Below are 72,089 nucleotides of genomic sequence, written 5' to 3'. Positions count from 1 at the left end.
CGATTGATGATCCATCTGCACCAGCACATTTCCCTACACATGTGGGACAATCTTAGGCACATTATTAACACAATGGTCCCTATAGCACTAACACCACTCTAACCCTCCAAACAAAACAACATCAACACCCGCACTTGCAATAGAGACATGCTTTGCAACTCTTGCCCAATTGACATGCAGCTATGCTCCGGCCAATGCCTCTAACTCCAACGTTCGCCAAATCCGCATACAGCTCTGCTTCAACCACCTCCTCCGACAATCCTCTACCCCGAATCTCCCCCTGAAATTCAAGAAATCCCTATAACTCCTCCACACCACAACATGGCTGGATGCCGTCGCAAGACGATGATGGGGATATTGACCTCAATGCAGAGGCTAACAATTTCTTTCATCGTAGAAATAATAACAATCAAGGTAGGCGCCCCTTGGGAAAACTGGAACTTCCCACATATAATGGTAGGGGAGATCCAGCCCCTGATTCCTCTAGCATTTTGATGCTGCATGCTGAGCAGGTGGAGATCAATTGATGAAACCAAGGTGGCTTGGTTTCCCATGGCCTTAACTGATGAAGCATCTGAATGGTACCTAGTCCTTCTAGTGGAAGAGCGAGCCACATGGGACCTGCTTCAAACAGAATTCAAAAGGTGCTTTCAAATGGAGAGGCTACAAGATGATCCTACTCTCCAACTAAGCAAGATCGAACAAGACCATCGAGAAGATGTATGCACGTACCTGGGCAAGATGAAAAGATTAATTGCTTAATGTGACCCACGCCCCGATGCAAAGTACCTCATGGCCTAGTTCATTATAGGACTAAGAAAGAAAATCCATAAGGATATGAAAAAATTAGCAATGAAACGTTCGGCGCTGCTCATGCGACAGCCATTAACATCGAGGATGGCATGACCCCCGACTCTGACACTAGCAGTGAGATGATGGCAGAACTAGTGCACGAGATAAGTGCTCTAAAAAGGGCAAATCCAAGTCCACTACCAAAACATCAAATGAAGATCACCTAGAGGCCATGGCCATGAAGTTGAAAGAAGACATGATGTAGGCCATGGAACAAAAAGTTCACTTGTCTCAACCTCCAACTCAGACATATCCACGGTGAGAAAATGTCTGGTGTCCACACTACATGGCCAATCATACAGCAAATAAATGCCCAGTCCTAAGAGCCAGGATCATTGCACAAGCAAATCTACTACCAAGGTTGTGGTGCCATATCAGTGTCATCGGTTTCCATGATGAAAATAGTTGCATCTTCAACATGCGCAACAACCCGCCTCGACATCAACGATACCAAGTGACACCCATGCTAGTGTATAGGCAACCGGCACTTGCACAAGTGACCCCAGCTCTAAGGCTAAATCCTATTCCCATTTAGACACAAGTCCCACTACTCACAAATCCAAATCCACGATCATATCCAAGAGCACTAAATCTAACTCCTCAGGCAGTTCCAATACATCAATTACAAGCTGAAGAAGTGGACTCACCATTCGAGTATGAAGCAGAGTACCTAGTGTACTATGTAGAAGGTGCAGAGGGTCTTCTACCAGTTTATGCAAATCAAGTATGTCCCAACACATATCGAGCACCAAGTGCTACGATTGTGGAGAAAATCACTGGATTGCAGAGTGCAGTAGCCTCGCTACTTTCCAACCACTCTACAAAGATTGTGGCATAGGACATGCCTGTATGGATTGTCCCATAAAAAATAAGGTACCACAACAAACAAAGGTTAAGCTTGATGTCCCAATCAGCATCATTGGGGTGGACCATCAAAGCGTGGGGCCGACAAGCAAAATATCACAACCTATGAATGTAATTACATGCCAATAGAAAGAGGCCACTAAGGACCCTAACATTCCAATCCAACCAAAGCGACTTCTTAAAAAGAAAGCACAAGTGCCTCCACCTCTGCTAAGCAATGAGCAGCCAAGCTCATCCACATCAGCTCCCAAGCCTCAAATCCACCAGCCTATTCGACTTCATGTATAGTCGCTCCTCCTGCATGCAACTCGTTTTAAACCTTTGAAGGGCAGTTAGGGGCATAGTGGTCCCATTCTTTATATGAAAAACATGTGCCAGTGAAAACTCCAATTCTGACTTATTGTGTACCAGACCAACACCAAGCTGAACATCTACTCTGGCACTTCTTGGCTCCCAAATGGGCCCCTCGTAGATTGAATAATGAGGAGCAAGTTCTCAAAGCTCTGACGAGATACTCCCAGCCATAGGGGAAGGTTCTGGCAAATCCCTCTCCACCTATGAACGACATTGAAGATATCCCTGTGCGGATGGGTGAGAGAGATGACATATACAACATTATTGTGCCCTTAATCCACAAGGCATATAATGAAGTGCAAGCCATAGTGGATGGTGGAGCAGGTGTAAATGTCCTATCAAAGGATCTCTATGATGAATGGGGTCTCCCACCAATACAAAAGGCTAATTTCAACATACACCTTGCCGATGATTCATAGGCTAAACTCTTGGGAATAGTGAATGGTGTGTCAACAAAGGTCGTAGGAGTCTGCTTTTCCCTTCAATTCACAATCTTGTATCTCCCCAAAAAATCCTATCAAATCTTACTAGGACGTCCTTGGTTACATGAAGCATCAGCCCTCCATGACTAGGGAACTGATAGACTAACAATCTAGAATCGTGACACCACAATCAGGGTGAATGTGGGGATAGGAGCTATAAAAGCAATTGTGCCTAGAGCATTGGGTGACACATCTTCAATGACAATCTCAAGCAAATCAGCTCCCCTGCAACAGCATGCCATAGCGGGCGATTCACAAAGCAATGTCAATAACTAGATACAAACATTGGCAACCATCGACAACTACCATTCATTAGACCCCATCTTCTCACAGATAGATGCTAAGGTGCTACAAGTAGATCCTCCACTCACACATGAAGAACCAATCAATCTAGAGATGCCATTCTTTATGGGGCTGAAGAAGGTACCCATACCAATGATGACTCCGATTTTCCTTGGGACCTTGAAAATGAGGCTGAGAATGCTGAAATTGAAGATCAAGTCTATGACAATGACTCAGCCATTTTGCATGCCCTATTGGCAGTCAAGCTTCCAAAAATTGAACCTCCAAAGTTGAATAACAACTGCAAGAAAGTTGGAGGAAATCGTAGAAAAGCCAAGGCCACACACTTCAATGAATTCGAACGAGTTCAAACAAAAATCATCGAATTGTGTCTTGCAAAGCTAGCTCCCTCAAAACTTCATTTTTAGGCTATCATTGGATCTGCAGATGGCATTGGCAATAGTGGATTGGACACAGACAATACTTGTGGCCGTCATGGCGCAAGCAGTGCGAGGGGAGTCGGTGCATGGGAGGACATCCAAGAACCACAAATCCATGAGACGTAAAACCAAGAAGAAAATGCCAAAATCTAAGAAGTCGGATGATAGTGATGAAGATTCGGATGTGACTAGCTCTAAAGAGCTTTGAAGGTACCAGTTCAGAGAAATTTGACTTGAAAGTAGAGACGATCGAAAACCTGTCTGTTTTGTTTGGTTGAATGCCATTGGCAAAACAAATGCCTAGATGCTCAAGAATGGGATCGGCAATGTGCAAAGCGGCAAAAGATGATAGAGAAAATGCACAGCACTTTGATAGTACACATTGTTGATGATGATTCGTTGGTGTGCCTGGAGATTAGCATAATCACTCGTGCTGGTACCAAGCTACAGAGGCCGACTCCTAAGAAAGGCGACAAGCTACTGGATTGGCCAGCCCAAGAACATGTATGATGCCAAGTTCACGAATTGGTGAATGGAGGAGCCACCATTGATGTAATTGGCAGAGTCCGCAATGATGCCCAGTGAAGCACGTAAGGTGCAATTTGCGACACCAGTTGTACAACTAGATGCGGAGAAACAAGCCAAGTTCAAACTTCACTTACCAAGGAATGGTCCAAAGGCGGTCAAAGCAACTCCATTGTTGGTAGCAAACCAAGCCAAGAGGTCGGAAAATTCTCTGCAAAGGGAGGCGGGGTTGGAATGCATTCTGGAGGCACTGATCCAGATCTCATTGGGAAGATTACTTGACTTGGTTCCGAGATTCCATCGGTAATTCTTGCACTCCCTTCACATGGAGTCTGAACCAAAAGAGGTGGATCTATGCCAAGCTGATTCCTGCCTAGTACTAGCAATTCCTCAGACCGACATGAGAATTTCGGTGATATTCGCAAAGGCACAAGGGTGGACTTTTGCTCAGTGCTAGTAGATGGTGGTCAACATCGTCACTTTAAAGGCTTGCTAAGAAATAGGATGGATGTCCTGGGAGCCGGTGCGATTCTTAGTCTGCATGGTTGATCGCCAAGTTTGACCACTCGAAATCTTATGGGCCATTGTTCTAGAGGTGGCGGGCATTTCATTTGTGGTTTCATTCGTTATGCTCAAAATGGAAGCCGCAACACTAGAGTATAGCATCCTCTTGGGTAGGCCTTGGTTGCGACAAGAAAAGTTCAAGCAAAATTGGGAGAAGAACATCATTTCAATGCGGAGAGGAAAGAAGAAAGTGTGGGTTGCAATGGGAGTGGCGGCACCTTTGGCAGATGTTGTATGACTTGTGTTGGTCGAGATGGTGGACATGGCAAATAGATTGGAGGATGATGAGGAGGAAGTCTTTCTCAAAGCAAATCCATAGTTAGTTCCTATCTTCACCATCAATGTGAAGGGCATTATGGAAAGTTACATGCATCAGAGTCTTCTGGTGGGTGCAGCCAGCACAATTCTGGAGGAGGTGACTGTCCCAGCGGTAGCAGCAGATATGGATCTATGGGATCTTTTGCAACAGGAGAGAGAGTTCAAAGAATGCATGAGCCGAGTCATGCGAGTGCAAGAAGATGCTCTAGATATGGTATATCTAGGAGAGGATGGAGCATCTTGTAAAGAATTAGGGAGAGAGATAGGAGACTCAAGTTCAGCTTTCTTCACAACACACAAAAGAGAGAGGACACAAGGTTGGAGGGTGAAGCCTTTCTTCACTTTTGCACACAACAACAATACAATAGAAGAGGGAAATACCCTATATGTTTAAACCTAGAATACGTGGTTCATATGTGAACCCAAACCAAAAACATACGTGGTAGTCTAACTACACCACGAGTACAACTAACATAGGCGGTGACATAAATGATAGTCATCCAGGAGATATGTCGGGGATAGAGCTTGATATCTCAACACTCCCCCTCAAGCTCAAATCCATCTCACGTACACCAAGCAAGCTCCTAAATCTGCGAAGCTTCTCGGTACCCAATGCCTTCGTAAAGATATCATCCACCTGCTCCTCAGTGCTGACATAGACAAGATCAATCTCACCAGCTAGAACCTTCTCGCTCACAAAGTGATAATGCACCTCAATGTGCTTCGTTCTAGCATGATAAACTGGGTTATTAGCAAGCATGATGCTGCTAATGTTGTCACAATGAATGACAACTGCTGCATGAACTGACTGTCCCATATCTGCAAGTAGCTTCCGTAACCAAGCTACCTCACATGCAGCCATTGCTGCACCCCTGTACTCAGCCTCTGTGCTCGACAAGGCAACTGTTGGCTGCTTCTTGCTGCTCCAACTGATGGCACCACTCCCAAGGGAAAACATAAAACCACTAGTAGATCTCCTGTCTGAGACACTACCAGCCCAGTCAGCATCTGTGTATCCATGTACCTGTAATGCACACCCAGCTTCATAAAACAGTCCATAATGCAATGTGGACTTCACATACCACAGTATGCGCCTAGCCGCATCCAAATGTGGCTTCCTCGGTGCCTGCATAAACTGACTCACCAGCCCCACAGCATAGCTCAAATCTGGTCTGGTTATAGTCATGTAAATCAAGCTACCTACTATGCGCCTGTACATAGTAATATCTTCAAGAAGCTCACCTGTCTCTGCATTGAGCTTCACATTCTGCTCCAATGGAACAGAGATAGGCTTACAGCCTGTCATCCCATATTTGGACAGCATGTCCAAACCGTATTGCCTTTGCAACAGCCATATCCCACTCGGGGATCTAATAACCTCAATGCCCAAGAAGTAACGCAGCTCTCCCAAATCCTTCATCTCAAATTTTTGCTTCAACAGCAGCTTCACTTCATTAATGTCTGCATCACTATCACCTGTAATAATCAAGTCATCAACATAGATGACTATAAGCACAATCCCTCTGTTTGTCCTTTTCACATAAAGTGAAAAATCTGAATTGGAAATCTGAAATCCCCAATAGTGACAAGATATTGCCCTATCTTGTCTGACCATGCCCTCGGCGCCTGTTTTAAGCCATACAAGGCTTTGCGCAACCTGCATACAAAATCGGGGTGTGCTTTATCCTCATAACCTTCTGGCTGCATCATATAAACCTCTTCCTGCAAGTCACCATGCAAGAAGGCATTTTTCACATCCATCTGATGCAAAGACCATCCCTTTGCAGCAGCCATAGCAATTACTGCTCTCACGGTTGCCATCCTTGCAACAGGGCTGAAAGTTTCCTCATAGTCAATTCCATATGTCTGTGCAAAACCTTTGGCAACCAATCTTGCCTTGTACCTGCTAACAGACCCATCAGCATTGTGCTTTACTTTGTAAACCCACTTGCAGCCAATAGCCTTCTTATCATGAGGCAAAGGCATCAAATCCCAAGTGTGGTTTGCATCCAAGGCAGCCATCTCTTCATCCATAGCTGCTTCCCAATTTTTATGCCCTGCTGCATCCTCAAAACATGTGGGCTCTGGCTCCTCTAGAACCTTGACCATATAAGCATAGTGATGTGCTGTATACCCATCATATCTCAGCCTGTCAACTGGATACTTCCGTACAACTGGATCAGTTGCAGGCGTCTTTAAATCATGCCTGCTTTTCCTTGCACCAGGTGTAACAACAGAAGGAATCCCAAGTTCCTCATCAAGGCTCATTTCAGAGCCGCTTGACTCTCCATCAACATGAGAGCTACCAGCAGACACATCAAATACTGGAGCATGGTCCACTTTTTCTTTTCCCTTATGTGATACCTGCACAACACTATCAGGACTGCCATGTGACGATTCACTAGATCTCAATCTCCCTGTCCATGCATTAGATCCACTAGTAGAGGACTCTCTGGGTCCACTCAAGGCTTGAGATTGCTGCTCTGCATTTATTGCAGCATTCCCATTTCCTGCATCTGCATCTCCTACCATAACAGTTGGTGCATACCAGCTGCTCATTTCATCAAAAACAACATCTCTGCTCACTTGCATTTTGCGGGTGGAAGGGTTATAACAGCGATACCCTTTCTGGTGCTGAGCATATCCAATAAAGATGCATTTTTCTGCCTTTGGATCCAGCTTTGTTCTCTTCTCATCAGGAACATGAACATAAGCTATGCAACCAAATACCTTCAAGTGAGAAATATCTGGTTTTTGGCCTATATACATTTCTTCAGGCGTCATGCCATGGACAGCTGCAGTGGGGGTTCTGTTCATAATATAAACAGCAGTTGCTACTGCTTCAGCCCAAAAATAATCAGGCATGTTTTTCTCATTTAGGATCGCCCGTCCTACTTCTGCAATATGCCTGTTCTTCCTTTCTGCAACCCCATTCTGCTGAGGGGTAGACCTGCATGAGTACTTCCTTTGAATTCCCTGTTCTTTCAGATATTCACAAAATTCTTCTGAAAAGTACTCTCCCCCTCCATCAGATCTTAGCACTTTAATATGCACACCTTTCTCTTTTTCAACCATGGCCTTAAAAGCCTTGAAATGGCTAAACACTTCACTTTTGTGCTTCATAAAATAAATCCACACCTTCCTAGTGTAGTCATCAATAAACGTGACATAATAATGGCATCCACCAATAGAAGCAGCTTTGGTTGTCCAAACATCTGAATGGATCACTTCCAAAGGTCTTCTGCTCACCTTAGCATTTTTGGGAAATGCATGTCTGGCCTGCTTACCCATTTGGCATGCTTCACATACCTTTTGCATTCCCTCAACTCTGAATTTAGGCAAACCTGCAACAATGTTTTTCGTTTGCATAGATTTCAGCCTTTGTATATTCACGTGCCCAATGCGCTTGTGCCATATCTCAATATCTGCAATGACACCTCTCCCATGCGCAAACATAGCAGCTTTCACCTCAGGCATATCAACATCCAAGGTGAACATTCTACCATTTTTGTTGCCTTTTGCAACCAAGCGGCACTTATTTTTCAGGTCCTCAACAAAGCATCCATCAGGATTAAATCTAACCTGCAGACCTTGCTCAACCATCTGGCCAACTGAAACCAGGTTCTTAGTGATTTTTGGAACATGAAGTACATCTGCCAAGTACTTCGTTTTGCCATCCTGCATAGCCAATGGCACTTTACCAACCTACGTAATTGGGTGCGCAGTATCATCACCTGTTTCAACATAACCTGGCTTATCCAAATTTCTAACATCATGAAACCACTCACCATGACTGGTCATGTGGTTAGAGGCACCTGAATCAACATACCAAACATCATTGCAAGCTGCAGCATCTCCTGACATGGAGTTAACCATATGCTGCATCACAAAAAGGTGCTCATTTCTGTCGTCACCATGCCCACTTGATGATGCATAGTTGCTTTGCTACAACTTTCCACTTTTGATGTCATTCTGCTTTTTATAGCATGTATTCTCCTTGTGTCCAGGCTTTCCACAATAATAGCATTCTATGCTGCTATTTACTTGCTGGTTCCTTTGCCATGAGCCACGGCCTCTTTGGCTCCCCCTGCCTCTAGAACTACCACGTCCTCCTCCATAGGACTGGTTTTCCTGTTGTTGCTGTTGGTTCTGATTTCCTGCACGGCCACCAGAACGGCCTCTTCCTCTACCCCTGCCTCTACCTGTATTCGAGTAGAAAGCAGTCTCTTGAGAAGTTGAGGTGGCTGAACCACCATTCCTTTGCTCTTCACTCAGCAAGAGAGCAATAAGTTCCTGAAAATCAGGAAATGTTTCACGGACTCCAATGGATGTCCGAAATTGTGCATAATCTTTCCCAAGACCATTCAAGGTCACGGACACTAAGTCCTCATCATCAACAGGTGCTCCAATGGAGGCAAGAGAATCTGCAAGGCCTTTCACCTTCAAGGAATACTCATTTATATTCAGATTTTTCCTTTGCACATTGTGCAACTCCTGCTTTAGCTGCATCTTTCGTGCTTTGGTATTTGTGCTATACAGCTTCACCAATGTATCCCATGCCTCCTTAGGCGTCTCTAGATCCTGTATATGCACAATCATAGAATCTGAAATGCTAACGGACAGCCAATACAGGCATTTTTTGGCTTTTTCATGCCATTCTTTAAAGGCCTTCAATTCAGCAGGAGTGGGAGCAGCACCCAAAACTGGTTCTGCAGTTTCACCACTGATGTAATCCCAAACTCCCTTTCCCATAAAGAAGTTTGTCATCCTGAACTTCCATGCTTGGAAGTTGTTCTTGTCAAGCTTCTCACTGACAATGGTAGACAGATTCTCAGACATTTTACAAATCACGAATTGCAACAGCAACCTGTAAACACAGCAAATGCCTCAGAAGGGCAAATAGCAAAACTTCTGCAAAGAGCCTCACAGGGGCAGATCTGCAACACTGACGAAAGTGGTATTTCACCACACAGTCACTTCCTCGTGACGATTTTGCATCAACAGGCAACAGGCATGAATCTGCAACTCCCAATATCTCTGCACATAGGCATACGATGCAATTTCTATGGCACCTTTCCACCGACTAGCCGCGCGGTGGTCGCACAGCAAAAACAGGGCCTTTTTCTGAGTGCCTGCGAAGAATTTCCGCCTTCAAAACGGGCCCCGAAATGGCCTCAAATCAGAAAAATAAAGTCACCAAAAGCTTTGCCCTTTCCCGCAGCATATACTGCGCTCTCGCCGCACCGCGAAGGGCCTCTCAATCTGAAGCAGTGCACTCCTGCACTTCTGGCTATGCTACCTGCAGAGATTTGCTCCCAAACTCGAAATAGGAAAGCTACACTGGTCCTCTTACCAGGACACCACAAACTTGGCTAGCTTTCTTGAGCTCCTTACCACGAACAAGGCTCTGATACCATGTAAAGAATTAGGGAGAGAGATAGGAGACTCAAGTTCAGCTTTCTTCACAACACACAAAAGAGAGAGGACACAAGGTTGGAGGGTGAAGCCTTTCTTCACTTTTGCACACAACAACAATACAATAGAAGAGGGAAATACCCTATATGTCAAAACCTAGAATACGTGGTTCATATGTGAACCCAAACCAAAAACATACGTGGTAGTCTAACTACACCACGAGTACAACTAACATAGGCGGTGACATAAATGATAGTCATCTAGGAGATATGTCGGGGATAGAGCTTGATATCTCAACACATCTAAACCAATCAAAATCAGCACATTGTTGATGGTTGAATTCCGTAGTGAACTGATAGCCCTCTTGAGGGATTTTTCCGATGTGTTCGCATGGGATTATGTAGATATGAAAGGTCTGGATCCAGAATTTTACCAGCATCAGGTCAACCTCAAACTAGATATGACTTTGACAAAGATACAGTAGTATTGTATGAATCTGCATGTGGCCAAGCAAGTGCGTGAAGAGCTGGAGCACTTGTTGCGGGTGGGATTCATCGCACCGATCAAGAATCCATAGTGGATTTCCCCGATTCTCATTATGCCAAAGAAAAATAAGAAATTGTGAATTTGTATCGAGTACCACAAGCTAAATGCAACCATTGTACTTGATCCATTTCCCTTGCCATACATGGATTTTATGCTGGACGAAGTGGCAGGGCATTTCTTGGATGGGTATAGTAGGTACAACCAAATGAGAATGGCTCTGGAAGACCAACCCAAAATAGTGTTCTCATCACATGGTCTATGTCTGCACAGTCATGTGGTTTGTATTGAGGAATGCTCCCTCGACTTTTTAGTGAGCAATGGAGGAGATTTTCAGCTCTTATTTGATAGATTTCATGCGGATTTGTTTGGATGACCTCAGTGTGTCCAGAACATTCACCAAGCACCTGGAGCATTTACAGAAGTTCTTTCAACAAAGCAGGGAGGTCTCCTGCCTGGGGTGCCAACTCCCTTTAGTAAGAAAACCTATCAAAATCTTGAGTATGAGATGAAATTAACAATATGCCATGAGTAGAAATTATTTAACTTAGCATGGTTGTGTTCTACACTAAAAGAGCTTCAAATATGTCTGTACAACTTGAAATTTGGATAACACATGAAAAAGTTACATTAATTTGAAAGAATATTGGTTTTTATATTTTAGTGTATTTTTTGTTTTACCCCCCCTCATCCAAAAGACCCCCCCCCCCCTTGGGCCTCATATATTATGAAAAATATTTACAAATCTTAAAATCTTGAATATTTTTCAAGGTATACACCTTATATTTGTGGGAGGGGGGACATGGAATTTTCATATTCTTCCCTTGCATATTTGAAATTTTTGAAGGAAAAAGGAAATCCATGCATATTATATATGGACCTTCTCCCCCATACCCTGCATTTTGGACGAGGGTAGTAACATGTTGCATATTGAGTTGGTGCCCCAGGGTCTCCTTCAGTCTGAATCCTATGAAATGTGCATTTGCAATCCACAGCGGCCGACTCTTGGGGCATGTGATCTCAGTGGAAGGAATTGCGATGGATCTAGACAAAGTGGCAGTAATTATGCAAGCATCAGCTCCAACAACACCTAAGGAGTGCTTGTAGTTTTTGGGTCAAATTCGATGGCATGGTAGACATCTGCGGCTCCTAGCTCACATGTCGATTCCCTTGAATACATTGGCTCATGTGGAACTGAAGGCATTTGTGTGGACCATAGAGTTTGACCAAGAATACTAATGACTCAAGATCCAGCTTTCCAAAGCACCGGTGCTGATGTCTCCGAATTAGGAGAAGAATTTTCATGGGTTTGTGGATGCATTGGATAGAGCTATTGGGAGTGCCTTGATGTAGGAAGATGCAAATAAATGGTGTCACCCAATCTAGTATGCAAGCCGACGACTCTCAACAACCGAAAGGATTTACTCTGTCCACGGAGAGAGAAGGTCTGGGCATAATCTATTCCGTCAAAAAATTTCGGCATTATTTGTTGGGCCGACCTTTTGTTTCCATGTTGATCATTCCCCATTGTTGTATTTAGTAAAATAGCAAATTCTTATGGGTCAATTGGCACCCTGGGTGTTGCTATTGCAAGAATATGATTTTGATGTGATTCATCGATCGGGCTCACAGCATGCGGTAGCAGATTACTTATCTCGACTGGAGTCTGGAGAATTGCCAACGGGAATGGAGGACGAGTCTCCTGATGCAGAGCTGGTGGTGATTTTCCAGGTGGATCTGATCGTAGTAGAGGCCGAAGTCATTCTGAAAGGCTCTCATTCCTATCTATTGGCATCATGCCCAAGTACATGAATAGAGACCACAGGAAACGCTTGCCATTGTGGAGCTGATCCTTTGAAGTAGTCTTGGGCCAACTATACCGACGACATCTGACAGAGGCCCTGCCTGCTGCTATGGTGTGTTCAGCCTCATGAGCAGGAGGCAATGCGAATGGAAGCCCATTGCAGGGTTTTGGGTGGTCATTTTGCAGGAGAAGTAACCACCGCAAAGAAAATTTTGCAAGCAGGCTTATGGTGGCCAACCATGCAGAAGGATGCCATATGGTTTGCAAAAAGTTGCGACCTTTGCCAGTGGTTGGGCCAGTCCACAGATCGGGATCGTATGCCACCTAACCCCATATTCCCTCTAGAGCCATTTCAGAAGTGGGATCTGGACTTCATGTGTCCATTCAAGCCCGTAGCTGCCCACAAGGAATTGTTACACTCTGGTAGCCATGGACTACTATACTAAATGGGTGGAAGCTTGGGCTTTGTGGGACAATACCACAAATTTGGCTGCAAAATGCTAGTACCATGATGTGTTCACTCGGTTCAGCTACCCAATTAAAATTGTCAGCATGACAAAGGGACGACAAGGGGACTCACTTTGTTTATAAGGTCATCAAGCGAATGATTTCTTTCTATATGGTGATTCACAAGAAGTCTTCCCCCTACTATCCACAAGCTAATGGATTAGCTGAGTCTACAAATCATACTTTCAAGTGGATTATGTCGTTAATGAATGAGCACCGCATGGATTGGGATGAGAAGTTGCTGGCGGCACTATGGGCTTACCGCACATCATTCAAGGTGGCCCATGGGGTTTTTAGGTTGGAAGCAATTATGCCCATCGAGCATATTATTCCGAGTCTGAGGATTGCAGTAGAGGACATGCTTCTTCCACATAACTCTTCTGGTTGGATGTTTTGGATCAATTGCATGATATGCGACTGGAGAGCTATTATCTCACCTTGGAGGTTCAAGCATGGCGCAAGTGGAGGGTGGATTTGGCCTCGAAGAAAAAATCTTTTGAGCGCGGGCAACTAGTTCTTCTGTTCAACACTTGCCTTGGAAGGATGCCAGGGAAGTTGAAATTGTGATGGTCTGGTCCATTCTAGTTTTTCATGATTGCAGATCGACGTCGTTCTATCTTGCGGATTTGCAAGGGCACGTACTTCCACATCCAGTTAATGGTTTTTGGCTTCGTCCATACCATCATGATGGCAGTCTTCAGTGCCCATTTTCGATATCCAATGAGGTGCAGATTTCTTGGGTTAAGGTGGAGGCAACAGATCAATCGCATGAGGACATGTGGCAAAAGGGTTCACGGCATGATGATAGCAGTCTTCTGCGAGGTCCTATCCCAGCTGCCATGCAATTACCTGTCATAAAGGTGGGGTATTGGCAATCTGGATTGCAATTCTTGAGCATTTGTTTGCATGTGCTAGTTGCTTGCTTGTTTGTTTGCATGTACAAGTTGCTTGCTTGTTTTGGCTCATTGCACTTATAGTTCTCTTGAGTTCCTTCACCTTCCAGCTTTCATTTGCATTCAACGCGCTTTCCTTCCTTCTACTTTGCATAGCTATGGGGATGGCTCATGCACAGTTTCTTCCTGTACTTCCACTGGTCTACATTGATTCCCAGTCGATTGATGCTTGTCTTCAACCACTATGCATTCAAAGTTTCAGTAGCATTGATTGGCAAAGGGTGAATGTTCATCTAGCAGCATTGGCGCTTTGCCAGCAGCTAGTAGTGGGTTCTGTTGTGGAATTCTTGGAGGAGCATCGGGAGCTTACAGTTCAATTGATTTATCGACGACTATTTTTGCCCATGGATGCAGGAGTGTTCGTGCAGCTGACGTGTTTAGCGGAGGTGATGGTGGCTAAGTTTGGACCTCCTGCTAGAGGAGAATACAAGCTGAGTGCATGCCAGGATGTGCAGATGTAGGATTTATATCGATAAATTCTAGAGTCTGTGTTTTTGTAGGTCAAAACATATTCAATCACTCTGGGGTCTCAAGGGATGATCGTGATTGCTGAGTAGCAGGTTGTGCCATGGGCTCGGGTTCTAAAGGAGCACATTCATGCAAAGGCTCAAAGGGTGGCAATAGCAGTGGAGAAGAAGCAGGCGATGAACTCAAAGATTGGGCAAATTCTAGAGATACTAATCCCCTTGCATCTAGAGTCTACGACACCTCAATAGACTATGGCTTTGGTACTTACTGTTGAGCCCGAGGGACCTATACAGGGAGAGGTTGAGGGTTTTGCTAGAAGAGCACCCAAGAAGTATAGAAGGCAAGGGCATCGCCTCAGCCAGGGGGTGGTTTCTTCTCTTACACCCTTGACTCCTTCTCATGCAGGTGGAATGGGGAGTCAGTGGGGTGGCATCAACACAGATTAGTGTCATGCCTCCACTTGCACCACCGGTCATGGCAGAGATGGTGATGATGATGGTGACTCCAGCAACCATTGCGAAGGGGGTTTCCGGAGGTAATCCACTGGTAGGAGAGTCGCTTACTCAAAGGTGGCTAGAGCAGCTTCAGCATTCAGCAACGACTATTGCGGTCACTCCAACGGTGGTGGCGGTGTGTAAGACAGTGTGGCTATTTGCACTAGAGGCATTGACAGTGATGTCCGAGCCTGCGGTTGCTTCTATAGTGTCCTCCATTAGGTTTTCTTTTAGGGCGCACCCTCTTAATGTACAACTATAGTTTCATTCTCAGCTGCTCACTCGGCTTGCCACGCAATGATGGTGTGGGTGGTGATTCTACAAGGGTGACAAGTTTGGAATAAGAAGTCACTCAGTTGCAGATGGAGAATGAGTCCTTGTGGAGTCAGTAGGCCAAGTTCTAGAAACTGGAGGACAAGGTGGCAGTTCTCGAAGCACAAGTGCAAGTGGCAAAATCTCACTTGGAGGCCACTCAACAGTTGCATTCAGAGTATGTTTTGGGCATTCACAGGAGGAATTGTTATGCCGACGTACTACCGATGCACTGGCCGAGTACTTACGGGATTTTTTGAAAAATGTAAGCGTCAACATGGAGCATATGGGCACGCTCCTGGAGGCTCTTCAAGGGATGTGCGAGCAGAGTGGGATAGATAGGTTGCATGCTGGAATGCAGCTATCATTCAGCAAACATGTTGGGAACTAGTTCCACAATAATGCAGACTCAAAATGGATGGGGATGCAGGTGCTGGTGTGGGTTCTGATCCGCAAAGTGGTCCGCACGTGCAAACGGTTTTTGGACCATTGGGTTCCAATATTTCTTCAAGTGTTAGTGGGATAAGGGGAAAGGAGTTGTCATAGAATCTATGCAGACTAGGGAGGACTAGCATGCAAAGTACAAAGAGTTGGCGGATGACATTGTGGATGCGGTTGCTTACAATAGCAAAAGAGTAGATGTGTTGAAGCAGCAGAGGTGTTCCCTATGTCTGTGGTTAGAATTGTGTGCTCATTCCTTCAGGCCTCCTTGTCCTCCTTGGTGGAAAGAAGCGGATAGGTTTTTGGAGAAATTCTATGATAAGCACACTGCTTTCCCTGGATTGCCAGATCCTCCTTCCTACAAGCCAATAGTAATTTAGTGATAACCAGCTATGACACAGGAGCAGGCAGTAGCAAGCTTGCATAAAGGAGGTGTTGCCCACTGAGTAGTGGCCTGAACAGCAAGTGGTGGATAGGTCCAAGCCACATCCTTTGCAGTGGTTGATGAATATGGAGCAGGATCGAAGGTTGAAGATGTGGTTGTGGAAGAGGCAGCTAGAAACTAACTGCTATTGGTTTGAGTGGAGCGAAACCAATGATGCAGTTGCAAAAGGAGTGCCCTAGAAGTGATGATGTGGAACTAAGCAAGGGTGTCATTGATGCACCTGTTCAGTATATTTCCAATTCAGATGAAGAGTAGAGATACTGTGATGGATGTTGGATAGCCTCGCATCATAAAGATCGAAGATGTCCGAAATGTAGGATGCTCTTGGACAGGCAAGACCAAAGATGTTCAAAATGCGGGGATGCGTTTGGATAGGTAGGAGAAAACAACAAAGGATGTTCAGACAGGAATTTACATTGATGACAGTTGATATTTTTCCAAATGGATTCAGAAATGAGATGCTTTGTAATTCATGTTTAGTGTTGGTTCAGCGGTGGAGCTTCTTCGGTTTGCCCCCCCGGGAAGGTGAGGTGGATCGCTCCGAAACAGTTTCGGACCACATGCCATGCTTGGTTTCATTTGTGGTAGGCAACAACCCGATTTGCAAGGGCAGACAAGTCTACAAAATGAACAACTCAATCCTCACAGAGGAGAATTGTAGGATCCTGGCATCGGCCTCGAGACAAAGTGCTTTAGGGGAGCCAGACCCTGTCATTGCCTTCGACAAGGGCATTGAGGTGATGACATGGGTTGCAAGGGAGCTGGGCAGGACTGATGCGGGGCATCTCAGACGGGTGGACTTGCAAGCCAATGAACAGCTAAGAGTTCTAAGGGCTAAGGAAGGCATCGGTGAGCAAGAAGCATGCGAAATGCAACAGTGCAAAGCGGCACGCTGAGCTGTAGAGGGCTGAAGGAGCAAGGATCCAATCCTCTACCCGATGGCTAACTCTTGGGGATGCTCCCGCCTCTTTTCTCTATAGAACCCTCAAGATAGATAGAGCCAAGGACAACCTCTGCAGAATCAAAGATCAACATGATCAATGGATCACAGACCCAAAGGGCATCACCAAGCATATTAAGTCCTCTCTCGAGGTGATCCTACGAGCCCCCGAAGTGCTTTCAAATAGCAAGCTTGAAGCGAGCAGCTCCTGCTCAACTATGTAGACTAGAAGCTCTCTGCTACAGAGGTGGAGGTCTTGGGGAGACTGTTCACTGTTGAGGAGGCTGATGAGGTACTGCTACACATGAATAAGGACAAGGCACTCGGTCCAGATGGTTTGTCTATTGAGTTGTATTTGGCGCTTTGGGGCACTGTTAGAGATTCCTTTATTAGGATGGCAAACACAGTTTGGGAGAGAGAATCCTTGTCTCCTAGAGTTAACAAGGGACTCATCCAATGGGTCCCAAGAGGACAGGTGATCATGCACTATGGCTCGCATCCACCTAGTGCAATTCCTAGACTCTAACGAGCCGTGGCAGGCTTCCTTGAAGAGGCTATTCGTTCAACTTCTGTTAGGCACTTCCCTACAATGGACATGTGGGCCAAAGTGTTCTCTAGTGCTCCCCTCTGTTTGAAGTCGGGTTTCTTCAATAGACTGGTTGCTGCATGGAAGGAGGCATCACTTCCATGAGGCATCACATTACTCAGCTAGAAGGGACTGCCTGCTACTGTTGTCACCTCAGACTTTTCTCTCAGGCTGTCTCCATGGTGGCAGGTAGCTTGGCCTAGTGGAGGTTGTTTTGCCGTGGGAAATGAAGCACTGGTAGGAAGGGTTGCAGCAAAAGGGGTACAAGTTTGGGAAGACCTCTGGGACCCCTACGCAAAGGACTGGCTATCTCCCCTATAGGTTGGGGTGAAATATATGCTCTCCCAAGACGAGCTCCGGCTGGTGGGATTAATCCTAAGTAGGATTCCAGCTGACTGGCCATCCAACCCTCAACCCCCACCTGGCTCCTTAGCTGATGAGTGGGAATGGGGACAGGGAGTACCACTTCATAAGCTTAATGTGAAGATGACTGACAGGCTACTTGCTTACAACAAGGACTAGTTTCAGAAGGCTAATGACAGATGGTTAAGATCAGACCTGGAGCATCTATGGAGGGGAAGATTCGAGCGGCCTTGGAAGGCCACCCCCTTTAGCAAGGTGAATTTATTCATGTGGTGAATTGTTGGAAGTCATTTCCCAGTGGGCAGCCATGTCCCCTGGCTTCTGGTGGATGATAGATGTAAATTTTGTCATTCCTTTGCTGAGACCATCACACATATATTTTGGGGTTGCCCGTGGGTTCGAAATGTGTGGAGCATCATACGCTCACAATGTGCTAAGGTACTGGGCTTGGAGTTTATATCCAAAGGGGCTACTATGTTTGGTGCGGAGATCGGCTCAGACAGAACTGAGATGTGGAATGTCATTAGATATGCGACATTACATAGATTTTGGGTGGTCCGTTATGATGTCTCAGTTAATAGGTTGTATGTTCTTTCTTTGTCCTTCAAGCAAGTTGTTATAGATGTTGCCATACAGTCTAGGTGGCTTGTTGCCAATTGGCTTGATGAAGCAATTAGATCTCAGATGCAGGGCATCCTGTATGAAATATCCCTTGGCAAATTTTGAGTAATATATGAGTAGACCAGTGTTCCGCAAAAACTTGCAAAGCCTTACAATGAAACTACAAAGTTTTAGGTTTCACCTGACTTTTTTCTATTTGCAGGTTTGTGGAAATTGTTCTTGTAAGCGTTTCATAGGTATTTGACTTGGAAGATTAAGAATCCAAATTTTATGGCTTTTCATTCATAAAACATGCCTATTTTTTAGTCCACTAGAATATAAAATCGAGGTTTTTAAAGTGTGCATGCTTTTCATATATAAAAATGTTTAATATATATAGCTTTAGATATATGGGTTTTAGTTGGATGAATTATGGTTTATGGAGGAGGATCTAGATATCCTTATCTCCCTTCTAACCTATAAGGCATTGCCACATTTGGCTTAGTCTCCTCTAACAACAGGATTTGCCCTCTTTCATTAGTGTGCTCACTTCTCCCTTCGTTGGCTTTTCCCTCCTTTGCATACCAGCTTGTCATATGCCTTTCAGAAGTATTATGTGGATGTTGCAACTATTCCTAGTTTAGTGGCTTCCACCATCACTATGCTAGATATGGAATTTATGGGGCCTCAAGACATCAACATCAATATGCAAGGGCATGCTGGTTATGGATTTCCTTCTATTCCTAAGTTTGGTGGCCAAGATGGATGGTTATATTCCATGCGTAGGGCTTTAAAAGGGGACATGTACTATGGGGTAAGAATTGATAGATGTGTTATCTTGCAATGCAGCAGCATAGCTATTTGTGAAAGGGGCTTCAGTATTCAGAACATCATCAAGAACAAGCTGAGAAATAGATTGGAAACCAAGAAGTTGGATTCACTTATGCAGATTTCAATCGAAGGACCACCCCTAGTAGAGTTTGATTTTGTGCCGGCTATACAATTATGGCGGAATGCAGCCAAAACATGCAGACATGCATACAGTGAATTAGAATGATAATGCTTTCAATATCTGATTATAAAATCGTTTAGAGTAGTTGTAAAATATAAGTTTAAGATTTGTTAAATTTTTGGAAATATGGTTGAAAGTTTTCTAAGGCCATGATGACACAGGATAAAATTCAAACGTGTTCAAGTGCTCAAATTTCCCTTTTCACAAGGCTGAATCATAATATCTCAGGTTTGTGATTGCTAGGTTGATTCAAAGACTTGAAAGTTTTGAGATATCAGGTTTCTCATTACGCAACCAAAACTATTTTTGGGGAACATTGCAGTAGACAATAAGAATTAAAAAGTTCACTACATGTGCAACATATGTATAATATGTCTTTCTTAAATGTTGTCATAATTATAGATTTTAATGTGCATTTGAGTGTCCAAATTAACTCTCGAATTTTCCGTTTACAATGTGGTAGGGAGCACATCTTCGTCCAAACATACAATAGTTACGTTGAACAGACAAAGGTTGGGATGAATGGCACCTTGACTTAATGGATTTACACGATTTATCCGACTTCGATGTTTGGTTCAATTTGTGCGCATAGCTTAAATAAAACCTCCTGCACGGTGTCTAACTGCCTACTGAAGAGAGTGTAAACACGACCAGGGGCTCGGTACAGCTGCGGTGAACTAGTTACTAAAGTCACTGCGGTGAGCCAGCTAGTAACTTGGGAACTTGGGAAGCGTACTGTGCTCATCTGCCACCTTTTAGGCCCGTGTCACTTGTGTGGAGGGACGTTATGTGCAGTAGAGCGGTATCTTCATTGCTCAGAGGCTTCACACATTGAAGAAGGCGGCAACAACTAATAAGAGATCTTTAATCATGGTTGAACGCGAGTTATTGTGGTAGGTCGCAGGTGTACCACTGGCTGCTCGGGTCCGCTGCCCGCTGCATTGCCAGCGGACCACACGAGCCCGTAAGTCTACGTCGGAGCAGCTCTGCAGCCGACAGCCAACCCTGTGCACATCTCGCAGTAGTTACTGCTACAGTAACCAATCAAAATGTAGCATAGCTCTGGCCCTTGCAGGGCTCATTGCCTCATTGCAGTCAAAAGCCACGTGAGAGGATCCCGGTTTGCATGAACAAGGGATCTCCAGGGAGTCCAGGCTTTCATCAGGAAAAGAGTCAGATCACTCAGATGACTGAAGCTGGTCATATAATAAGGAGCGAAAATCGATGTCTTAGTTCGAACCGATACTTGTTTAACCCAGCTATCAGGTTTGCGTGCTCGGGACTCCGACTCCGAGTCGGGAGAGAGAGCTTTGTTTTGGAATCTGGATTCGGGACCCTGAAAGATGTGGCGGTACACTTAATTGAATATAGTAGTTAACGATCATTAAATGTTCAAAGAAATGCACCCCGTTCCCAAGTGGCAAGTTGCGTTTACTTGGGTTCCGAAAGAGTGGGCGCCTTAAATCCAGAGTGAAAATGAGATGGATTGTCCATGTTGACATTCCGAACCGAACTCCTGAAAATTTCGTGCTCTTTGAACTTTTCATCCAGCAATTTGCAGTGCTAGATCACAAATATATGCGGAAAGAGACTGAACTTTAGTGGGGCAAGTCGAGTAGACCAAACATCGACGTCGCGTGTCATTCCATCTTTTACTGTGAGAGCCTTGCCGTGCTGGAAATGGTAATCCAGGGGCCAGGGCGTCATTATAGTCACTCATATTGTATTTTTAAATTCAGCAGCTTTGTATGCCGATCTTTCATTGGTATTTGTGAGTTGCTTAGAACTTCGGTGCCAGGTGACGACACCCATATTTTAAATAATTGAGCTGGGCTTTCGAAATTGGGTTTTCTTCCTCAACTTCAAGGTGCCACGTGGTTGGAGCAGGAGAAAGAAGTTGTTGCTGCAAACTTCAAAGCTGTGGACAATGAGAACGGATCTAAACGGCGATCATTTCTCAACAATTGAACTAATGGATGCGTTTGAGACACTGGTACTAGGCTGGGAGTTGTACGCCAATGTTGAACGGGCCCTGGGACTCGGGAGGAGACGACCCCTCATATGAGCTGACAGCTACCGTGGGAATAGGGGGACCAGTGACCACGACCGTGTCTCTCTCCTTTAACGTCTCACGGTCTCACTCAGATTGCTTTCTTTCCTCTTCGTCCTTTTGTATTATATAATATAATAGACAATAGATCTCAGGTCATACTGGATGCTAGAATATATATATATATAATAGGTAATACTCCTTCTACGTCTCACTCGGCTTTCACTCGGCTTTCTTTCTTTCCTCTTCGTCCTTTTATTATATATAATTGGTAATAATAGATCTTAGAATATACGAGATGTAAATCGTTTAACAATTCCTCCATGTAGATGACAGGTGCAAGCTTTGCAAGGCTGCTGTAGAATCTCTCACTCACTTGTTCTGGGGCTGCCCATGGGTTCGCAATGTCTGGGGTACTCTTCGAACTCGGTGTGCTAAGACGTTGGGATTGGAATTTATTTCCAAGGGAGCAGCAATCTTTGAAGCTACCCTAGAGCATGACAAAGCTACCCTATGGGACCTAATTAGATACGCCACTCTACATAAGATGTGGATGGTTCATTATGAGGCTTCAATGAATGGTTTTGTTGTGTTTTATGTTGTATGTAAGCAGGCTATAGTGGATATAGGTGTGCATGTTAGTTGGTTGGTGACATGTTTGCCAAAGGAAGTAGAGAGACTACGTCTCCAGAGCTTGTTGTATGAGATGTCTTTTGGGCTGCACGTAATATAAGAGAAGATCACTTTTCACCAAAAAATAATAATAATTACATCAAAAAAATCACAACATGCCCTACCCTTTTATATTTTTATGCATACAATCTTTAGCTTTCAATGATGATTGAATCTTTACAAATAAAGAAAAACAGAGGAGGCATAAGTTTAAAGAATAAGCTCAAGAAATTATAATGTACAAAGTCTGGGGTAACCATAATGTGGCACCAAGGTTTTGGACTAGGATTGGCAACACCTCGCTAACATCAATACTCAAAAAAAATCTTAGTAGACCAATAACCACAAGATTTAACTAGAGACATATCAACTACTAGATATAAACACTAAGTTCAAATAGTTTAGTAAGCAATGGAACCATATGAGATAGGTTTGGGGGCAAGAAACTAGGCTAGAACTACTTGCGCAAGTGGTTGGAAGCCACATGGCTAGGAAAGACATCAAAGGCCTCCATCTAGGCCCCTAAAAGGCCATTTATAGGCCACCCCTCTAGTCGGCTGGTAGGGGCAAGTTGAGTCAACTGGTAGTACGGACTGTATAGTCAGTCATTTTTGCAAGGCCTTGTGCCTAATATAGGGGGGCCATTTGGGCCTCCATATTCATCACTTGAAGTAGACCTCAAAGGAAAAGAAAGGAGCAACACATAGGCATCCACGGGCCTTATCATGGAGGTGAAGGAGACCTACAATATGCAACAAACTTAGCTCAAGAAGGGGAGCCCACCTCTAGGGCACCAACTCCCTTTAGTAAGAAAACCTCTCAAAATGTTGAGTATGAGATGAATTTATTAACAATATGCCATGAGTAGAAATCATTCAAATTAACATGGTTGTGTTCGACACTAAAAGAGCTTCAAATATGTCTTTACACCTTGAAATTCAGGTAACACATGAAAAAGTTACATCAACTTGAAAGGAGATGGGTTTTCATATTTTAGTGTATTTTTTGTTTTACCCCCCCTCATCCAAAAGACCCCCCCCTTGGGCCTCACATATTATGAAAAATATGTACAAATCTTAAAGTCTTGCATATTTTTGAAGGTATATACCTTATATTTTGTGGGAGGGTAGACATGAAATTTTCATATTTTTCTATTGCATCTTTGAATTTTTTTAAGGAAATCCATGCACATTATATCTGGACCTTGTCCCCCCATACCTTGGATTTTGGTCGAGGGTAGTACATATTACATATTGAGTTGGCACCTCGGAAGCTCACCTAAGCTAGTTTTTCGAATAGCAAGGTGGAAGGGATCTCTAAACAGAGAGTCTACATAAGCTCAGTGGAGCATGCAAGCTGAAAGATCTAGATGTGCCAAGCATATAGTAGGAGTACATTGGTAATGTATTGTGTCCAGTTTTTAGGACAGCTGGATATATATAAGTGTTGCTTCTATATTTGTCTTGGATATGGTGTCTATTCTGGCTTGCATGTCCCTTTGAGCTTTCCTATCTCACCTAAATTTGGGAGCTGATATCTATTGGCCACGATAATGAACTGAAAGAGTTAAAGAGATTGAGCCTCCCACTTGGCTACAATTTGAGCTTGCCTGTCTCACCAAAATTTGGGAGCTGATATCTATTGGCCACGATAATGAACTGAAAGAGTTAAAGAGGTGGAGCCTCCCACTTGGCTACAATCCTTTAGACACTGAAGCTAATTTCTCTAAGTAATGAATCAAGGTCGTCTTGCCGCAAGGTCCTTGCCTTCAAGTTCCACTTCTTGAGAACTTCCACCAGGGCTCTAATACCATATTAGAGAATGGAAATCCCACCAGAATGTATCCCATAGTGGAAGACTGATACATGAGCCCAACACTTACATGCAAAGGTGTTTCACTAACAGAATCAACTTCATAACATGTGTGTACAACCATTCATGTGTTGTGGAAAATGAAGGTTCGGATCCACTTTAGTGTTGAGAGAGTCATGGGAGATTGCTACGAGGAAAGAGCTGTTGCCTTAGGCCACCATGACTACCCTAACCACTTCAACTTTGGTGGCAATGACAATGCCTACAAACCCTGTATTAGTGAGAGCATGGTAGATCTGGGAAGCATAAGCCTTAGCTATTAGTGTGGGTACAATAGCAGACATGGTCCTTCCTCATATTCATATGGAAAACTCTTCTTTTGAGGCTTGGACAACATTGAGGGATATGTATGCATTCAACAATGAGGTGAGAATCTTGGACCTCAAGACAGAGTTGTACGGCATGAGGATGAATGAAGAAATTCGGTATAGGAATACATCACCAAGATGAAAGTGGTGTAGGATCAGCTAGTAGCAGTTGGTCAAAGGATGAGCTTAGCAGGATGGCAAGGCTATTGTTGGGACATGATCCCCTAGAGTTATAGTAGTTTTTGTGACTAGAATGATTGCAAGGTACTACTGTAGCAAGAAGCTCGAGAAAAGAACTACGAATGTATGGATAAGGATGACAAAGCCCTAATAGCTCACGACATGAGCCAAGGTAAGGGCAAGGGTAAGCCTGGTGGATAAGGATGAAAAATCCCTAATAGCTCAGGATAGGAGCAAAGGCAAGGGCAAGGGTAAGCCTGGCAAAGGGGGACAAACCTGATGAAGGAGCAGACTCTTCATATGAAGATAACAAGAAGAAAAACCAAGAAAAAAAGTGCTTCTATTATAATGAGCCAGGGCATTTTGTGAAGGATTGCAAAAAGAAGAAGGCCGGTTAGAAGAAGAAGGGTTGCCATCTTAGAGCGAGAGGAGTCAGCTCAGTTGGTGATGATAGAGGAACTTTCCTTAATGGCAACTCTGAGTGCTATTGATAGGAGGAGTCAGCTCAGTTGGTGATGATAGAGGAACTTTCCTTAATGGCAACTCTGAGTGCTATTGATATTAGGTGGACCCCAGTGGTACTGTCAGGATGTCTGACATTGATGATTGGTTAAGAGAGAACGATGATTTTTTGTGAATGACTATGTAGAAAGTCATCATTTCCTTCACCACTTATGCCACAAAATGCTTGCCCCTCTGTCGCTAACTAGCCCAATCGGACAACCAACCCAATAGAACACATCCTTGTATAAACACTTGGCTGTGGAGCGTGCGCTATAATAGTCCCTTAGTGCCCAGGCTTCCACCCACTTGGTGCAATAATCTGTGGCTACCTAGCACATAGCCATTCTAGGTCCGTGCAATTGTAGGCTTGAAGAGACCCATGAAGTCCAATCCTGACTTTTGGAAAGGGCCCAAAGGAAGCATTGGTTGCATCAATATGCGGTCTCAGTCCCAAGGCTGTCCCAGCCATTGACATAGATTGCACCGTAGCTCAAAATGGGCAGGAATATTTTTGTAGTGTCGACCACCATAACCCTACTTGCAACACCTTCTTGGTCATAATTTCTCCCACAAAGTGACAACCTACTGCTGCCACTGTGCAATGTGCCTCCATGAGCACCGCTTCCTGCTCATGTGGCACCACACATCGGAGTGGAACATTCGTCAAATGTCTGTGGTAGAGCTAACCAAGCATCACTTCGATTTGTGGCTTCTGAGTAATTAATTCTGTTTATCCCTATTGAGATACATGAAAGAGTGCTAAACCAAAATCATTCCGAATAGCTTCCAAGGTACAACATAGGAGGAAGAAGCCCTCACCCAAAATTTTGGCCTTGTACTTGTTGGAGGGCATCTCACATTCATACTCTCAGAACCTCCCTAGTCACTAGACAATGCCCATAAAGAAGAGGTACACCCCTCGCCCTACCCAGTTTTCATGCTCAGGATTGGTTCGTTCTATACGTAGTTCACAAGTAAACAAATGCTTTTGGCAAGACTCTTGCCACCTCTCCACTCAGAGTCTTGGGCCCTTATTGCAACAACCGCCTGCAAAATGCATTTCTCCTCTTCCCTCGGCACCATAGACAAACCTCCTGCCAAATTCTTAGGGATTGTTTCTGTATAAGAGCCAGGGTCTCCTCCCCAGCTCCTTTCTTCTGAGATGCAGTTGGTGGCTCACTGTTATCTAGTTCCTATATGGTTCGTCCTACTTCAATACTTTCCTCGGACATTGAATCAATCTAGCCAAATATCTGTTCAAACAATTTTCACCTTGATTATACATGCCACATGTAGCAGTGCACGGCAAGCATGCACTGACTGCTCCCTTGGAACTCTTAGTTTAGCCAAGAAATTTCTCACAAAGCAAAACCAATACTGTTCTTTCAAGCATGATCATTGGAGCTTGGGTGGAATACTCCCAAGTAGGGGAAAATAAATAGGACTATATTGAGCAAATAATTTATGCCCCTGTAGTAGAATTAATGAGAAGCCATCAATATATTGTGCTTGCTTTGAATAGTTTGAATGAAATTAGGAACAATGATGTCTTACAAGGAGTCTAGGATTGTTGTACAAGAGGGACATATGAGAAGTCCCTAAAAGAAAAAGGTTGTGGGATGCATACATTATGCAAACTCTTCGTTTTGTGTAGGGAATGTCTAGAATCACAAGAAAAGGCTTTGCTTGTGCATTGTAGAGGGTGGTTTACTTCTTAAGTCCACAAATGGCATCCCACAAAGATATTTTCCAAGCTATAGATTGGCACATGTAGCCCATACGATGATAACCTCACTTCTATAGGTTGACACACTTGTATGATGTGAATATATTGCCATCAGATGCACTAGGAAAATCATTGCTACAATCATTGCTACATCCTCTAAGGAAAGTGCATTGTGAGATCCCTCTGGGATAAGCATCTACAATGGTGTTATTTCCTAGGATGTTTTCTTAAAAAGTAAGTAAATAAATAAATATGTTGCATTTAATAAAGGGTGGTCAACCTAGCAAAAAGAAGACCGAATTCGTGGCCAAAGATGGGTTAGCATGTGTTGCATGCAGCAAAGGTAAAAACATTACCTACCTACCAATGGGTTAACCCAAGCTTCCATTCTCTAGGATGTTAAAAGGAAAAAAAATTCATGCAAGCACTCACGCACCCTTTTTTAGTTCTATCGAGGGGCACCTGCCTTGGGCCTACATTGCAAGTAGCAGGCGTTGAATATAGGCCGTCGTCTTGGTAAAGTAGGCACCCTACCACTTGGGCTATGGTGACATCAGCTCATTTGCGAGGACGTTAAAGCGAGAGTGGTGATGGGAAAAGGTGCAATGAGTAGAAATATGGAGTGAGGTTTTTGGGAGGGTGGCAATGGTTAAACCTTTTCCCTTCCTCATTGGAGGTGAAAGCTGATCTGGATTACTCCACGACTCGGAGAAGCGATGCACAATTGGACGGCCACATGCGAGAAAGAGCAGCAGACTCGAGAGAGTGAAGGGTTCATGTTAAAATGGATGTCCGAGGCCAAAGAGCCTGCCAGCGCACACACCTCATCGCCTGCCAACGGGAACTCAGGGACGTGTCCGCTTCCCAAGCGCACAAGTCGATCCAGTATATTTATTTTGCAACCGATAGAAAAGAAAGAAAATCGCGAGGATTTGTTTTATAATGAATATTTTTTGTACGAAGGGGGGTTGGAATGCAGGGCATGTGCCTCGGTTTTACACGGCAATAAATGAGACGAAAGAAGGCAACGTGGAGAAGAGGAACTGAGGTGGACGCAGGGTCGAGGGGACGCGTGGCAAATGGAGCGGTTGGACGTGCATGAACGGGGATTTACGTGCACACTGCATGGGCGAAGACTCCTAGAATCTTCCCAAAGCCCTAATAATAAAATAATGATAATGATAACAAAATCTAATATTATATAGTAATATGACTAATATCTACTATTATATAGAGAAGTCAATAGAGTGATAATAAACATGTAGGATTATCTAATATTATATTCGTACGTAGGCTGTCTATGTTAGTACAGCAGTTCAATGTTTTAGAAGCCACTTTGCACTTCACTCTTTCTTCTACTGTTCTTCTTCTTCTTCATTTTGTTCGTCTTCTCTTGCTTTTGCTTGCTCGTCTACTCTTCCTCCTTCCTCTCCATCGAGGATTCCATCGCTCCCGACAATAGCCCCTCCCTTAAGGTTGTTGCTCGCCTCCCTCCTTCCTCCTCCTCCTCCTCCCACCTTTTGAGCTTCTTTTCTAGCGTAGATGGATCCCTTCTGCTTCACCTTCAAAGCTCTGCAGCTTTGCCCTCGTAAGTCTCCCCCATTGTTACCTTCCATTGGGCCCAAATTTGCCTGCGTTTTCTTTCTGCTTCTTGTTGCTCTCGACGGTATGATCTGTAGGCCGCATTTCCTTTGCTTGAACCTATGTGGTGTTGGGCTCAAAACCTCGCTGAAACTGCTCTGCTGTGCTTTCCCGCAGGTCAAAACCCTCAATTTGGCGAGTATGTCCATGGAAAGCCCCGAAACGTATGAAGAATCCGCTTCCTGCGACAAGCTTCTTCTGTCTATGCAATCTCTGCGGCCTCTGATCAACGGTGGAAGCAACGACATGTTTCACTCCAGCTTCCAGCTGGGGTCAGGTGCTACCAGCATGAGCGCGGTTGTGGACCGATCTCCCACTACGATGTCTGCTGAAGATCTTGAAATTCTGGACAGTCCTACAATGCTGAATTCCTATGAGCAAGATATGCTTCTTTCTAGTCTGGGAACGTCGTCGTCCAATCTGAGTATATCCTGTGATGAGTTATCTCCTCACATGGACCACCCGGACAAATGGAATCTGCCATCTGAGTCCAGCTGTCCCGTCTGGAAGATTAACAACGATTTCTCGACTGGCGAACACGGGCACGGTGACTACCTGCCTCAAGACACGGGAAACATCAGAGATGGCCTCCAGCCCACGAAGCCGGAAGTAGATCGCCTTGAGCGCAGTTGGGGTCAAGAATCTGGAAAACCTTCAGACCGACGACTGCTAGGAGACACGCTCCATACTCACTCTGGTGCAGAATCCAAATGCGTGTCAGCTTCGAATCCTAACCCCAAGCGGGGTTTCCCCAGGGCAAGTTCGTGCAATGACTTGTTTAAGCAGCTAGAATCTTCAGACAACAGCGACGAAATGGAGGATGTAGATGACGGTGTGAAGCGAGGTCATTCGAAGGCCCCAATGTCTAAGAACTTGGTGTCTGAGAGGAGGCGCAGAAAGAAGCTGAACGAGAGGCTGTATTCTCTAAGAGCTCTCGTCCCCAAAATCAGTAAGGTACCGAGAAGACAAAGTGGATGTATTTCTCTTCATTCGCTGTTGCTGTGTCACGCCTCCTCTTGTGCTGTTGCTTCTGTTCGTCAGATCTTTAATTCGAGCCGTGATGAGGTCTATCTTCGTTAGTTACAGCTATATCTTTCAATTCATCTATGAAATATTTGCACGTTTACTGCTGCAAGCAGACTTTTAACTTTCAAGTTATGAACTCCCCGTTGCGGAACCCGAATTGTGCAGATGGACAAAGCTTCTATCGTAGGGGATGCCATTAGCTACGTGCGAGATCTTCAGAAGCAAGTGGAAGAAATGCAAGCGGACATCGCAAATTTAGAGGCTAGTAAAGATTCAGCTGCCGGCGGTAGCATAGACCCGAAAAAGGACTCCAAGCGGGGCAACGCCAACGGTTTTGGAAAGAACATGCAGGAGCATCGGATCTTGGAGGTGATGAGAGGGGTTTTGTAATTGTCCCCGACCTTGTCTACTCCAAATAAACTTCTAACCCCTTCCTTTGTTCCTCTTAAATTGGCTTGCTACAGCTAGAGGTTTCTCAAATGGAGGAGCAGACCTATCATCTTCGTATCCATTGCAAAAGGAGTCCAGGGGTGTTGGTGCAATTAACACGGGCGCTAGAGGCTCTGGAGTTTGAAATCGTTAATGCGAATCTCACCTCCGTGAACGATCATATCCTGAACACTATCGTTGTGGAGGTGTGAAACTTGCTCTCTGTTTATGTGAAAATTTCCTTCTCCTGTACTGTGGGCGCATTTAACATTACTGTACATTCGATCAAAGAGTTTGTACGTGATCGGATGAATATGGGATCTGTTGTATTACAATCGCTTTAATTTTGTGAGAGAGCGCATTCTCAATTTCTGAGGTTGTGATTGTTTAGGTGAAAAACGGGCTCGAGATGAAGACCGAAGAGGTTCGGAAGATGACGCTAGACGTCATACCGAGGTTTGGCCTTTTCCTGTAGAGAGCATGGAAACGGCGCAGCCGCGGAGGGCGTCAGCGGCTTGGTGGTCGGTAAGGTGGAAGTATCACACAGGAGCCCCGCAGTGACAAGAGTTAAGAGAAGGGCAGAAGCCATTTTTGCGGCAAGATGGTCGGCCGAGTTGCGTCTCTCATCAGCCGTTTATAATTATCCCCGCGCCTAAGGATCGAGGGAGGGTTTTCACTACTCAGCAACGCCGAATGTGATCGTGCTTCGCAATGCTTGTGTCCTTCGAGGCTGCAAAATATGCGCTAGTTTTTTGACGGTTGTGTGATTGGAACTTCAATCCAGAATGCCAGTGTTTCAACAGAAGGTATTGGCAGTCGGAAGGCGAGCTTGCAAAGCACTAGGAAACGAGATACAAACGTAAAACGAACCTTACGAAGCTTAGAGGTTGAGAAGTGTGATTGAGTGGGAGTGACTGGTGCTGGTTGCTGTGCGTGTAAATGGTGGTGACAGGAAGTTTAATGTAGTGGGTATTCGTGCATCACGTTCTCTCTCCCTTTAAATGAACGACAGCACACGGCCCTTGTGAGTGCTGTCGTTTTTTACTTTACGTCTTGGATCGCTGTTTTATCAGATTCTGCACTTCTTATTATTTTGTATGTGGCGTCTTTGTCTTGTTGTTCACCGACCTCTACTGTAATGTTCACACTAAACTTATTTTTATTGAGATTCCGCAGCAGATAAATTTCCAAAACCTCCTAGTTTTCAAATTCGAAGGTTGATTTGCCGTTCCACCTCACGATTTTTCGTGAATGCTGGAATCAGAGTCTACTAACAACATAAACATGAGCTCTACTTATAATAGGTGAGCTGTATGATTGAGAAAGAGAGGAGTTATTGATATAAATTACTTAAACTTGCCAAGCCTTTTATATATATTTTAAGGAAAGGCCCACCTTAGAGGTAAGTGTATTTGTCAAATAAAGTCAAGTACAATCTTCTTTTTTAGACAAAGGGCTTGTATTATCTCGGGTTTTTTTTAAAAACCGGCCAAGCCTTTTATATGTATATAAATATATATATATAACCTTTGATGTGCAAGTGATTTTAGAACGCTATGGAATTTTAGCAAGAAGACATAAATTGAGAGAGAATGTCCCCACAACATTGATAAACTTGTGGGGACATCAAATGTAAAGTGTTTGCTTGAATTGGGAAAGCCATGAAGATATTAGTAGATTAGCTTATTTCTTTTCCACATATGGCAAATGAATGTGATGGTAGTTGAAAGAGTAGATATTGTAACTAGTACATGAGGTAGAAATTATGGTAGCCTAGGACGACAGACTTGTGTTTGAGATCTTTGCTTACATGGTAGAGCTATGGCAAGTGCTCAAGCGAGGGTGTGAGTGGGTTAGTCTTATTAATTGAGTTCCCAAGTCTTACTTGGGAGTAATTGGAGGAAATGTAGAGATAAAATTTATAGCACACGGGAGTAAATAGATAAATATTATATCATTAATGAAATGACTATGCAAAGAGTGGATAACTATCAATGCAAAAAGTAAAGAGAATAATATTATATCATTAATGAAATGATTATGCAAAGAGTGGATAACTATCAATGCAAAAAGTAAACAGAGGAGCATAGAATTATCTTAGAAAGTACCAATTTTGATTGCATTTTGTAAGTTTTTGTTAATGAAGTACACCTTAATTAACACAATAGTAATACATGATTAAAGAGACTAGCTTGGCCTAGCTTAACTTAATGCAACCTAACATAACCCTAACCTAACCCAGGCTAATGAAGCCCCAACCAAATCCAATCCATTGTAACATAACTTTGCCTAACCAACCTAACCTTTAAATCGATTGCATGCAACCAGACATTTTGACGCAGCATGATGTAATCCAGGGAGGGTAGAAGGGAGAGGTTTGAGGGGGAGGAGGATGAGAAGGGAGAAGGGGAGGGGGGGGGGAGGTGAGGAAGTGGAGTGGTGGGGAGAGGGACGGAAAGATGGGAGGTGGGGTAGGTGAAAGATGGAGAGGGGTAGTCAAGGGAGAGATGGGAAGGGGAATTCACGCACGCGAGAGTGGGAGATGAGATGGTGAAGGGACTCAATGGAGATTCGGGGGAGAAGAAAGATGGCACATAAGGTGGGAATAGGGAGGGGGGGCAATACAAATTGATCTGTGAGTAATAGTAGTAGGGGGTATAATAGTCTCCGCATAATAGGGCCCCCCAAATGAGAGATTTGCTTATTAATAAATAGTTGTCGGGCAGAGGATGGCATATGCGAAGTATCCTAAGCGGCGAGGCAGATTAATGACTTAAGGGGGGACTACGACGGTTCCAGAAGCCACCGAATCCAAAAAGTTTTGGGGTTCTGGGCCTAGCCCTTGGATATAGGAGATAGGAGGGAGATCAATGACAGTTAATATAGGCAAGGAAATTGTGAAGCTCTCTCCAAGGAAGAAGGGAGAGAGACGAGAGGGAAGGAGGGAGTGGCAAGGAAGTAGGAGGAAGACGGGAGGGAGGAGGGAGGAAAGGAGCAGTATGAGAGGAGGGGAGTGGTATGAGAGGAAGAGGGCAGGAAGGAGGGAGTAAAGGAGGGACCGCATCAGGAGGAGGATGAGAGCAAGATGCATTAGGAGGAGGATGAGAGCAAGATGCATTAATTCGGGGAAAGTGAATAGGTTAATGAAAGTCATGGAGGGAAGAGAGAGAAAAATGAGTAATTCTTTTTTTCTTTAAAGAATAGAGATAATGTAAATAAGATCGTACTAAAAAATTGAATGAACATGTTTGTAACTTCGTGATTTTTTCAAAGATTGTTGCCACGATTGTTAGTGATGTGCGGTTCAAGGTAGTCGAGCGACACAAGGCATCATTGGAATGATTTGGTCGGAGAGGATCCCGAGGTAGCTCCCATGAGTGAGAGTGATACTCTTGAGGGAAACATTTCAAGGAAATGTGTGGTAGAGGTTATAGACAAGGAGGGCAAGTCAAGTGCTTCACAGGTTTAGTTGTTCTGATTATTCCTTGGAGTCCCTATTTTAGTGTTGAATGAATTTATTTTTCAGGATTGCCTAGTGTGGGTTGAGTTCCTCGGGATGCCTCCTTGGATAAGAGATGGGATTGAAAGGCTTTCAAGTTCCTTGGGAAATTTAATCCTTGTTCCTTCATTAGCACAAATTTGAGCAAGTCGTAGAAGGTGTTATATTTTGTGGGATAGGGGTTCAGATATCCTTGATTTGGCAGAGATTATGTTTTTGGATGGTACTTCGCTTGTTTAGCCCGTTTGTTTTGGTCCGTTTCCTAACACATGCTTCATATGTATGGAAACAAAATCTTTTCACTAGGCTCCTTGTTAGGTTGTTCAAGAGCAGCCTAGTTATCCATCTCATCTTGACTTCAAAAATTTCTTACAAAATGCCGTTGAAGAAACTTTTCTATCGAGAACGTTTATTTTTCTTCTTATAAGTTCCATATTATTATACCCTGTTGTTGGTTTAGCACTTGAAATCTACATATATATATATATATATATCAATCAAGTCTAAATTGCATGAAAGAAGAGATTGTAGTAATGCATGAAATGACATTCAAGCTCACATGAAATGATGAAGAAGAAAGAGAGATCGGCTCACGAAGTAAACTCGCAAAGTCTTCTATTAAATTCTATCAACTACAAGCTATCTGATATGTGAGCAAAGAACAAACTAGTCCAACATGACTCGATTCACAGATGTTGCCACAACTATCTCCTTAGGTCGATCGACCTTGTTTAAAGCTCACAAAACCTAGCATCACTGCATGGACACACACACACACCACTGAACCTAAGCTGGTCGGGTAAAAGAGACGGCAATTTTTTGAGATGCTTCGCATTTATAATAGCCAAAGAACTCGTGAGAACTACCAATCGCCTCGTCCACATCCACTACATGAAGACCGAAATGCCATGTAGCAATTCATGCATAGACTGACCAATCGAATGGAATACGCTTGCAGACAAATGGGCTCGCTTCTACCAGCCACAACCGCATTAATCAACCAATGAGGAGATTTCACAAGAGAATGCCTCAAACCTTAGTCTACCACTAAGTCTCTCCATGAGGAAGACCAAGGAATCCAACAAGGATTTCCAACAATCCCCCCCGTGACCAAAATGGGGAGAGATGAACGTGTCTACAAAAGACCAAAGACAAATTGGCTACAAAAGTCCAAGCCTTCAAAAGGTCAATAATGTAACTTCTACAAAAGAACCAAATAACAACAAATGTCCACAAAGGACCAAGTAGACTTATAACACATAATCTACATCCATAAAGCCTTCTACTTCCATCAAGGCTACACTTTCATCCTTCTCTTCAATTGTCTGTGCTCTTTATTTACCCTTCACTGATCCAATTGCTTCATCTCGTTGCTTGGTATAAGATTGGGCTTTCACATGACCTTGCTCACCACAATAGTTGTATTTTTTGTCAATTCTAGCATCTAAAGCTGACTGTTTCCTCTTATCTTATGTAGAATAAACTTTGGTGTCAATTATTGAAGAGTTCTTCCGTTTTTCTTCACTCAACAACATACGTACACAATCACGAAAATCCATACCTTCATCAAGATAAGGAATTCGAACTGTCTCATTGTACAGAGAAGAGGGAAGGCTCTTCAAGAGAATTGCTTTCTTATCTTCATCCTCCACATTGCACCAAGCGAGTGGCAGTTGCCTTAATAATGCTTGCATCCTATTCAAGAAGACTCCAAATACATTAGGGAAAAAGGGAACTCATTTTGGGGCCCTGTAAGAAATTCACTATTTTTTGATTTATTTCTCTCCTAAAAGACCTCAAAAATATTAAAATACGGAAACGTGGCTTAGAACTGTCAGTAAGGACTACAGAACTATCAATTCAAAAAGGAATAAGATAACCTTTTGTCTGACTAACACGATTTTGCATTAAATATCTCCTTAGATTTTTTTTTAAAAACCAAAGATTCCGCATCTCTTTTGCTGACATGTGCAGGCCTTTCATAAAGAATCCATCACTGAACTTGGTGATTGCAAGTTTTTAAAATATTCACATGGATACCGCCACACTTCCACGATTCATGTTACAAAATGACTATGACATTGAAAAACAAACTTCGCAACCTCAGAAGCACAAAAAATGGTCGATACTAGTGAGTCACTATCTCAGAAGAAGCGATTACACCATCTTCACATCGACTTAGAAGAACAATATGCTCCAGCACAAAAAAGATGAAAGGATATGGTGCTGAATGCTCAACAGCGGGAAAATATGAGAAGACAAGGGCTTCAACATATTGACTTATGGTGCGATGGAAGCATATATCCAAAATGTCAAGTAAAAAACTCTACACCTCCATTTGTCAATCCCACCACATTACTGAGGTTTGCCGGCGATGGACAAAATGGACTTCTTGGTTATATTTCAGCGTAGTCTGCATTTGCAAAAACGTATAAAATGAACCTACAAGAAAAGGGGGCCAAGATGTAGGAGATAGCCATTCGTGCAAAATTGGAGCAGCAGTTGCAAAATGAAATTGAGGAGCATTCAAAGAGCAAAAAAGAGTTGACAAGAGCAAGAAAGAAGAGAACCGTGCTTGGAGACAGACTACGTAGCACGAAGATTAAAAACATTGCAAATTTGAAGGCTGGGACTGGTGGATGCAAGCGACGAATTCAGGAAGCAAGGTTAGATTGAAATTTATCATTTTGTATACTCAAAAAGGCTCTCAAATGACTATATCTATTTCGTCGATTATCGCAAAACAAGAATGGAGGTGCTGAATGATATAGGCATATTGTGTTGTTACTACAGGAAATTATTGGAGCCTGCAAAAGAAAATATGGACCTGAACCTTCTTCCTGTTAAACAAATGAAAGGATTGCTTTCTTGCGGTGTAGCAAAAGGTTTGATTGAGGAAAAAAAATACAAAACAGTCAAACGCAATGTTGTAGGGGACTTTGTATCCAATAATCAAGTTGATGGCACTATAATCCAAGAGGCTCTTGATGTTAGTGGAGTTAGCAAGAAAAGATATAGTTCGATTTTCCATGCGATATCCTCAACTTTGAAAGATCAAAGGATTAAACGAGTTTTACTGCCAAATCCAGCAACCGTGTGGAGGATAAGAGGTCATTTGAATGAAAGTATAGATGAATTTATTGGGAAATATATCCATATTGAATAAATATTTCATGGTGGTAAAGGAACCACTGTGTATGATCCTTGGAACAATATATTTGTAGATCTACAACAACTTCAAAGAAGAATGGTCGAGTTTTATGGAATAACATTTGAGGAGTGCAAAGGCATTTTGAAATTGGTTATCAAACTGGATGTGTGAGGTTGTAAAGGAAAAGAAAATGGAAGAGTTACTATTACATTGATGAATGGAGTAATTGATACATCATTGACTGAAGCGAGTTCGAAGTATTTTAGTGTGCAGTCAGAGAAACACATATGGTGGTTAGGCTCATTCCAGGTATGAACATTTTTTGTTTTATACTTGATTTTGGTCATTGTTTTCAAATCTGTTATAGTAAGACTTTTGTTTTCTATAATCTGGCAGGTGAAGACAGAAGACCATGAAACACTAGATTGGGTGTTTCACCACATGGAAATACCAAGAATAATCAAAAGGCAAGTGCAAGGCGAGAATCTCCATGTTGTAGGAAAAGGTGATTTTCAAGTAGAGTGGCACATGGCCGGGGATCTTAAAACACTTAAGTGCATGTATAACGTTAGTAAAGGAGGCAACTCAAAGTCGTCTCCTTGTCTTTACTGCAAAGAATCAGCTCAAGTAATGGATTCAAAATGGTGGAAGAGAGCACCTAATAGAGATAAAGTTGACCCTGACTTCAAGGCCATTCTTGACATTCCATTATGTAATGTTCACATCTGCACATTGCATGGTCTATGTCGAATTATTGAGAAATTGGTATTTTTATATATTGGATTTGCTTGGAACTTCCGTCCCAAAAAAAATAGCAAGGATGCTCTTCAAGCATTGGAAAAAGTGTTATCCGATATAGGTCTGCATGGAGGAGATGTTCAAATCACAAAGGATTTTAAAAAGTCTACCAATGGCAAGGAGGTACCAATCAAGCCCTCTATTGGTGGTGTTAAGGCAAGAAGATTCTTGTCTCGACCCAAACACAGTAAGCAAGTAAGGCAAGGTAGAACAGTTTCAAAGATTAATTATGGATTGTGGAAGCAAGTCCATAATGCTGTGAAAGATCATGAGGCAGATGGGGAAGCATGAAATAGGAAGGCAGAGGTGTGGAGGTCTCTTGATCAACTCTTCATGTTCTGTGACAAAGTAACATGGACAAAGAGTGATTACAAGAACTTTGAGGAGGCAATTAAACATTTTGGGAAGTCAATGAAAGACGCGTGGACAGCCTGCAATATAACTCACTACATGGTAAGGTTCTGTCTTTTTCTTTTACTTAAGTGTGATCCTCTTTTTTTTATGACTTACTATGCATTCTTATGTCTTACAGCATATCATCTACAACCACCTTCCCTATCTTGTCAAAAAGTATGGATGCCCAGCAATTTGGTCTACCCAAGGCATGGAGAAGTCTCACTACATGGCACGTAATGCATTTTTCAGACACACACAACACTATGGAGGGAGTCAGAAGGCAAATAGTCTGAAGGAAGTCTTCCAATGGTTTTACCGAGGCATACTACAGAGGCTGCATGCTAAAAGAAAAGTTGCTAGCTCCAAAATCAAGCTTGCTTTTCTTCTAGCCCAAAAGCAAAGACGAAGACAAGCTCTAGACAATTCAATGGCAGCAGAGAGACATAGACAATGGAGGGAATCGAAGATATTTAGAAACCATAAATGGACAAGTAAACATGAATAGGACTCATTTGTAACTTATTGGTGTTATGTCCACATGTTTTCAAACTCAATCAATAGAATTTTTTTTTGTGGAACAAGTGACTCTTGGTGTTATGCATCAAAAGTATTTCTTTTGTGAAACATATGATCTAAACGTAATACAATTTGTTCACAATTTCAATATATTGTTTGTTTAATATTTAATGACACCACTCTATCTAAATGTACAAATCATTTCATCTTCAACTTATTGTTCATTTATACAAGATCATAGCAGATATCAAAGACTTTGTACAAATCAGTTCAACTTTAATATAATGTTTGTGCTATATTTGATGACTAAATCCTATTTCTCCCAGGGCCTGCTGATCGGAAATCTCTTTTTGATCTTGATTGGAGTCTTTTTCTTCTTTATTGGCTTGATGTCGACTCTCTGTTTATCAATGCTTGCCTCTGTTGCTTATCTGGGAGGGGTATCCTTTTCTTCAGCTGTCTCCACCTGTTCCTCTTCTTGGATTGTGTGGCCTGATGCAATCATGGGTGGCTCTCGAAACCTTATCAGCTTGTGTTTTCCATAGCCCTCCAAACATTTGGGCTCCTTAACACCACATACTAATGCATAAGAAGTGTAAGACAAAAAGTAAGTGGCCCTAGAGGCCTGCTTATTCAAATAATCTCCAAATATATCTATGGCAGACAACCTCTCTATCAAAATGATCTTTTCCTTTTGCCATGAAAGATCATGTCCACCTAAAGCCCTGGACAAACATTTTAAGAAGTAAACAATGGCTTCTCCATTGTTGCTCAATTGCCTATGGTAAATCAAGATCTTAGCACTGCCTAGATCATGAATATAATGAGCTAGGCCTGACATTTTGCGAAACCCAATTGGCCTGCTTCCACTTGATCTCTGGAGGAATGTGTCATCCTCAATTTGTAGCTACCACATATCAAAAGATTGGAGTGAGACAATACACAACCTACAAAAACAAAGTTAAGCAGAAGACAAAGTATTTGATTTGAAGTACCTTCTCATTTTCATCAGCAACAAGCAGTTCATCTTTCCAAAGATTTATTCCTCTCCCCTCTTGTCCAGCCTCTTCTTTAGGCTTTTCTGTGTATAGTGCTGAGAGATTCATAGCTTCCTGTGTGAGCTGGAAGGCAGCTTCATCTGGCTCTTGGAACTTTTCAGCCTCTTTGAAACAAAATGTAAGGGCCTCTATAGGATCAAAAATTGTTTCCAAAGCCAGTAGTGAATGGTCATCCTCTATGCCAACCTCCTTGTCAAGCCTTGAAGCCTGGGCAATAAGGGAAATGGCATAGTCCTCCCTCAAATTGAACATACACTCTATATCATGGAGGAAAACATAATCTTTTCCACCAATCAAGACACCTGGAAGCATGGGCATTGCATAGTTGCTGCTCTGAACATCAAAATGTTCAACTGGCTCTGCTCCCCTCAGAGTTTTTGTCCTTTCTCTCTCTCCCTCTTCCGTTCTTGCTTTCGTTGAGAGCACTCTCAATGTGAGCTTGAGTTGAGAGGTTATATCTAGGTAATTTCTTAGATTGCTTGCATCGTTAATTGTTATGGCTTAATGAGTTTCTTATTGCACTTGGCACTAAATTCTTTTTTGAATTCTATGTTGCAGCTTACTGCATATGAGATAGCTCACGCAGGTGAGAAGAGGAAGTGTCAGCAACCTGATCTCACTAAGTTTCAAAGGAAGGTGTTGAAAAATGAGAATGTACACTTCTTAATGAATGTTGATTAGGACATCATTGAGACAGCTTTCTTAAATGGTGAAAGCAGTGTACAAAATTTGGTGAGGATAATGGCAGAGTGTGGAGGGAGGACCTTGCATGATCGATTTCCAGATGTTTTCATAGTAGAGTCTATAGACCAGTATTTGTACCACTTAGCGATGGAGGGTCGACGATGCCTCAGTCAAATAGATCGAGACATAAACTCATGTGACACAAAGTGGGAGGTCCTATTGTAGATGCCAGTGTCACGTACATCAAGAATGCATGGCGAGGTTACAAAGGCAAAGGAGCTGTCTCGACCTCCCTTCCATCAATGCACCCACCCCCCCAAGCACAACCGCAACCACAAGAATCAATGCACCCATGCCCCCAGTCAGTTGCCGCATTGCATCCACCACAACCACAAGCACCAATGCACCCACGTCCCCAGTCACATGTTGCATTCCACCCAATGGTCAAGAGCAGCCACTTGCAACCCCTCATCCTGAAGGTTGATATCTTCTTCTTGCTCTGCCATTTCTATGACCAAAGAAACATCCTCCTTTTCCTCTGCTTCAGATGTGTCTTCTTCTTCAATCTCCTGCCCTTGTTCATCCAAAGACTCCTGACTGAAGACAATGTACATAAGGAATGCCATGGTTTCCTCAAGCACTCTGCACTTTCTGGTGTGCAAGTTACAGTTGAATTTATATTGATTAGGTAGGCTGTCAAATCTTCTATTCACATGGTACCTCAGCCTGTCAATGGAGACAATATGATTTATATGGACAAAAACCTTTTCTCCTTCCACAATTCTTCCTGCCTCTATCAGTTCTTTGAAGGTATCCCAATAGAGAAAGAAAATCTTTGTGATGCTCTTATACAGAGCTCATTGTGAACTCCATGTTAAAAATACTATGGTATATATGGAAGTTACTCTGAGCCTTGCATTTGTGAAGAAACTCAAATAGGAGCAAATCTGCAGACTTGTCCTCTTCTGGTTCCTTTTGTTTTGTGATGGAAGAATTAGCACTCTGCTCCAGTCTCTTCTTTTTTCCTGTTCAAAAACTTATATACTTTGAATTCTATATGCTGACATATGCAATTAGTGAATGCATAGGATATCACCAGATAATTCCTTCATGAGCTCTCATGACTCACCTGGTGATTGCTGTGGTCTAATAATAGCAGCAGAAAAGTCCAGCTTCCTCTTGAAAGGTGGGGCCTGGGAGTCAACTGTTCCAAAGCAAAAACATTTCTCATCATCAAGGAAGAATTCCACAGGGCTAAAGATAGCAAAACAATGAGGTAGAAGTGAGAACCAAATCAGACACAGGAATTTGCAGCAAAACGCGATGGGGGACCATTTGGAAAATATAAAGCACTCTCCTCGCATTTTGTTGCAAATTCTCCAGTCCTGTTCATATGCATGTCAAATCAAACACTAGGTTCATCTCACTGATTCCTAGATAATATGATCTCATATGCAAGAGAAATGCTGGAGCTGAGTGAAGCTTTTCATGAGGAATGTGTCAATAACAGGAATTTGCAGCAAAATGCGATATGGGCTATTTAGAGATGTATAAACCACTCTCCTCGCATTTTGTTGCAAATTTCTAGGTTCTATTCATATCCATCTCCAATCAAATTCTTGGGTGATTTACCACATTCTTGGACAGTATCAATTGAAAATGTAACAAGAAGGGTGGAGCTGAGTGAAGACATTTGGACATCAAAAATCCAATGGATGGAAGAAATATATGTCAAAAAACATTGAAAACAATCTAGAATTCTGATCTATTTTTTCCTTTTCCATGCTGTTGGAGTTGCACTGGTGAATCTCCTGCTCTTTCACTAGCTTGAACTCTGCACACTAGGTAACCTGGAGATCTGGCAGTGGTAGTAGTCTTCAGGTAGGTTGCAGTCTGGATGGAGTGTGCTGGGTAGGAAAGAATCAGAGAGAAGGAAATGGAAGATGCGAGGGTCGTGGCAGGGATGAAAGATTGGGAGGCAGGGGAGGGAAGAGTGGTTGTGGAATTGATTATGAAATCATGAATGGCACAAGTTCCAAGGCATAAAGTGTACCTTTCACACGTGCCAAATTTCAAACTCCAAGAGATCTGGGTCCCATCCACATGTGTGAAAAATGACTACATTCCACACGTGTGGGATTTAGAAGATGCCTTATTTGTATTTGCACTTATTTGTGGTATCCTGTTTCAGACCTCTTGCCCTCCAGTCTCTGCTCTCTTGCCTCCCTACCTCCATACTCTGCAACATCAGCATCCTGACCAGCAACACAGGTTCATCCCCAGCACAGGGTACTCATAAGCAGCACAGCACATCCACAGATAGATTTCAGGTCAGTAACAATGGGTTCTTCCCTTAGTCTCTGCAATCTTCTTGCCTACCATAGAAACAATCCATCCTGCATGGAAATGCATAGACTCAGTCCATATTTTATTTAGTTGTCAAGACAGAGAAATCACTGTAGGAATGCAGATCTTCAAGTGTGATATTTGCATGTGAGGGTAAAACTGTACTTATGGGTTCTTCCTTCAGTCTATGCACACTTCTTGCCTTCCATAGACTCAATCCATCCTGCATGGTTATGCAAACACCTTCAAATGACTGAAGGCATATTCCAGCATGCTGCCTCATGAATTTGCAGGAAAACGCGAGGAGAAGGCCTTAGGAATTTCAAACAACTGAAATCGCGTTTTGTTGCAAATATTAAAATGTTGCTTCATCCACCCCTATCATTCTGGTTTTGTGACTTCCATAGCTATCCATGGTTGTACTCTTCTTGCATAAACTCCATTCATACTGTATTTAGTTGTAAAGATAGAGAAATCACTGTAGGAATGCACCAGCATGTCATTTCAGGAATTTGCAGGAAAACGCGATTTGGACCTGTTAGGAATTTCAAACTCCTCGTATCGTGTTTTATTGCAACTTTTTCTATGTTGCTTCATCCACCCCTGTGATTGCCTTTTTTTTGTCAAAACATGTTCTCCATGTCTATAATCTCTTTCCAATCCTTTGTATGCAATTTTTCAGAGTGATGGCAAGAACCAAGTCAACTGCAAGGAAAGCTGGCAAAGGGCCAGGGCTTGCAGGAACAGTAGCTGGTACCAAGAAATTTAGTGTGCCTCCAAAGGGAAGAGCTGCACATGGCAGGAAGGGTAAGCCAATGAGCCTGCTCAAGCAAAAGGCCAAGGGATTGAATCATGGTGTAGGTGTGCTAAGGGAGATCAGGAAGCAATAGAAAGCTATAGGCTTTGCAATCCTTATAGGAAATGGCAGAGGATTACTTGGAAAAATATTTTGAAGATGCAACGCTGGTAGCAGCCCATGCTCACAGGGTGACTTTGATGGCCAAAGACTTCAACACTTTGTCCAGAGTGAGATGGAGGTATGACAAGCTTGTTCATCCTGTGGAATGGCAGGACATAAAGATGAGAGACATATTGTTAATTCCACCTACAAGGAAGTTGAAGGTAGATGAGGTTAAGGTTGTTGAAGTAACCCACTCAAAGAACACCAGAGGGAAGGCTGCTTATGAGGAGTCACTGAAGCAGCAAATAAAAGAAACAAAATCTGTTATAGATGTGGAGACTGGAAAGAGGGAGTTGCAGATACATAGAAGGTTGCAGGAGCTGGGCCCTAATATAGTTGTCCATATTGAGGATGAATTTTCAGTGAATGATTTTGACTTGACAAAACCATGCTTGGCAGCATTGGCTCATAAGAATGAGTATTGCTCAGATACTATCATTCTTGCAATGCTCTAGTAAGTATCTATTATTTTACATTTTTTGCAAAACAATCCTCCTTGTACCTCCTTTATACACTACCCTAATTATTTTTTGGTCTTATGCAGCATGATGAGAAGCTGGATTCATCCCTCTGTACAGCATATAGTCCATATTATTGATCCTGCCATTTCTTCTAAATTAAGAGATGCAAAGGAAACTCCCATTAGTATTTCCAGCTGGTTCAGACATGCAATTTTGAAGTAATTGATGTTTTGCTACTTCCATACCATAACAGGTATGTGGGTGACTACTTCTTTTAAGATTCTTCTTTAAGATTGAGAACTCTTGTAGCCTTTGATTTCCTAATGCTTTTTTCCTTATGCAGTGACCACTGGAGTTTTGTTTCTATTGACATCCAGCAGAAGCAATGCTTTCTATTCAACTCTCTTAAAAACACACACAGAGAGCTGAAATTGTAAGTGCTGTGTGTGCTTTTTGAACTTAAAACTTCATTATTTTGATATCATACTAACTAAATTATACATATTGCAGTTGTATTAGAAGGCTTTTAGATGCATTGGATCACTGTCCTCCCAATGTCTCTCTTTTGGATTCAATAGAGCCAATAAATCTAGAGGTAAAAAGTCATTCCCTGTACTGATGTCTATTTCATGCTATGTCTTTGAACTTATTGAATAATTTTGTTTTGTTCAGATGCTAACAGTTTCTAAATATCTTTCCAACTGTATAGACACCACAACAAGATGATTCAAGTAGCTACGGATGGAGAGTGCTGATCAGTGCAAAATATCTACTTTCAAGCTATTTTGAGAAAGAACAGCCAAACCTTGTTAGAAAAAATAATTTTCATTTAGCTTGAAGATAATTCATAATGATACAAAGTGTTCTAAATTATCATCTGCCATTGCAGATGAAAGAAGATAGCTTCAGCTCAAACTATGTATATAATTTTAGAGCTCATACAATTTGGAGGTTTTTGAGCTATGCCTCCCCCAAACTTATTGTACCAGCTACTGTGGAGTTGGGTGAGAGCTCTAAAGTACAAGAAGGTGTCATATACCTTGATGCCACAGATGAAGCACCTAATGCTGAGGAGGAGAAGCCACAGGAGCAATCACCTAGTGCTGAGGAGGAGAAGCCACATGAGCAAGGACCTGCTACTGATGTTGTTGCTTTAACTGTGAACATTGTTTTTGAAACCTTCACTAGAAAGGTATTAAACAAGTCCACAAAAACTGTGAGAGGCATGCATAAAGAAATTTTTACTATCCTTGTGGCAATATTGGGCCTCAGAGCTTTCTGTACTTCTTTGAAAAGCTTGGCCCTATATGCCTCTGTAACACTAGAATGTGGGTGAGGCCAATCCACTGATTTCCATGCCGAAAGGTCTTGTTTTATTAACACACCATGTGTGTTAGCATTGTCCAGCAACTGATAAAAATGATCAGTAAAAAATATACCCGATTGAGCTAGCTCTGTTGCACATCGACCTTGGTATTATTGTTCTCCTATCGATCCATGCAGAATATCTATAAATCCCAGAATACAATCGATCTTTTGCCATGTCTCATACGATGAACGATATAAATCTGAAATAAAACAACACAAGAATGTCAATAAGCAAAGAGAGAAAGCTTCATCTTAAAAATCCATACACCTCGTAAAGAAAAAAACCACAATAGAAAAATATACAATTAGGCCTGTGTTGTAGAAGATCTTTTGGATAGTCTCACAAGACAAGTTCTTTATGCATGTACATGTGCTGAATCAAAACTTCTTTCACGGATATCTTCCCTCTGGTGATTTTAAAATCTCGTACTCTTCCCTTCCATGACGCCAAGAAAATGTTTTTTGTTTGGGGTCTTTTTCTTTTGCTAGGTTGCATGAGCACCCATGCTCCTTTCGAAACACTAAACCTTTCCCAAGTTCCTTCCGTTTTGACTGTACTTGAATTCTCTACCGATGAAATAGAAGAAGCAAGTCGACAGGGTAAGGATGTGTGGTATAATTCTGCCTTCATAGCATTATCATCCACAGAGCGTCTTCCACAAGAACGGCCATGGTTTTTATTCACCATGGAGATTTTTTGAATCTGTAACAATAGCAAAGTAATGTAAATAAGATAACAAATTGAAGTTTCAAGAAAGAGAAAGTGGGCAGACAGACAGTTGACAAGAAACATCTTACTCTACGCCAAACAGGATCAAGGGAGCAATTTTGGAAAAGAAATGCTGCTGCACAATGAGGCAATGGTGTAGAATGGTAGACCTTTCGAAGGAAAGGCGGCACAACATTTCAAAGTTCAAAGGAAGGTGGAAGTGGGAAGGCCCTTGTCAGATAAAATCTCAGTTTAGATTCTATCTTCTTGTCCAAAGATCTTGTGAGAATAAAAATCCAATCTCCACATTAATGTAGCACGCTTGTACCTACATAAAGTATTGTTTCTTTTTTCTATTTTCTCTTATTTTCATGAATTTCCAACGTTACATTGGCCCTCTATTGATTGGTTGAGAGCTTATTTTTCCAAACCGTAAAAGGCCCCAAAATGAGCTCCCTTTTTTCCTAATGCTCTAACTCATCCGTTTGAAGATCAAAAAGATTTTGTTTAAGGTTTGCCTTTGAATGCTTCATACGAACTCCAGATAATGTCTCCAAAACTGCCAATTATGTGCTACTGTAGTAGTCATATCTAGATGATGGAAATACTTGGGTCCCAAAGCTCTACCCATATAACCGATGGCCTTTTCGTCCTTTGCCTCCCATGCAGTGATCTTGTCTGCATCATGTGAATGCTCCTTCAGCCTTTTCTCTATGCTAGCAACAACTCCCCAGAGCCCTTTCTGTATGAACAATAACCAAGTAGCAAGTTGCCACATAGTGAAGCTCTTACCATTAAACGTGGTCACGACTCCACCAGACTTCTCTTTTGGCAACACATCCATCTTAGAACCTTTAGAAATTCAATTGGGCACAAAAGCAGGCTTCAATGAGCACCTCAAGTGATGACCTTTTGATATTCTTGCTTCTCAACTCCCTAAGCCTGCTAGGAACAATGAGCACTTTGTGATAAGGATGATGCCTCGACATACACAAGTCCTCTACTCAGCTCTGATACCACTTGTTGGTTTAGCACTTAAACTCTACATATATATATATCAATCAACTCTGAATTGTATGAAAAAAGAGATGCAATATTGCATGAAATGGTGTCCAAGCTCACATCAAATGATGAAGAAGAAAGAGAGCTGCTCCATGAAGTAAACTGGCAAAAGTCTTCACTAAAATCCTATGAACTACAAGCTATCTAATATGCAAGTAGAGCACACACTAATTCGACATGACTCAATTCATAGACATCGTCATAACTATATCCTCAGGTCGATCGACCTTGTTGGGATCTCACAAAACATGGCATCACCAGATGATGCACACACACCATCGAACTTGTGCAGGTCAGGTAAAAGAGAAGGCAATTTGCAGTCACACTCCGCATTTGTAGTATCCAAAGAACTACCAACCACCTTTCCCACATCCATTGCATGAAGACCTAAATGCCACATAGCAATCCATGCATAGACTGACCAATCAAATGACTATGGTTGTAGACCAATTGGCTCGCTTCTACCAACCATGACCACATTAATCAACCAATGAGGTGCTTTCACAAGAGCACTGCTCCAGGATCATTGTTTTTTTAGACGTAGCCATTTTTGGTGAGGTTCGGAGACTTTTTTGTACTAAGGGATCTTGCATGACCCATAACTTGTGCATTGCTCAATAGAATTCAACAAACTTTGTCTTCAAGTTGTAGTACACGTTCAAACTTGAACATGAGACCAAAAAATTATGGAGTAAGGATTTGGAGCAAGATAATTAAAGCACTACAAGTGCTATATTGCATGTGAAGCATGCATTCTAAAGACTATAGGATATAGCAATTTATTCAGAAACATTAAAATTTTATTCTATACATACATGCAACCAAGTAATCATTCAAAAGTACACTACATGAGCTTCTCCTCAACCCAAGGAAAGACCTAAATGAGAACATTAGGCATGGATTAATGGGCCTCCAATGTTGTGCTAAACTGATGCACACCCATTTGAGGGCACGCTCCATAACGTTTTTTTTATTTGTTGAAAACCAAAATGGATTAAAAATTTGGAATCCAAACTAGTGGGATTACTGTATGGTGGTCTTAAAACATTGATAGTTGTTGGTATTGGTATCTAGATTCGTGCTAAAATGGAAGAAGTTGAAAATGTGCAACTTGTGCATGTGCAAAGATCTTTTAATAAATCCAACACTATTTCCAATTTTGAATTATTTCTTTTTCCATGCACTTGCTTGCTATATATCTCATAAGCAGGTCATTGATTTCATAATACACAACATCAAACCCGATAGCATGCCCTTTGGCCTATTTGTGTTTTGAAGTAGTTTAGGCCACATGGCACTTGTTTGGGAGATCCAATTCTATTGACGTGTATCGCCGAAGGGGGGAAAATCAACATCTGAGAATTTTGCTACTCCCTTGAATTTTGAATTTTCACACCTCCCGACCATCAAATCTTGAAAGATTAAGTACCTGCAACCTGCAAATGCCCTGCAACCTGCATGCAACTTAACGTGTGTTACGTCAACCCCATAATCCCAAAATTGTCTGGTGTGGTTATGGTCAAGCAGAAAACCAAAGGGCTCGATGGTGGAGCTTGCATCAATATGGAGTGGATAAGTAAGGCCTAAATGGGCATAGAGGTTCTAAGGTCCAAACAGACACATGGCACTCAAGAGAACACCATGTGGCGAGCACTGGGCGAGGAGGGAGGATTCCAAAAGGAACTTGAGAGAAAGCAATTTCATGTGACAAGGAGTGGAATCTGTGGTGGTAGGGTGGAACACACATAGGTGAGCCCTTTTTTTTTTGTCATGCAACATTGGTATCAGAGCCTAAATCAATGATGAATGGAAGGAACTTCAAGGAAGGCTTCAAAAGACTGAAGCAGTGAATCGTTGGAGAAAAAAAGCTTGAGCGTTGCCTGAAATTACCAGCAGAGTAATCAATTGCACTGTTCTAACACAGCTGGCTATTGGGAGAATTCGTTGCCATCAATGAGTCAATGACTCCAAAGTCTCCAATCTCTATGTTTGGTGATTTGTGGGGCCCAGGATGCTACAAATTGAAGGGCGGCTGGCAGTTGGACATTAATGTGAGTCTACATCATCTCTTGTGTAGCGGGAGCATGTAGGAGCTATGTGGGCATCAACTTTATTACATAGTCGTGCAGGTGTTAGTTCTACTACAGTGGCACAACAGCTTATCACTATTACTTAGACATTGAAAGGTGATGTTAAAGGGGTAGATAGGGGTTTACAGAATGGTGAATTGCATGGAATTTCTTCATGGTGAATCGCATTTAATTCCTTCAATGACATGGTTGAGACGACTTCTTAGAAGGAGGGTTCAATGCCTTCATCCGTTTGTCGACCTGCAAGCTACACAAATAGATAAAGCTTAAGGCTTTGTAAAAGCCACATCATCTAAGGTTTCCAAGACCTTAGTAAAAGCCATCTCATCAATACCTTTTCTACCCCTCTTCTTCCTAAGTTTTTAAAACTGTTTTTACCCCCTTGTTCTTTCCAATCTTCTTAACCTCACCATTTTCAAAGAAGAAGATTGGAGATCGATTCAAGGAGTTCGAAATGTAAAGAATAGTGAAGAATGAAATCGAATGTGAAGGCCACTTGCAAAAGAAATAAAGTGAGATGATTTCAAAGATGAATCCAAACCTCGAACAAATAGCAAGGAAGTGGGCATCATATTTTTCTCTTTGACATAATGTGTTTTGCTTCTTCTTTTTTTGGAAAGTATGCATTTTTTAAAATGACTAACTCCAAAAAGAGACAAAATGATTAGGGAGGCCGAGGAAAGGGCTAGAAAAGGAAAAGCGATACTTGGAGAGAAAACACATGAGGAGGTACAAATTGAAACTCAAGATGATAACGTGGAAATGGAGGACAGAGACTATAGTGATTATGGAATTCCGTATATGGAATTTACTTAACTTGAAACTCGAATGCAAAATATTGAAACATAGTTAGGACTTATTAGTCAAATGGAGGAATGTGAGGTCGAAAGACAATTAATGGAATTACTTGGAATATGAGAAGGAACTATATGCTATAGCCTATGCTTTAAAAAAATGGAGGCACTACTTATATGGTGCAAAATTTGAGATCATCTTTGATCAAGAGAGCATTAAATCATTAGAGCTTAAAGGTAGAAAAGCTAGATGGGCTGAGTTAATGCAAGGGTTTGATATACAATTGACATATTGGAAAGGGAAGTTCAATCTGGTAGCAGACTCTCTTAGCCAAATGCCAATTGTTAATGAATTGAGTTTTACTCAATTTCAGAATTATTTCCTTGAGTACTTGAAGGGGAAATGTGAGTTTGATCCTCACTTCTCTAAAATATGGAAAGCAATTAGAAATAGGGATCCAAGTAATTGAGAGGCTTTCACTGAGGAGTCACATGGAAATGGCAACACACCACATGTTGGTGATAAAGGACTCAAGTGGAAAAAATATGCTATTGAAGATGGCTACCTACTCTACAAGGGTAGAGTATGTGTCCCGGATAATAATGACATTAGGCACCAAATTCTTTTTGAATGTCATGATAGTCCGAGTGCTAGACACCTGGGAATTCAGAAGACACATGTGCTTTTGAAAAGACAATTCTTTTGGCGTGGAATAGGTAAGGACGTCCAAGATTATGTATTGAAGTGCCAAAAATGCCAGGTCAATAAGGCTGAACGCCTTAAGGTAGGAGGTCTCCTACACCCATTGGAGATTCCATCTGGCAAATGGGAAAGCATCTCCATGGATTTCATTGTAGGATTACCTAGGACACAGAGGTGGCACAACTCTATGTGGGTGTGGATCGGTTGACCAAGATGGCTCATTTTATTCTTGTTAATGAAGATGTTAAAACTCTAGAATTAGCCAGACTATTTACAGACTGTATGGGCTACCAGTCAGTATTGTTAGTGCCCAGGATAGCAAATTTAATAGCCATTTTTAGAGGGCTATGTTTAAGAGGTTAGAAACGTCATTGAATATGAGCACCACGGATCATCCACAGAGTGATGGTCAAACTGAAAGGGTCAATCAGATCATTGAGGATATGCTTCAAGCATATGTAAGTAAACAGCAAACTAATTGGGAACAGTATCTGCCCATATTAGAATTTGCATATAACAGTGCCAAACATTTAGCTACAAGTTTTAGTCCATTCATGATGATGTATGGATTTCAACCAAGAGCCCTAATGATAGTGAGACTCGAGAAAGAGAAGGCTCAAGTAGCCAAAGACTTTATTGAAGATATGAATCAAACGCTTAAGTTAGATAAAGATAGCATAAGAAGAGCTCATGATAGAGCATGAAGTTATGCAAACCCCCACCATAGAAAGTAAGAGTTTGAAGTAAATGAGAAAGTCTAGGTCTCAAGGTACCTGAATCTTTAGAATCTCTAAAGATAGGTAAATGTTTGTAGTTGTCTCCTAGATATTGTGGACCATTCACAATACTTAAGAGGATTGGAGAACTTGCTTACAAATTAGCCTTACCTAAGGGATGTAGAGGGCATCTAGTTTTTTATGTTAGTAGGCTAAAAAGAAAATTAGGGGATGATGATAATCTCCTTGAATATGAAGTCTTAGTTGAACTAAAGAATTTTAGATAAATAAGAAAAAAGAACACGATATACTATTTGGCAAGAATGACTAGTTCAGTGGAAAGATAGACCTGAAGAGAGTTCAACAAGGGAAAGAGTAAGCAATCTCCAGAGGAGGTTTCCCAATTTTGTTTTCGAGGATGTAAACCATTCTTAAGGGGAAGGGAATGTTACGTTAGCCATAAACCCAGAATCGTCTGGTGTGGTTATGGTGAAGTGGGAAACCAAAGGGCTCAACATGTTTGCAACAATATGGAGTGCATAAGTAAGGCCTAAATGGGCATAGTGGTTCTAAGGTCCAAATGGAGACATGGCACTCAAGAGAACACCATGTGGCAAGCAATGGTCTAGGAGGAGGATTCCAGAAAGAACTTGAGAGAAAGCAAGTTCATGTGACAAGGAGGGGAATCTGTGGTAGGGTGGAACACAAAGAGCTGAGCCCTTTTTTTGGTTACGCAACAACATGACCTTATGCAAACTTTGGTTTGGCATTGTCTTCTTTCAAGTAAGTTGCCTTCTATTCTTTGCTTGCCTCCCTAGCTAGCTTCTCGGAGCTCTTGGTGCATAGATTTTGTATAGAGCTGGCATGTGACAAGGTGGAATAGTTCGTAGCAGTGTTGGGTAAGATCTGGAGCCTGGAATATGTCGACTAGAGCATGGAGTCCTGTTCAAGACTACGTGGACATCCTAGAGCAGTCGGGTCGAGATTGGATGGCTTGGAAGAGATGGTATAGGCCAAGAGTGCATCGATCTATAGGCGCCTTCATGACAGGTGTCTGCAATAGTATGTATGAGGTTGGTATGAAAGATCTAGGGCTAGAGGGTGGAAAAATCAAGAGGGAAAACAAAGAAGAGGGGGCTGCCATATGGGTAGCATCTAGGCTGCCATGTGGGCAGCATATAACCAATCAGGAAAAGGAACACAGGATGGCAGCCAATAGGCTGCCATGTGGGCAGCTCAACCAAAGAATTACCCGGCCATGAGTGGAGCTCTTGGTGCAGAGATTTTGTATGGAGGTGACATGTGACAAGGTGGAAAAGTTCACAGCAAATGTTTGCCACATGGGCAGCTTATTGGCTGCCATGTGGGTGGCAAACTCAAGAGGGAAAACAAAGAAGAGGGGGCTCCCATATGGGTAGCATCTAGGCTGCCATGTGGGCAGCATATAACCAATCAAGAAAAGGAACACAGGATGGCAGCACATAGGCTACCATGTGGGTAGCTCAACTAGAGAATTACCTGGCCATGAGTGGAGCTCTTGGTGCAGAGATTTTGTATGGAGCTGACATGTGACAAGGTGAAATATTCGCAGTAGTGTTGGGTAAGATCTGGAGCCTGGAAGATGTCGACTAGAGCATGGAGGCCTGTGCAAGACTGCATGGACATCCTAGAGCAGTCGAGTCAAGATTGGATGGCTTGGAAGAGATGGTATAGGCCAAGAGTGCATCAATCTGTAGGCGCCTTCATGACAGGTGTCTGCAATAGCATGTATGAGGTTGGTATGATAGATCTAGGGCTAGAGAAGGCTGGAGCTATCAGGTGCCTGGTAGGAGCAGACCAAGTGCTAGAGATCAGGGTTGAAACAGGCCCAAGCAAATGGTGAACAGATGCAGCATGGGGCAACTGTTAGGTTGGCAGGTTATGGGGAAGAGATGCCCTATAGGTCGGGGCAAGGAGCTGAGAAAGCTTGGGCCAGTGGCACAATTCCAAATGGCCATGCGAGCTAAAAAGGGGTAGCAAAAAGGCTACCTATTGGTGTGCTGGACAGACCAACAAGGTTAGCCAAGTAGGCCTACTAGGTCGGCCAGTAGGGCTTCAGCCAACCAACCCAATGGGTCAGCCAGCAAGAGGGGGCATCCTGCCCTATAAAGAGGGAGCCCCTTGAGCTCAATCCTCATTTAGATTGGGGCTTAGACCCTAGCCCATAGCAGTAGGAGAAGCACCAAGGAATCCAAAGTAGATTGGAGCTGATGCTGCCTGCCTCGAAGTCTCTTCAGGAGCACAGCAGGTGCAGTAAGGGAGCTGGCTAACAAAGAGCTCACAAGGGTGTCATTTTTGCTGTCTTTTAAAGGTAGCAAGGTGGCTGGTACATATCCTAATAAATGAACATACTGGAGCAGCTTTAGGGCAGCAGAGAGAGTGCTCACAAGAGATCACCTCAGGAATAGATTGAAGTTGTACGACAGCATGAGTGGGGCCATACTTCAGGTAGTCTGGGTACTGCAGACATAGCTCAGAGGGTGATTGGATCCTAGGCTGACATTCAAGGCAGTAAGGATCAGGGATCATCAGGAGAAGCTTGGGCCTCACCATTTGCTACACGTCAGGGCAGCATGGAGGTCAAGATCAAAGGTCAGACATTGCCTTACCTATGCTTTCAGGAAGGATAGCTTGAAGGTGTGTTTGTAGGGCACAACAATGAGGCCCACCAAAGCTCATAAGGGAGCACACAGGCTGAGTTTTTGGAGAGTGCCATGGATGTAGGAGGACAACACTGTTTTGTGTATTCATGAGGCACATCTAGCCAAGCATTTTGCTGGTAGAGGGTGGCACATTGAAGACATCCATTTTGGTATTGTATCTATCTTTGGACGAAAATATAAAGCTTTGTTGGTTCTATATCTCCCCTGTGGATTTGCTCATTCACTCACTGCACATATATATTAAATACACAAAGTAGAGAAGTTTTAGATTCCACTTACACAACCTCTTTTGTGTGAATTTCCTAGGCTCTATAAGTCTTTTTGCTGTGTATCTTTTTACTAACATGGTATTAGAGCTCTGATGATGGAAGCTCACAAGAAGTGAAGCTTGAAGGCAATGACCTTGCTGAAGGATGACCTTGATTCAAAGCTTGGGGGAATCTACTTTGATGTCTGAAGGATGGTACCCTTTCAAGGGAGGCCGAGGTTCAGACAGGTGTACAACTTTGTACTCTTATCTCATGGCTAATGTGGTGGTCATAGCTGAACTCTTCTTGGTGACATCAAGAGATGTTGAGGAGAGATATGCAGACCCTAGTGTCTTGGTAAGGATGTATGATATTGAGATGTGATCGGATGAGGAGTCAAAATCTTTTGTAAAAGTGAAGGAGAGTGATGAGAGCTTGGAGTTATCCAAGTGCTTAGCTGGTATTGCTAACATAGAGGAGGATTCTTGGGAGGACCTATAGATTCAGAGTCATATGAATACTTTCAGTTAGAAGGGGGCATGACAAGACACTCATGGGAGCTCATGGTCCAAGTAATCTGGATTTATTCCTCAGATTTGATTTCACGAGTATGTTGTTTAGTTGTAGACCCTGCCAGAACGACGAGTTGAAACAAACCCTGATACCATCTGGAGGAGGCAGAGCCATGTGGCGGCGACCTTCTATTACCAGGTATCGACGAGCTGGGAGGCACCATCGCCTTCATCATGCCTTTAAAGCTGGGAGGTGCTGTCACCTTCAATCATGCCATCGCTGACCTCCCTCCATCTCCTACACCTCCACCACCCTCCACCGTTGCTCGAGCTCCAGCCTCCACCACCTCACCCTTCGTCATCACCGTCGCTCGAACCTCTAGCTCCTTCGATGCCACCCTCCATCTCCTGTAGCTCCACCACCCTACTCTTTGTCGTTGCCGTCGCTCGACCTCCGTCTCCTGTAGCTCTTTGTCGTCGACCTCCCTCCATCTCCTGCACCTCCACCACCCTCCACCACCCTTCATCTCCTGTAGCTCCACCACCCTCCGTTGCTCGAGCTCCATCTCCTGCACCTCCACCACCCTCCACCACCCTTTGTCTCCTGCAGCTCCACCACCCTCCGTTGCTCGAGCTCTAGCCTCCACCATCTCCGTCGCTCTTTGACGCCACCCTCTATCTCGTGTAGCTCCACCACGACCTCCAGCTCCTACGGTGCCAACCCACTCCTCCTTCTCTCAGTGCCCTACCCTCTACCTACTCCTTGCCTTTGCAGCTTGCTACTATGGTCTGTAGCAAAGGGAGCTGAGCAAGGTCAGAGAGAGAGAGTGAGACGGTGTATGTGTGAGGACCCGAATGCAAATTTGGAGGGGGCAAAGGCATGCAGAGTGGAGACATGCGAGCGCCCTTGAGCATCTATCTTCTATCTATTGCCTTCCCTTCCTTGCCTCATCCCATGCTCCTCCAGCACATAACAAAAATCACTTCAAACATCCACTTTGAGACATAACTAAGCATCATCATCCCAAAAGTGAAGGAAAAGTATCCCCTCACTCATGGAGTACATTGGAGGTTTGTGGCATAAAGAAAAAGGTGAGGGAGTGTGATTCAATTTATGGAATCTAGACCATGGAGGGCCCATGTAGTGAGGCGAAGGGGTGCAATGACTATTTCATTGCATGCACCGAAAACAAAATAATATGGATTAAATCAAATATAAAGGAAATGGGGAGGAGGGGATAAAGGTGTGAGGCATTAGCTTAATTTATACATGGGGGTGCATGTCATTATGTATTTCTATGAGAGAGAGAGAGAGAGAGAGAGAGAGAGAGATGTACAGTTCGCTTAGCTTTACTTTTTTTTTTGGGTTGTTTTTCTTGCAGGTGCTTCATTTTATTGTTGGACTAGCACTAGCTTCTCTCCACAACTGTGTTTATCTAGGTAGGTGATCACTTTTTTTCCAATTGACATTGTGTGTGTGTGTGTGTGTGTTTGCATCTTAAACATTTTCAAAATCATTGAAACCACTCCGATTTGATAATTCATGAATTCTTTGTTACATTCATGAAACCATTCTAATCGTAATTTGTGGACGCTTAGATTCTTGGGAGGGGAAAACTAAACTAAGAACCATCTTTTTTCAAAAAGGTAATGGAGGCGAGAGAGAGAGAGAGAGAGAGAGAGAGAGAGAGAGAGAGAGAGAGAGGGAGAGAGAGAGAGAGAGGGAAAATATAATCGTGGATAGAAGTGAATTAAGTTAGTGTATTAGTTAGAGACAAGGCGATGATGGGGTTGGACCAGTAATCATTAAATGTAATTGTATCTTTTGTAGGGGCATCCTGATGACCTGGCAATATGTCTAGAGATAAGCTTGCACTGTCTACCCTAAGTGATCTAATCTAACCTTCATTTTGAGAAGCTAGCCTTGCTTTTCAATTGACTTTGCTTTTTATTTGGAATTCTTTGCTTCTTTAGGACACGTTGTGTGTGTGTGTGTGTGTGTGTGTGTGTGTTTGCATCATTTAAGACAAGCTACATTTTCAAAATCATTGAAACCATTCCGATCTGATAATTCATGAATTCTTTGCTTCCTTAGGACACATTGTGTGTGTGTGTGTGAGTTTGCATCATTTGAGACAAGCTACATTCATTGAAACCATTCTGATCTTATAATTCGTGGACGCTTAGATTCTTGGGAGGGGAAAACTGAACTAAGACCCATCTTTTTTCAAAAAGGTAATGGAAGCGAGAGAGAGAGAGAGAGAGAGAGAGAGAGAGAGAGAGTATTGACGGATTTATCTCTCCATATGTTTGATCCAAACCATTATGATCTTATAGTTTGTCGATAATGGAGGCGAGAGAGAGAGAGAGAGAGGGAAAATATAATGGTGGACAAAAGTGAATTAAGTTTGTAGATAATTATATTATTGAGACAAAAGAACTAAAAGATAATGGAGGCGATGATGTGGTTGGACCAGTAATCATTAAATGTAAGCTACATTTTTAAAATCATCCAAACCATTATGATCTTATAGTTTCTAGATGATTATATTATTGAGACGGAAGAACTAAAAGATAATAGAGGAGAGAGAGAGAGAGAGAGAGAGGGAAAATATATTGATGGACAGAAGTGAATGGCAATATGTCTAGAGATAAGCTTGCACCGTCTACCCTAAGTGATCTAATCTAACCTTCGTTTTGAGAAGCTAGCCTTGCTTCTCAATGAGAGTAAAGCATCAAATATGTTTCATGTCATGTGGACTATAGCCATAGAACTAAGCTCGAGATGTGAGGCAATTGGATGATAGGTCAGGCTACACCGAGAGAGAGAGAGAGAGAGAGAGAGAGGGGGGACGAAAAAATGTAATGGTAGGCCAGAAGTGAAATAAGACAAGGCCATGATGTGTTTGGACCAGTAATCATTGAAGGTATTTGTATTTTTCTTAGGAGCATGGAGCTGGTAGTATGTCTACAGATAAGCTAGCATCCTCTTCCCTAAGTGATCTAATCTAGCCTCTTTCAGAAGTTAGCCTTGCTTCTCAAGGAGAGTAAAGGATTAAGTGTGTTTCATGTCATGTGCACTATAGCCATGAGAACTAAGCTCAAGAGGTAAGTCCATGATGTGGTTGGATATGAAAGCTCCAAAGTTAATTGTATCTTTCCCAGGAGCACCTTGATGAACTAAGAACCATCTTTTTTCAAAAAGGTAATGGAGGCGAGAGAGAGAGAGAGAGAGAGAGAGTATTGACGGTGTGTGAAGATTTTTAAAAACCCCAAACTCATCTGAACATATGTACATGTGTGATGTTCAACCTGTGTGTGTGCTTGCTGGCGTTCAATCAGATTTTGTGAGAGCAACTTTCGAGCACTTCATGGTATCCAGGGACGGGATGGTGTTCATCATATGTGGATGGTCAGTGGGCAATCAAATGCTAAATGACTGGTGGCATGCAATTGTGTGCACATAGTCAATGAATATGTGCTTAAGTGCCTTGGTGTGTGATTTGGGGGAAATGTCTAGAGAGTGGTAAAATGTCACTGATGAGGTGGCAAATAAAGCTAAGGTGGCCAAATTGATTTGGAAAGGAGCATGCATGCACGTGGCTACGTGATGAAGGAAGCTTCTGGTCATGAGTGATGAAGGAAGCTTCTGGTCATGAGCTCGCGAGGATGGCAATGATGAAGAGGGACGAGGATTCAACGGAGGATGGGTGTGGGCGGAGAGCTTCTGAAAAGGGGATTGCGCTGGGAGTAGGAGGAGCTCCTCTGGAGAGAGAGAGAGCTTGGAAAGCTGGAGGAACATCGCGATGCGGGTGCTCTATGAGCAGTAGAGAAGCTATGAGCATATATCGTAGTGAAGAGGAGGTCGTCTTCTCTTAATGGAACGTTTTTGAAAGGGCGAAGCATCTCAACTATGCTGAGAAGATACGTGAGTTCTAAAGCAAGGGAGAGAGGTTGCTTAAGGACGTGTGTGTGGGAGAGATAGGGGGAGCTGGAGAAGGAGAACCGTGAAGGACCAGCAGGGTCGTAGGCACGGACCTCGTGTTGAAGGAAGGACTACGTGAGCTTTGAAAGGAGCTGCTGCTGCTTGTCGAGGGGGTCGCAACGACTACAAGAGGGAGCCTGTGAGTTTCGAGAAGGGTGGTGGGCACCCGGAGGATCTCAGACGACAGAGCGAGAGAGCTTCTAGAATGATGTCGCAATTACAGACTGCAGAGTCTGGAGGGAGGTCGAGAATATATGGGAGGAAAGCTGTGAGACAACAGGACGATCTCATAAAGGTGACGGGCGACAGGTTTCTAGAGACGGAAGGATAGGAGGCTCGTGGAGGCTTCTGTCGATGGGTGAGGAGGTGTGTGAGGGAAGGGCAAAAGGGAAAGCTCGGTTGTTCGGTGAACTCGCAAAGGAGCTGGGAATCTCTACGAAGCGTGCAGAGTCAGAGAACCTGGGGAGAAGGTGATGAGCTCGAAGAAGAGGTGTTATCCAACGGGCTAGCTGAGTGACAGCTATGGAAGGCTAGAGCTTCAAGACGAAGCGAGGGGCGTCACTATTACAGGGAGGATCTGGGACAATGGAGGGAGAGCATGAGTGATGGTTGGCGCAGCCGTGAGTTGGAGCAGGAGAGGTCACGAGTATAAATCTTTACGTGAAAACGAAGAGGAGCTTGGTGAGCGGAGAGCTCGATGAGCTTGTGGGGAGAAGAAGAAACAGGGATCATGATTGCAAGCTGAAGCGTGTAGATGACGAGAGTTCGAGAGTAAGGAGGGAGCTGCGCATCAGCTCTTTGGAGTTCTGAGAAACAAAAGGACCAGGAAGAGCGAGGGAGGTCAATTGTGGCTTGGTGATGGAAGCTTCTTGTGGAAGGAGGACTCTAGTGAGTGCATGATCGTGAGCTACTGCAGATCGAATTCCACGATATGGAGATGGGAAGGTAGCGGCTAAGAGCAGATGGACGTGATTATGCATGCAAGGATCATAGTTATTGGAGGCTCGTAGTGGGAGTAGGAGAAGCCATGAGGGGCTATCATAGCATGAAGAGGTAAGGAATAACGGGGGTGGTGCAGAGAAAGAGTGCGGGCTGGTTAGTCGTCATACGACTTAAAAGCACACATTAGCTTAAAGGCCGTAGGAAACGGGTGTTCAGTTGTAGTTGTAGAGACCTTGGCTAATGGAACTGCAGAGATGGTGAGTTGCATCACGTGAGCTTGGCTTAACTCACATATAAGAATATCAGTGGGAGTTTCTGGATGGCAAGTTCTCGACAGTGATGGGGCTATGTACATCCTCGTGCATATCTTGTAGAGATATAGTGTATGCTTGTATGCTTGTAGCATACCCGGTGCTCATTGTTGATTTTAGAAGAAGCCTTGCTTGAGATGATGAGGCTATGGGCAGCATGTAAATGAAAAAAGTGAGCTTCATGGAGTCCAAGGTCCTATTACATACATGCTTGTATAGTTCATAGTATGGGTTCTCTCAGAGGGTGGTGTTTGAGCATATGCTACTTGAAGTCAAAGAGAGCCGGGATTGTTCTTCACGGATTTAGTCAGGGGAGATATGAGCATGGTTGTTTATAAAATGAGTTGTCAGGATGTGGTCATGGAAATTATGCAATTCTGAAGTTGTCATTTTCTGGAGAAAATGTGACCAGAGTGTGAGGCGTGTCCGGAGGTGTGTAGAGAGAAGGATGTTGAATGAATGCCTTTTACCTTGTGATTGTGTTGTTCGGTTGTTTTAAACGTGGATGAGGGTGGCTGTGAAGGCAGGTTAGGCTCTACTCTTTTTATCCATCCAACGGATTTATCTCTCCATATGTTAAAGCTATATTTGCATCGTTTAAGACAAGCTACATTTTTAAAGTCATCCAAACCATTATGATCTTATAGTTTGTAGATAATGGAGGTGAGAGAGAGAGAGAGAGGGAAAATATAATGGTGGACAGAAGTGAATTAAGTTTGTAGATGATTATATTATTGAGATGGAAGAACTAAAAGATAATGGAGGCGATGATGTGGTTGGACCAGTAATCATTAAATGTAAGCTACATTTTTAAAATCATCCAAACCATTATGACCTTATAGTTTCTAGATGATTATATTATTGAGACGGAAGAACTAAAAGATAATAAAGGCGAGAGAGAGAGAGAGAGAGAGGGAGAGAGAGAGAGAGGGAAAATATATTGATGGACAAAAGTGAATTAAGTTAGTGTATTAGTTAGAGACAAGGCGATGATATGGTTGGACCCTAAGTAATCTAATCAACCTTTTAAGGAGAGTAAAGGACTATGTATGTTTCATGTCATGCACATTATAGCCATGAGAACTAACCTCTAGAGGTGAGGCAATTGGATATTAGTAATCATTAAATGTAATTGTATCTTTCCTAGGAGCATCTTGATGACCTGGCAATGTGTCTAGAGATAAGCTTGCACCCTCTACCCTAAGTGATCTAATCTAACCTTCATTTTGAGAAGCTAGCCTTGCTTCTCAATGAGAGTAAAGCATCAAATATGTTTCATGTCATGTGGACTATAGCCATGAGAACTAAGCTCGAGATGTGAGGCGATTGGATGATAGGTGGGGCTACACCGAGAGAGAGAGAGAGAGAGAGAGAGAGAGAGAGAGAAAGAGAGAGAGAGAGAGAGAGGGGATGAAAGAATATAATGGTAGGGCAGAAGTGAAATAAGACAAGGCCATGATGTGGTTGGACCAGTAATCATTAAATGTGATTGTATCTTTCGTAGGAGCATCTTGATGACTTGGCAATATGTTTAGAGATAAGCTTGCACCCTCTACCCTAAGTGATCTAATCTAACCTTCGTTTTGAGAAGCTAGCCTTGCTTCTCAATGAGAGTAAAGAATCAAATATGTTTCATGTCATGTGGACTATAGCCATGAGAACTAAGCTTGAGACATGAGGCGATTGGATGATAGGTGGGGCTACACCAAGAGAGAGAGAGAGAGAGAGAGAGAGAGAGAGAGAGAGAGAGAGAGGGGACGAAAAAATATAATGGTAGGCCAGAAGTGAAATAAGACAAGGCCATGATGTGTTTGGAACAGTAATCATTAAAGGTATTTGTATTTTTCTTAGGAGCATCGAGCTGGCAGTATGTCTAGAGATAAGCCAGCATCCTCTTCCCTAAGTGATCTAATCTAACCTCTTTCAAAAGTTAGCCTTGCTTCTCAAGGAGAGTAAAGGATTAAGTGTGTTTCACGCCATGTGCTTTATAGCCATGAGAACTAAGCTCGAGAGGTGAGGCGATTGGATGATAGATGGGGCTACACGCACACACACACAGAGCAAAATATAATGATGGACAGAAGTGAAATAAGTCCATGATGTGGTTGGATACAAAAGCTCCAAAGTTAATTGTATCTTTCCCAGGAGCACCTTGATGAGCAGACAGTAAGATTGCAATAAGATTGCTTGGTGATGATCATAGGACTAAGGTCTTTGATTTAGGGTTGGGTAGAGGAGGCTAATGCATGGCAAGGGGAGGTTAGGGGGATTTGATTTTTGAAATAGATGCTAGGGCCATGTGCCTTCCATGTCGATTTCTCCTTTTAACATGTCCTATGATTTCTACTTCCTACCACCATATCCTTGGTCACTTTAAGCAACTTACTGCCTTTGAATCGGAAAATTTGCACGAGTGCTTGGCAAGAGCTCATTCACAAATATCTCAATCCATCCAACTTGATTCCAAATTCTTTGCTGAGAGGAGATGGGCTACAATCTTTGGGTATCTACCTCCTATGCCAATTGATTTCTGCTCATGTTTGTTCTATGGAATCTGTGTGATCCAATTATACAATTGAGCCAATACATACCTGAAAAGGTTTTTGTATTTTGTTATGGATGCAGCTCCAGAAATGGCTTCTACTGTTGTTCCAAATCTTGGGGAGTCGGGTTTCCATGGGCAACAAAGCCTTTGGGCAATGAAGCGAGCTGCAAGGGTGGAGGGCTCTGCAATTTCTGACATTGTGTTGTCATCTTTTTGTGAGCCAGATAGCCTTCATGTGATAAATCAAGTTTTTGCAAGGGCCGAGACTTCAACCCATGGAGCAAATCACAGTCCCAAGTTGCCTTCAAAGCATTTTAAGTCTAGCAGCGAACGTTGCACTGCTAATATAATGAAACGACTTACAAGGGGGAGAGCTTCAACCCATGCAACTGAGCATTCAAGTCATTACAATCTTTTAAAGTCCATTCAAGCCATGTGTGAGAATAATAAGGATGCATGTGCCATGAACACACAATATTTGGGCTCTTTATGGGGAGAAATCCATTCAGATGGTGCTGCAGTAATAGCGCAGGGCATGGCAGAATTCCCTGGAACTCTCATTGCAAGGATTTCTCAAATTGAGAATAGCGTTAAGGACTCTAATCAATGGATGTAGCAGATTTTGGGGAGAGGTGGAGAAGAGGCAGTTGTATGTGAGAATGGGTGTAGACTATTTGAATTCCCTATTGTTCCTTCCCATTTTCGTTTTATTTAAGATATACTCAAATATTTGTATTTTTTTTGCATCATGTATTCGCATAAATGCTGATGCAATGCTTATAATTTTTTATTTTAAAATATTCATTCATATACACATCGTTTCTTGAGATGGTCAACTTTGAGTTTTTTTAGATATGTTAGCTTTGGTTTTTATGTTTCAAATTATGGTTGCACATATGGTATTGTATTTTGCTCATATGTTGAGAAAATATGAGCATTACTCTTACCAAAGATAGTGACACACTGAAACTTGGTCATAGGACACTATGAGTTCAATGCATACATGGTCCGCTCTCAATTTTAGATAGATGGGAAAGGGATGGCTTTGCTAATTAACCTTGCTTCTTGCTTTTCTAAATTATTTTCTTCCTTAGGGATCCATCAATTTTGTCATGGTTAGGGATGATGCATAAGTTATTTGATTAAGCTATTTTTCCCTTTGAGGAATAGATATTTATGTAGTTGGTTAAGTGGATACAGAAGATGGCAAGACAAATAGAAGAGAGGCTACATTCAATACATTCTCATAGGAGAAGATTGTTGGATTCAACGCAGGCGGCCCATCGTGCTTATGCTATACAAAGAACAAGGTCTAAAACACAAGGTGCTAGAAGCATGAGGGTGGCTGTGGAATCTATGGGTGTGGAAGTAGGAGTTTGCAATCAACATAATTAGATACATGGATGCAGTAATGTAGCATGCATTGTGGCTGAAATTACAATGGACCTCAATACTTCAGTAACAGTAGGTAGAGTGCATCAACATGCTTCAGTGATAGGTACACCTACTCAAATGGATTCAACGCGGGTGGCCCGTCGTAGTTATGCTATACAAAGATCAAGGTCGAAAACACAAGGAGTTAGAAGTGTGAGGTGGCTGTGGAATCTATGGATGTAGAAGACGGCCTTCGCAGACAATAGTACCAAATGCATGGGCACAGTAATGTAGCGTGCATTGCTAAAAATACAATGGACATCAATACTTTACCAACTGTATATAATGAGCATGAACATGCTCCAGTAATAGGTACAACTACTCAAATGGATTCAACGTGGGCGGCCCGTCGCATTTATGCTATACAAAGAACAAGGTCGAGAACACAAGTTGCTAGACGCGTGAGGGTGGCAGTGTAATTTATGGATGTAGAAGTTGGCCTATGCAGACAACAGAATCAAATGCATGGGCACAGTAATGTAGCATGCACTGCTGAAAATACAATGGACCTCCATACTTCACCAATAGTACATAATGAGCATGAACCTGTCTAGTAGTATGTACGACTACTCAAATGGATGCAACCAGGGATGCTACTCATTTAAGAGCCCGAAGGCGTGTTGTTCACAATAGGGCTGTGATTTTGGGTGCAAGGGGGAGCCTCTCTATCTTGCATACTTTTCCGTTAAGGAAAAATGTAGAGCATCCATCTTTGTATCCACTGGTCTTCAATGCTCCTTCTCTTCATGCACTCGGATCCATGGATCATACATGCAGCTTTTGCTAGGCTCAACTGTGGAAACAAGAGATGCGAATGCATATGCATCAAGTTGTGGGCAAGCACTGTTGCAAAGTTGGTCATGTGTCATTGTTGCTGTTAGAAGAACCACCAGAGATTTTGAGAGTTCTACTGCACGGACATGATGCTAGAAGCAGACTGTTTAAGAAAAACATTAGGGCTTATAATAATGCCATGGCATTTGTTTCATTGGGAGCCCATGTTGATCAAATGTTCCATGGGAATGGGGGTATACAAAACTTTCGGTTCCATGGTAGTGTGTATCATCAGGTTGGAAATTTGTTGCCCGATGAGGCTAGGCAAGAGATGCCACGTTTTGCACAGTTGTACATGTATGACACTGATCATGAACTAAAACACTGTTTACATGGGATGCCTAGTTTGGATCTAGGCATTTTGGAGTTGTTGCAGAGGATGATGCACGAGTGCAATCCATATGCTAGTGCATTGATGGCTATTCGGCAAGTGCTAAGAACAAATCCACATACAAACCTGAGGATGGTTATTTGTGAGAGCCGCAAGGCAGTACTTGGCTCCTATGGCTAGCGAGGTTGCTGCAATCATGTCAGGACAAGGGGATGACTTCGATATTGGAAATCGGGACATTCAGATTTTTAGCCGCAATGGGTTTGTGCGTAGAATATCTAATTTGCACCGATCATACATGCCTCTCATGTATGCTCTTTTGTTCCCTCAGGGGGAAGATGGTTGGCATCCATATATCCCATATAGTGATGTTCCTAATCACACACCATTGCACGAGATACGTGGATAGAGTTGTGTCACCCAGAGTCAATACTACGCATATCGTTTGCAAGTGAGATATGATACAAATGCATGTCTTTTGCATGGGGGTAGATCGCTGTAGCAATACATGGTTAATGCCTACAGTAGCATGGAAAAGTCCAGGTTGGTGTGGATACGAAACAACCAAGATTCCCTACATGCTGAAGTCTATCAAGGGTTGATGGACATGGTGAATACAGCTGATGGGACACGTACTGTGCTTGGTAATGTTTTCTCGATGGTATAGGAGGGTCTGGAAAGACCTTTCTCTACAATTGCTTGCTCTCTCGATTGTGTGGGGAGGGGCTCATCGCTTTGGCATGTGCATTTTTTGGGATTGTTGCATTGCTACTAGCCAATGGACGCACGGCACACTCATGATTCAAGATACCGTTGGAGCTGGATGGTACTAGTAGTTGCAATATTAAGGTTAATAGTCAACTCGCAGATGTTTTGAAGATGGCTAGGCTGATAATATGGGATGAGGCACCCATGACTCACCGGTTTGGTTTCGAGGCACTACAGAACTTTGCAAGATATCATGTCCAATGAGCAACTTTTTGGTGGGAAGGGGGTATTGTTGGGGGGGGATTTTAGGCAAGTCTTGCTAGTTCTTCCAAAGGCAGGACGAGAGGACATTGTCAATGCTACCTTATGCCACTCAAGGATTTGGGGTCGCACTACAGTATTGAAGTTGACGTAGAATATGCAGGTCCTTCGGAATGGTGATAATTGTGCTGAGCAAGAGTTCATGCAATGGGTTCTGGACATTGGCAATTGGATAAATAGATGTACAAAAGAAGATACTGTTGTGATTCCATCGCATATGCTTTTAGAGATAAAGTCCATGGAACGCCTCATTGGATGGGTGTATCGAGGGCTTACAACTGTTTTGGACTGTGCACCATACTTTCGAGAGCGTGCTATTCTTGCACCTCGAAACATCGAGGTTGATGCAATTAATGCTATGGCATTGAAGGCAATGCCCGATGAGGAAAGGGAGTACCTAAGTGCAGACTCAGTGGACAACTTAGGGGGAGATTCCTTTTTGTTTGCAGTCGAGTATTTGAATAGTCTTGATCTTGGTGGTGGATATCCCCTGCATCGGTTGGTTTTGAAAAGGAATGCTCCTATAATTTTGTTGCATAATTTGAATCCTTGCCAGGGTTTGTGCAATGGGACACGGTTGATATGCAAAGAGTTTCACACAAAAGTGTTAGAAGCTGAAATCATTACTGGTAACAATGCTGGTGATAGAACGTTTATTCCAAGGATAACATTCATTCCGACCAACCTTAAACTTCCATTTGACATGAGGAGATGGCAATTTCCTATCCGATTGGCATTTGGCATGACAATCAATAAGTCACAGGGCCAAACATTGTCAGTTTTGGGGCTGTACTTGGCAACACCGGTATTTAGTCATGGCCAATTATATGTGGCATTTTCACATATCCGAGCATCAAACGTTGTTAAGGTTTTCATTTCGCAGTGTGTCTGATGCCAGGGGCGAGGAGATGGATAATACTTCTACCACAAATGTTGTGTACAAGGAAGTTTTGCAATTGGCAATAGCAAGAGCCTAGGAGTATGACATTGCTCTTTCAAGCCCTCTTCAGACTTTCTTGGGTGGAAATTCTTCATTTCGGTAATCTTTGTATAGCTTTTTTTAAGTTCTTTCAATATTCCAACTATCATAGGTCTTTGGGAATGTTGGCTATTTATACAAAGATGAAGTGAGACATAATATTTCATGACTTTGTCCTTGATAATGTTTGGATTTCATTTTTCATTTGAGTTATGGGTTTGCAATACACTACAAGCTATTTTCTCTTCAAAGCCTATTGTTTTTTTCCAGTATATGTAGATTGACACGTGCATTCTTTTTTCGCAATGTGATAGGATGTCTAGGCAGTTCACATTTGTCACCAAAACAAGAGCACAAGTGCAAGGTACATAGTTTCTTGACAACCACGTTTTATCTTGACACATTTAATAGTATAGTCACTCACTTTTAGAAAATTGTAGATCCTACGGGCTGGGGATCTCTGGAGAGTGCGCAACTATTGTTGGATTTGCTTGAGCTGGAGAGCTACCTTGGGTAAGAACTGTGTACATTGTTTGTTGCTTTATTTTTGTTAAAACAAAAGTTTTTTTGGATTATATTTGAGTGGAAAAACATGCTATTGTTTGTCTTTTAGAAATGTTCCTGATTCAAGGTTTCTAATGAATCTCCACGTCCACAATCCTTTGGATGGACGAGTCCATTTGGGATATTATGCTGTCTTGGCTTGTCGGCTTCATAGGGATGATGGACCACAGACCATCACTGTTCACTGGCTGGGATACTATGAATGTGTGCGGACACAAATTTTCTATCGAGGGCAAAATGGGGACTACATATACACCTTTGTCAGCATTGTTGACAGCCCTTGCATATGAGTAAGTACTCTAAAGAATGAGTTGGGTTTTACCAACATACATGTATAAAAGTTTTATGGCTCAATAATTATAGTTCCTAAATTATCTTTCTATGTGATGCTAGTCCAGATACAATTGTTGGTACTCCGTTGTATGTTCGTAGCCGCAGTGGATGTGGCGGATGTGGTGGATGTAGAGTGAATGGTCGTCGCACGCTTTTCCCTGCAGTACATGGCCGCAGACTTTTCGCTTAGGGATGCTTGTGTGTCTATTGTAGATTTTGTATGTTTAGTTATGACTTTATTTTGCGGCTGTGTATTTGGATATATCAATCAGTTCTTTGATGTAGCTATTGCATGTTCAGACATGTGACTGCACTTTTGGATGTGATATTTTTGAAGTACTCTGTCATAGAGATTTTTTTTTTTGGACGTGGCGGATGTGGAGTACATGGCCGGCACAGGCTTTTCCCTATAGTACATGGCCGCAAACTTTTCCCTTTAGGGATGTTTGTGTGTCTATTGTAGATTTTGTATGTTCAGTTATGACTTTGTTTGCGGATGTGTATTTGGAAAGAGTTTCACATGAAAGTGTTAGAAGCTAAAATCATTATTGGTACCAATGCTGGTGATAGAACATTTATTCGAAGGATAACATTCATTCCGACCAACCTTAAACTTCCATTCGACATGAGGAGATGGCAATTTCCTATCTGATTGGAATTTGGCATGACAATCAATAAGTCACAGGGCCAAACATTGTATGTTTTGGGGGCTGTACTTGGCAACACCTGTATTAAGTCATGGCCATCAATGCATGGCATTTTCACATATCTGAGCATCAAACGCTGGGGATCTCTGGAGAGCATGCAACTGTTGGATTTGCTTGAGCTAGAGAGCTACCTTGGGTAAGAACCGTGTACATTGTTTGTTGCTTTATTTTTGTTAAAACAAAAGTTTTTATTTGAGTGGAAAAACATGCTATTGTTTGTCTTTTAGGATTGTTCCTGATTCAAGGTTTCTAATGAATCTCCACGTCCACAATCCTTTGGATGGATGAGTCCATTTGGGATATTACACTGTCCTAGATTTCCGGCTCAATAATTATAGTTTCCAAATTATCTTTCTGTGTGATGCTGGCCCAGATACGATTGTTGGTACCCCATTGTATTTTCATAGCCGCGGTGGATGTACAGAATGTCGCAGGCTTTTCCCTGCAGTACATGGCTGCAGACTTTTCCCTTAGGGATGTTTGTGTGTCTATTGTAGATTTTGTATGTTTAGTTATGACTTTATTTGCAGCTGTGTATTTGGATATATCAATCAGTTGTTTGATGTAGCTATTGCATGTTCAGACATGTGATTGCACTTTTAGATGTGATATTTTTGGAGTACTCTATCATAGAGAAATTTTTTTTGGACGTGGCGGATGTGGAGTACATGGTCGGTGTAGGCTTTTTCCCTATAGTACATGGCTGCAGACTTTTCCCTTTAGGGATGTTTGTGTGTCTATTGTAGATTTTGTATGTTCAGTTATGACTTTGTTTGCGGACGTGTATTTGGAAAGAGTTTCACATGAAAGTGTTAGAAGCTGAAATCATTACTGGTACCAATGCTGGTAATAGAACGTTTATTCGAAGGATAACATTCATTCCGACCAACCTTAAACTTCCATTCGACATGAGGAGATGGCAATTTCCTATCCGACTAGCATTTGGCATGACAATCAATAAGCCACAGGGCCAAACATTGTTTTATTTGGGGTTGTACTTGGCGACACCGGTATTCAATCATGGCCAACTATATGTGGCATTTTCACATATCTGAGCATCAAACATTGTTAAGGTTTTCATTTTGCAGAGTGCGTCTGATGCCAGGGGCGAGGAGATGGATAATACTTCTACCACAAATGTTGTGTACAAGGAAGTTTTGCAATTGGCAATGGCAAGAGCCTAGGAGTATGACATTGCTCTTTCAAGCCCTCTTGAGACTTTCTTGGTGGAAAATCTTCATTTCAGTAATCTTTTTATGACTTTTTTAAAACTTCTTTCAATATTCCAACTGTCATAGGTCTTCGGGAATGTTGGCTATTTTCAAAAATATGAACTGAGACGTAATATTTCATGACTTTGTCCTTGATAACGTTTGGATTTTATTTTTCATTTGAGTCATGGGTTTGCAATATACTACAGCCTATTTTCTCTTCAAGCCTATTGTTTTTTTCCAGTATATGTAGATTGACACGTGCGTTCTTTTTTTGCAATGCGATAGGATGTCTAGGCAGTTCACGTTTGTCATCGAAATAGGAGCACAGGTGTAAGGTACATAGTTGCTTGATAACCACGTTTTATGTTGACATGTTTAATAGTATAGTCACTCACTTTTAGAAAATTGCAGATCCTACAGGCTGGGGATCTCTGGAGAGCGCACAACTATTGTTGGATTTGCTTGAGCTGGAGAGCTATCTTGGGTAAGAATCGTATACATTGTTTGTTGCTTTATTTTTTTGTTAAAACAAAAGGTTTTTTTTTAATTATATGTGAGTGGGAAAACATGCTATTTTTTGTCTTTTAGGACTATTCCTGATTCAAGGTTTCTAATGAATCTCCACATCCACAATCCTTTGGATGGACGAGTCCATTTGGGATATTACGCTGTCCTGGCTTGGTGGCTTCAGAGGGGTGATGTACCACAGACCATCACTGTTCGCTGGCTGGAATACTATGAATGTGTGGGGACACGAATTTTCTATCGGGGGCAAAATGGGGACTACACATACACCTATGTGAGCATTGTTAATAGCCCTTTGCATCTGAGTAAGTACTCTAAAGAATGAGTTGGGTTTTACCAACATACATGTATAAAAGTTTTATGGCTCAATAATTATAGTTCCTCAATTATCTTTCTATGTGATGCTGGTCCAGATACGATTGTTGGTACTCCGTTGTATGTTGGTAGCCGTGGTGGATGCAGTGGACGTGGTGGACGTGGAGTGAATGGTCATCGCAAGCTTTTCCGTGCAATACATGGCCACAAACTTTTCCCTTAGGGATGTTTGTGTGTCTATTGTAGATTTTGTATGTTCAGTTATGACTTTATTTGTAGCTGTGTATTTGGATATATCAATCAATCCTTTGATGTAGCTATTGCATGTTCAGACATGTGACTACACTTTTGGATGTGATCTGTCATACAGAATTTTTTTTTGGACATGGCAAATGTGGAGTACATGGCTGACGCAAGCTTTTCCCTATAGTACATGGCCGCAGACTTTTCCCTTAGGGATGTTTGTGTGTCTATTGTAGATTTTGTATGTTCAGTTATGACTTTGTATGTGGATGTGTATTTGGACATATCAATGAGTTCTCTGGTTTCACTTTCAGATGTAATATTTTCAAGTACTATGTCATAGACATTTTTTTTGGTTAGAATATGTTGCTAGTTTCAGACATTTTAGTATCTTGAGACCCAGTGGAGCGGGTCGCTAGCCCATCATAGACGGGTCAGGTTACTCATACCATTAAACGTGGTCATGACTCCACCAGACTTCTCTTTTGGCAACACATCCATCTTAGAACCTTTAGGAATTCAATTGGGCACAAAAGCAGGCTTCAATGAGCACCTCAAGTGATGACCTTTTGATATTCTTGCTTCTCAACTCCCTAAGCCTGCTAGGAACAATGAACACTTTGTGATAAGGATGATGCCTCGACATACACAAGTCCTCTACTCAGCTCTGATACCACTTGTTGGTTTAGCACTTAAACTCTACATATATATATATATCAATCAACTCTGAATTGTATGAAAGAAGAGAAGCAATATTGCATGTGCCTAAGTTGACCAAGAGTCTTATTTTAGTGGATCAGCTAGATGATGCTAGTTTTCATACCACTTTTGGCTTTCAGAGTTGGAAAATTCAGAAGGGCTCTATGCTTTTGGCTAGGGGTGCCAAGTGTGGGACTTTCTATCCCTTACATGTATCAGGTGTATTTGATCATCTTGTTGCAATAACCGAGCAGCCAAGAACTTCTTTGTGGCATTGCAGCTTGGGGCACATGAGCTAGAATGGAATGAAACTCTTATGCCGTTTGGGTTATGTACTGCATTTGAGTTTCTCT

The 72,089-nt window shown here is 42.6% G+C and overlaps 1 protein-coding gene across 2 annotated transcripts; it reads left to right on the top strand.

Annotated features, from left to right (window-relative positions):
- Positions 1-28,209: 28,209 nt before the first annotated feature.
- LOC147881470 (uncharacterized) lies at positions 28,210-31,021 on the top strand. Of its 2 annotated transcripts, none has more exons than XM_087369823.1 (5): positions 28,210-28,464; positions 28,635-29,471; positions 29,709-29,912; positions 30,008-30,178; positions 30,364-31,021. In XM_087369823.1, the coding sequence occupies exons 2-5, from the start codon at positions 28,659-28,661 to the stop codon at positions 30,445-30,447; spliced, it is 1,272 nt and encodes a 423-aa protein (XP_087225949.1). In that variant the 5' UTR covers positions 28,210-28,464; positions 28,635-28,658; the 3' UTR covers positions 30,448-31,021. The 2 variants fall into 2 exon arrangements, with proteins under 2 accessions (XP_087225949.1, XP_087225950.1); XM_087369824.1 differs by having other exon boundaries at positions 28,212-28,351.
- The last annotated feature ends 41,068 nt before the right edge of the window (positions 31,022-72,089 follow it).

The sequence above is a fragment of the Dipteris shenzhenensis genome, chromosome 31, assembly GCF_047967505.1.
Source record: "Dipteris shenzhenensis isolate YYH24624 ecotype China chromosome 31, Dip_SZ_1.0, whole genome shotgun sequence".
In the NCBI taxonomy this organism is placed as follows: Eukaryota; Viridiplantae; Streptophyta; class Polypodiopsida; order Gleicheniales; family Dipteridaceae; genus Dipteris; species Dipteris shenzhenensis.
The sequence above is the reverse complement of the archived record's forward strand: the minus strand, read 5'-3'. Positions and strand labels throughout refer to the sequence as shown.

Coding starts and splice junctions, on each gene's coding strand:
- LOC147881470 (XM_087369823.1), top strand. CDS start 28,659: ATGTCCATGGAAAGCCCCGAAACGTATGAAGAATCCGCTTCCTGCGAC. Junction 29,913..30,007: donor AGGAGCATCGGATCTTGGAG/GTGATGAGAGGG, acceptor GGCTTGCTACAG/CTAGAGGTTTCTCAAATGGA. Junction 30,179..30,363: donor TGAACACTATCGTTGTGGAG/GTGTGAAACTTG, acceptor GTGATTGTTTAG/GTGAAAAACGGGCTCGAGAT.